Source organism: Lithobates pipiens, unplaced genomic scaffold (genome assembly GCF_037356315.1).
Source record: "Lithobates pipiens isolate NorthernLeopardFrog02 unplaced genomic scaffold, aLitPip1_a1.2 Scaffold_25, whole genome shotgun sequence".
NCBI lineage: Eukaryota > Metazoa > Chordata > Amphibia > Anura > Ranidae > Lithobates > Lithobates pipiens.
In genome coordinates this window covers 139,439,397-139,511,485 of record NW_027507787.1, presented here as the reverse complement: position 1 = coordinate 139,511,485, position 72,089 = coordinate 139,439,397, and positions in this window count along the sequence as shown.

Sequence of the window (72,089 nt, the reverse complement as noted above, 5' to 3'; positions counted from 1 at the left end):
TGCATGGGCCGCCCCTGCGGGTAGCTAATTGGGGGGAGCAGTCAGGTGACATGAGTAGGCACTTGTGAGAGCAGTCAGGTGACATGAGTAGGGATTTGGTAGCAGCAGTAAGGTGACTCATGTAGGGACTTGGTAGGAGCAATCAGGTGACTCGTGTAGGGACTTGGTAGGAGCAGTCAGGTGACACGAGTAGGGACTTGGTGGAAGCAGTCAGGTGACATGAGTAGGGACTTGGTGGAAGCTGTCAGGTGACACAAGTAGGGACTTGGTGGGAGCAGTCAAGGGACTCGTGTAGGGACTTGGTGGGATCAGTCAGATGACATGAGTAAGAACTTGGTGGGGGCAGTCAGGTGACTTGTGTAGGGACTTGGTGGGAACAGTCAGGTAACACGAGAAGGGACTTGGTGGGAGCAGTCAGGTGATACGAGTAGGGACTTGTTAGGAGCAGTCAGGTGACACTGGTGTAATTATGAAAAGTGAGACATCCACCCCTCCCCCACATAACACACCCTGATATTCAAAATGAATGCTGCAACTATGGTCAGGTGACCTCAGACACACACACTGCACCAGAACAATAATCAGATCACTGGAGCTTCTCCTCTGCCCGGCTCTGACTAGATACATCTCCCCTAAATCAGATCATTTGTATGCGTATCTTCTGCTGGCCATTCTGTGCGTTCACTGCACCATGCATTTCCTCCTCTCACACTGATCTATGGATCACACCACATGATGAGAAACATACCAGGAAAAGTAGCCAATCCTGGGAGAGCTGGAGAAGAAAGAGGGGAAGGGTGAAGTGAATTGTAAAGTACACAGAATGTCTCTCTCACTCTCATTCATGAGATATGTAAATCACCCGTCACTCACAGCACGGGGAAGAACAGACTGGTATTTTTCTGTCTATCCATTTTTATCTCACTGAATAAAGATAAGAGGATTGCTCAGAGCTTGAGTAACTCTTCGTGGCAAGATTGGGCACATATAACATGAAATCCTATACTGTAAAATTACAAGCCTTAATTAAAACTTTTTTTTTTCGGGTTTACATCCACTTTAATATTTAACTTCTGTCAGACTCAAGTAAGAGAGGCACCTCTAAGTGTACCAATATGGTTACATTTAGCCTAGGTTCACATTTCTGAGGGTTAGAAATCGTGCGAGTTTAGCTGAACTACTTTTTGGGATTTGGACGGTGCTATTGCCAGAAATAGCGGCCGATTTGGCATGCGATTTGACAGAACCTAGCTTTTTTTGCATATGTTTTAGAAATTTGACACTTGACTGTTTTGTTGTTCTTGTTACATCACATCCCAACTTAGATGCTGTCTACTCTGGATCTTAGAAAGGACCCAGATGTCCTGTAAATCTCTTATCAAAGGCCTCATGTACTGTCTACAGCATCACTCATCTACAATGAAACCAGCTTTACCCTTGTTTACATTGCTTTTCAATGGTACTTAAAGTGGTTCTAAAGGCAGAATTGTTCTTATTTTAATACATTCTCTGCATTAAGATAAAACACCTTCTGTGGGAAGCATTGCCCCCAGCTAATACTTACCCGAGCCCCATCTCGATCCAGCAATGTTGCACAAGAGTTTTGATTGTCCAGGGCTCTTACTCCTCATGAGCTGAGGCAACAGCGGAGGTTCCATCGGGCTCCTGATGCTGTCAATCAAAGTCAGTGAGCCAATGAGGAGAGAGAGGGGATGGAGCCAAGCCACGACTCTGTGTCTCAATGGACACACAGAGCAGCAGCTCCGCTTGGGTGCCACCATAGCAAGCTGCTTGCTGTGGTGGCACTCAGCTGGAGGGAAGGGCCAGGAGCGCCAGCGGGGGACATGATAAGTGGGGGATCTGGGCTGCTTTGTGCAAAACCAAGTTTGACATGTTTGTTATTTTTTAAACAAAAAAAAAAAAGACTTTAATACCACTTTAAATTGGTTTCCCTGAATGATCATGGACTTTTTAGTCCTTTCAAGAGAAAAGCTTTGTGGCAGGAAGCTAAGAGGCTAGAGGGTGACATTGTATGAGATCAGGAAACACACTTCCATGTACATAAATCACCCAAATGCTCTAACAAGCTATACCGCAACATATTAATGGCTAATGCTGATTCTAAAAAAGAAGATGTTTTAATAGCTATTAAAAACTCTGTATCTCTTTCTATATACGAAACAGTTTTAGACTCACAAAGCACATATACAGTGTCATTTTATGTTTGCAAATTAAACAAAATAACCTGCACTTTGGTTAACCGGTACAACCCTAACAAGGGCCAATCCTCTTTCTTGAGAGCTCTACTGCGGTACAGTACCGAAAGGTTTTTTATTGCTATGTGGATACTTTAATTCAGTTGTTAATCATACTTTGGATATGTCTTCTCAGAACTCCATCCCTCGCTCTGGTTTACAATCTATCTTACACAACGCCAACCTATATGATACCTCGAGATGTCTTCATCCATCTGAAAAGGACTTTAAGTTTTATTCTGCAACACAGAAATCATGTTCACGGACTGACTTGATTATCTCTGATTTACAGTTATTACGCAATATCTCCTCAGCCGACATTTATACCATAACATGGTCAGATCATACTCCTGTTAAGGTTCCTACAGAGGAGAAATATACTGTGAACCTCGCTTACATGTGGTGAAACAATATCTCCTTCCTCACCAAAACTCCTCATAAAGATTTCTTAGGCTAGAAATTGAAGGAGTTTTTTTTTTTTTTCAATCATATTTTATTCATTTTAGAAGGTACATAAGCAAAGATCAGCAAAACAGATTTGGTAAATGTAAGCGTTAACATAACAAAAATGAATATCCAATCTTAGGCATCAATTATACCGCAACATATCGATAGGTAATTAGGAAAACCTATCAATATGACCCATACATAGGTGTTAGATGTTAAAGCCAGTAGTGTGGACAGTGGCTAGACCCAAGCCACATCCGCGGGTGGGTCTGAATCAATCTCTATAAGGCTCTTCAGGTAAACAATTTTTAACAATTAACAACCCAAGGGAGAAAAATACCAGCTGGGTATTCCTAAAAAAAGCCTAGCAAATAGGAGATAGTCTTATGAAGCATGAAGGATGACTAGCCTGAAAAGACAGTGGGTGTTATGGGGCCATCATTATAGACACGCTGTGCAGGATGGATGTTGTAACCAAGATGACCATTGAGACCGAAAGGATTGACCCTTGCCATATTTAGTAGGGGGAGTGCCATTGTCAGGTCCAGTTTTAGTTTTAAACTGATTATTGAGGTGAGAGAGTTTTTTCAAGTTTACTTCAGACTCTAATATATAGGTATACTCTGTTTGGTGCTCTCATAAAGCCTTTTCTAGAAGACTATGCAGAAAATGCAGGCATTCGCTGACCTTTTAACATGCAATAAAGCATTAGAAGCTCAACATAAAGGCTCCATGCACACTGGAGCTCATAAACTGCAGTTTATTGGAGTTTGGGTGTTTTTTTTAAAAGCCCATAAACTCCACTCTATGTTAGCTTATGTGTCCATGCACACATGGACGTTTTTTTTAGCTTTAATGAGCGGAGTGGAGTTTATGGGCTTTTTTCTGAGCGCCAGAAATCCGCGTTCAAAGTACAGTTTTTCATCGCCAAAAAAAACGGCAAACGCTTATAAACGCTCAGAAACACGCGTTAATTAGTGTTCGGCTTTCTATTTTTTCAGTGCATTGTGGGATTTTTGGAGTGTCCTCTGTGTATTTTTATTGAAAACGCCCATAAACGCTAATGCTAATAAACGGTAGTACAAAACGCTGTTGAAAGCATGTTTTTCAACTAGCGTTTTCTGCCAGCAATCTGGCATCCAGAAAAAGCTTTTTTGAGCTTCAGTGTGCATGGAGCCAAAATCTTGAGCTTAGATTGCTCCTTATCTCAGATGATGAAAAGTCTCTTAGAAGCTTTAAAGGGGTTGTAAACCCACGTGGGTTTTCACCTTAATGCATAAAAAACTTCTGACACTGACCACCCCCCAACACCCCCATTTTACTTACCTGAGCCCATTCATTCCCTCGGCACAGACATGCTGTACCTCTCTGCCCAGGGTTCTTGGCTTTTCGTTGGACAGATTGATAGTAGCTCAGACATTGGCTCCCGATGCTGTCAATCAAATCCAATGACACAGGGGCAGGGTTGAGTCCAGCATTCTGTGTCTATGCATGCAAATGCTGGACTCGGGAGTGCGCCTGCAAGGTTTACTGATGTGAGGAGCAGCATGTGCCGCCAGGGGACCCCAGAAGATGAGGTTCAGGGCCACACTGTGAAAAACTAACTGCACAGTGCAGGCAAGTATGATATGTTTGTAAACCCTTGTATTTTTTTCATTTTATTTTTTTTTTAAATGACAATCACTTTAAGGCTAAAATATTTAATGTACTTGCTTGATAAATTTGTATTGCATTTGTATGAATTTCAACATTAATAAAAACTAAAAAAGAAAAAAAAAGTAACTTGGGGGAACAGAGTCGGCGAGCGTGGTGAATGGCCACTTACAGATACAGCTCCTGGCCGAACGGACTCTCCGGAACGGATACCAGCAATGAGAGGCACCGGAATAGATCGAGAACAAGCGCAGCTGGTCGGTGGTCCATAAGGAGCATGCCAAAGAAAAAGACAATGCACCAGTTGTAGACTCCACTATGAAGGAAATGCTGATGTCTTTGGTGGAGTGCGATAAACACGGACATGTTACAGCTGGTGAAACAGTGCAAGGCAGAAGTTAAAGCAGTGGGAGACAGAGTGACCCATATAGAAAACAAGATGGGAGAGTTCACGGAAACATTTAACAATATGGTAGACGGGCATAATGACCGGAAAGATGACATAAGATGGCTTTGGTCTAAGGTCGTGGACATCGAAGACTGTTCCAGAAGGAACAACATTAAAATAAGGGGTATTCCAGAAACGGTCAAGACCCAAGAATTGACAGCATACTTGGCTAACATCCTGAAGGAAGCACTCCCAGATCTGCCTTTGGAGGAATTAACTATTGAACGGATCCATAGGCTGCCCAAACCTAAGCAGATCCCTGAGCAATTACCCAGGGATACCATCACACGGATCCATTACTACCAAGTCAAGGAGAAGTTTATGCAAATTGCTAGACGAGCTGAAAACCTGCCAGATTGCATGCAGGGGCTGTACTTCTTTGCTGATTTATCAGTGCATACAATGCAAAGGAGACGTAACCTTATGACCATAACGAAGCCACTGAGAAACCACAAAATAATCTATCGTTGGAACTACCCTGCCAAATTGGTAATCTCCAGGGGAGATCGTGAGTATGTGGTGTCTACTCTAGAAGATGGTATTAAGCTACTGGAAAAATTGAATATCCTACCGAGAAAGGAGGAGACATCAATCTGAGAAGGAAGATGGGCGGTACTCCTTTTCTAACCACACTTGATCAATCAAATGAGGTTGATGCCTACAGATACGTTTTAGCAATTCCGGAGGTTCAAACTGGCAGGGATTACCAGTTGGACTAACCCTTAAAATCAGCAGGTAGTAGCCTTCTCAGATTTTGCGAGAAATCATATCTTTTTATAAGAGTGCGGAAGCGCACACCTGTAAATTTTTTGTTATTTTTTTTGTGTTCTTTTTGTTCGTTTTATATTCTGATACAGCTTGAGAATATATTACCCTACATCCCAATCACTTGGCTCATTGGCCTGATCCCCTTGGAGGACTCCTTCTACATTACAAAACCACGGATTATCAACCGTATCTGCTAGAGGTGACACCCCAGCTGAAAGCCATTACAGCACCAAGATCGCCTAGACGGTTCAGCACATAGGATATCCTACTATTGGGGTTCCCACAAAGTTGACTCCTTCAGCAATGGAGTTTAAAATAACCTCAATAAATGTCAATGGCTTAAACAGCCCACAAAAGCGACATATGCTGTGGAAAGAGGCTCACACTCAAAAATGCGATCTGCTTTGCTTACAGGAAACGCATTTCAAGGCACAAAAGCATCCTCAGTTAACTCACAGCCAGTACCCCATAGCTACTTCGCATGTGCACAATCAAAAAAAAGAGGTGTGGCTATTTTGGTAAAACAATCAATTGCGTTTAAATATAAGTCTCATTACTGCGATGAGGAGGGTAGGTATATCATTCTGAGTCTGACATGTGATATAAATGGAGTGGCTTACACAATCGTGAATGCGTATGCCCCAAATACCAAACAGTTCAGATTTTTGAACAAACTGTGGAAAAAGGTCAAGCAAAACACTTTTAATCATGTCATACTGTGCGGGGATCTGAACAATATACCTTCAATTGGACATATCCAGCCCTAGCAACAGGAAAAATTTCAGAGCGTCGCTTTCCGGATGTACTAACACAAATGACTTGTACGATGTGTGGAGAAGTCAACATTCGAACGCGAGAGACTTTTCGTTTTTTCTCCAGGGTGCATTTAACGTATTCCAGGATTGATACCTTTTTAGGGGACAAATTTCTTTTACAAAAGATTTCTAAATCAGAAATAGGGGTCATATCATGGTCCGATCACGCACCGGTATATATAACAGGGGGTAATCAAGGCCTCACAACTAGAGCTAACAGATGGAGGAATGACACTCTACTGTTTACGGATCCGGTGTTTGCTTCGGACATTGGAAATTTGTTGAAAGAATTTATTGAATATAACGATGTAGCAGATGTGGACCCATATGTCTTGTGGTTGACGCACAAGGCATACATTAGGGGTTTACTAATGAAACATAGTGCATTGTTTTGGAGGAAAAGGAGGCAGCGCTTCGACACTATTTTAGAAGACATTAAAAGCTTAGAATCCCAAAATAAACAGGCACTCACATTGAATATAAGTAATCAATTGGCCAAGGCAAGGGAGGATCTTAGGAATTTACTGATAACGCAGCACATTCGTAATACACACAAGCTCAGGGCTAATCTTTATATGCATGGCGACAAGGCATGTAAGGTTTTAGCAAACCAAATCAAAGACAAAATAAGCAAACAAAAAATTCCATTCTTAATTCATCCCAAACATGGATCTAAACACACTAATCCCAAAGAGATTGCGGACGCATTTAGATGCTACTACGAAAGTCTTTACAATATAGGGAAGGATCCTGACTCTCCCCAGCCCACATTGGAAATAATAAGATCATTCTTGGAGGACATCTCTCTACCGTCACTAAATTCTGTAGAACTAGAAGTCCTAAATTCCCCCTTCACAGTATCAGAAATTAAGGAAACTATAGATAAACTACCCGATAGCAAATCACCAGGTCCGGATGGGTACTCCTTGGAATACTACAAAAGATATAAGGATACGCTGGCACCAATATTACAATGAGTGTTCCACACCGCTGCCTCCTTAGCCTCTTTCCCAGAGGAAATGTTGCAAGCTACAATTATTACACTGCCTAAACCAGGGAAGGAGCCAGATAGAGCACAGCATTTTCAGCCTATTTCACTTTTAAATACAGATGCTAAGCTGTATGCTAAAATATTGGCATATAGATTGGCGCAGTTTCTACCACGTCTTATTAACTCTGACCAGGTTGGGTTCATGGCGGGTAGGCAGGCCACGGACAAAACCAGATGTATTTTAAATGTAATGCACTACGCAGTGGAGGCTAAACAGTCATCAATCCTCCTATCATTAGACGCTGAAAAGGCCTTTGACAGGATCCATTGGATCCACCTGTTGGAGGTGCTTATTAAATTTGGGTTCACGGGCCAAATGCAGTCGGCTATAGCTGCTCTATATTCAGTCCCTTCCGCCAATGTTTTCACTGAAGGTATGTTCTCGGAGCAATTTTGTATTGCTAACGGCATGAGACAGGGGTGTCCTTTGTGACCCCTGATCTTTGCGCTGGTGATGGAACCGTTGGTAGGAAAAATAAGGAATCATCCCCAAGTTACAGGAATTCGTATAGGCAAAGAGGAACACACAGTTGCGTTGTTCGCAGGCGACCTTATCCTATCGCTCTCAAATCCGGCTCGTTCTTTAATAATAGCAGTGCATGGAATACTTGAACAATTTACTGCTGTGTCATATTATAAAGTTAATGAGACCAAATTGAGTATTTTGGGATTATCGCTACATTCAGAAACGAAAATGTTGCTACTGTAGACATTACCCTATCCATGGGCAGAAATGTCCCTTCAATATTTGGGTATAACACTGATGAACCAGCTCTCACAATTATATCAGGCCAATTTCGAACCCTTAGTGAGCAAATTTGCACAGGAGATGCATATACTTAAAAGGTACTAATTGTTTTGGTCAGCTAGACTGGCAGCCTAGAAAATTATACTACTCCCAAAGCTGTTATATTATTTTAGGGCCCTTCCAATCCAGATACCATCTCTATTCTACGCTAAGATGCAAAATTCTTTATCTAAATTCTTATGGGAATGTCACCAAAGCATTTTAATGAAACATAGGGAAGTAGGGGAAGTAGGGGATATGGGAGTCCCAAATATCAAGGATTATCATATGGCAGCAATACTAGATCAAGTTAGAGCATGGTATAACACGGTAGATCCAATACACTGGAGCAAGGCAGAACAAACGCAAATAGATAGTGGTGAGGCTAAGGACTTACTATTTTCCACACTGCTAAAGAAACAAAAGCTTTCCAAAAACCACCCAGCAATAGCAGTTACATTAAATGCATGGGAATAATTTATGCAGGTTAAAGACACCCACGTCAAACATATAATTGTACCAATCTCCATAAAAATTCTCTCATTCCTGACACCAGATTTGTATGTACGACATTGGGAGGAACTTGGTATCAAATACATAGCAGACCTCTATATACAAAACAGACTCAAAACATTTGAAGAGATACAGTCCACAAATTCAATGCCAGCTACAGAATTTCTCACATATGCAAGAGACTCCAATATCTTAGTAAATACTACAAATCAGGCTGTTGTAATCCCAGAGGAAGTTCACAAGTTGTGGAGGGCCAATTCCATCGCCAAAAAAGGAATTACCATTATATATAATTTACTAAACAACAAATGGTACTTTGACACTCCAAAACAGCTAAAAAAAATGGGAATTAGACCTAAATATATCAATATCACAGGAGCAGTGGAGCCGTGCGATTAAAAACAACAATACTCATACCAAATGTTCAAATTTCAGGGAAGTAGCACAAAAGATACATTTAAGATGAGGTCCACCCTAAAATGGACCTCCGCTCATCGGAATCCCCCCCCCCTCCGGCGCCACAATCGGCACCTTTCAGGGGGGAGGGGGGTGCAGTTACCTGGATAATCCAGGTAACTGCACCCACTTCCGGGCTAGCTCTCTGCGGAAAGGGGCGTACGTTACGCCCCTTTCCGCAAGCGCCCGCCCCCTTCAGCAAGTGCCCCGCTGCCTGCTGGGAAACACACAGCTCCCAGAGGCAGCGGGGACCGTCCGGATTGCGCCGCGCGGCTCGCGCATGCGCAGTAGGGAACCGGGAAATGAAGCCGAAAGGCTCCATTTCCTGATTCCCATACCCAAGATGGCGGCGGCACGAGCGAGCGATCGGCTTCGGGTGCCGACATCGCGGCGCGCTGGACAGGTAAGTGTCACTATTTAAAAGTCAGCAGCTGCAGTATTTGTAGCTGCTGGCTTTTAAAAAAAAAAAAAAAAAAAAACGCGGAGTCCCGGTGGACTCCCGCTTTAAATATTGTTAAAATATTCCAACGCAGTAACCAACTTATGCTGGAGGGGTTGTGGCCAGGTGGGCAACTTGGTGCATATGTTGTGGTCTTGTATTTCATTGAGGAGCTTCTGGGTGGCGGTTTCTGGGATAATTGCAAAAATAGCAGGAATACTCAATAGACAAAGTTGAGCAAGCGATTTTGAGTAGTGATATGGATATTTATCCTAGTCATTGCCGCACATTAGTGATGCACGTACTCCATACAGCCCGTCTGGTCATAGCCCGCCATTGGAAATCTTCCTCTCCCCCTTTAGTGAGGGAAGTCATAAAACTAGTAGACGACTCCTATGCTTATGAGAGGACTATGGCATGGAGGGAGGGAAACCAAAAGAAAATTATTAGCCAATGGACCATGTGGGAAAAATTTTGTGTGAAAAGCTGAACTTACAATGTAAAAGGACTATAAACTGCAAGAAATTCGGGACATGTAGCGGTAATGTGTTGATAGTTGTTCGGTTGAATAATAAGGTTTAAGTTGTTGTAACAATAACCAAATTAGACGGACATATATGTACCATAGACTGGAAGATATGGAAATGTGACAAGATAAACGTCCATACTGTCTAGTTTTATGTATAAGGTTGTATATGAGACATACCACTATGGGAATAATTCAGGAGAAGAAGATATGTGACTAGATAAAAGGTAGAAGATGGGCTTTTGTGATTCCGTATGTATCTGTTATATGTTGTACGCTTATATATTTGAAAATCAATAAAAAGTCAACTTAAAAAAAAAAAAAATAATAACTTGCCTGGTTATGCAGGTTATGCAGACAAAGGTGTAGTAAAATATATAACTGACCAAACAGAATTTCAAAAACTTTAGCGGTTAAAACACATTGCATTTTTATATTTTGTCTGGCCATTTTAATTGAATTCAGCTTTACTCCCAGTAGAAACTTCAGTTGTTTAATTTTTCAAATGTATTGAATTGTGGTTGTAGACCTTTTAATGTGCCTAATAGTTATTATCACATTACTTTCCTGAAATTTCTGACCCCCAAGCTCAAAATTTTCTGTTTCCAAACTCTTTTAAAGCTTTCATAAATGAAATTATTATTACCTTTTATAATAATAATAATAAGTCTAAAGAAAGGTTATTAGGTTATGTGATAACCTGTAATAATTGATCCTTGTTCCTCAGTTAAGATACTACCAAGTATTATTTAAGTTCCGCTAAGATACTGTAATCACAGAGTGAAGCTCTACAGTAGGGATGAGCCGAACACCCCCCGGTTCGGTTCGCACCAGAACTTGCGAACGACCCCCGCGTTCGGTACGAACGTTAGAACCCCATTGAAGTCTATGGGACTCGAACGTTCGAATTGGAAAGTGCTAATTTTAACGGCTAATATGCAAGATAGTGTCCTAAAAAGGGTTTGGCGACCTGCCTCCTGCCTCAGGGGACATGGGTCACTGCAAAAAAAAGTTTTAAAAACTACCGTTTTGGCGGGAGCACTGATTTTAATGACGATTAAAGTGAAAAAAAAGTGAAATATTCCTTTAAATATGGTGCCTGCGGGGTGTCTGTAGTATGCCTGTGAAGTGCCACGTGTTTCCCGTGTTTAGAACAGTCCCTGCACAAAATGACATTAAACGGAAATAACACCATTTAAAACTGCTTGCGGTTTTAATGTTATATCTGGTTCCTGCAATATGGTTGAAAATCATTGAGAAACATGGCATGGGTAGCCCTCCCTGCCCATTACCAGCCTATTTGGGTCTTGTACGCATATTAAGGGGAACCCCGTACCCATATTAAAAAAAGGAAATGCGTGTGGCCCCCAGGCCCTATATACTCAGAACAGCAGTATACAGGTGGTGCAAACAAGACAGGGACTGTGTAGGTTTGTTGTGTTAAGTTGAATCTGTTTGTCATTTTCAACCGGTACATTTTTAAAGTGTAGCTCCAGTCAAAAAAACTATCTTTAAGCTTTTTGGAAAACATAGGGAAGGGTTATCACCCCTGTATAATTTGTTTTGTCGTCCATCTTTTTTCATCTCACTTGCTGCTGTCTCCTTGCGTTTGCAAGTAGGAGATGTTTGTAAGTTGGATGTTTGAAAGTAGGGGCCTGCCCTATATTATAGCGGTATGTACTGGGTACAGAGCACGCAGACAGCGCGCACTATCTCCTAACACTACTGACTGCAAGCTCTATTATTAACCACTTGTTAGCCCAATGTTTGCTAAGTGAAAGATTAAGTTATGCTGAGTAAATAGATATCAAACATGTCACTGTTCAAAATTGCACATGCCCGTGGAATGGCGCCAAACGTCGCTACTTAAAAAATCCCCTGGGGGGCGTGGCTTGGAGCCGAGCGGAGATGGCCGCAAGCTAGACGAGCTCCGTCCACGGGAGTCCCTATATACCTCTCTCCTTGGAGCAGACCCAGCGCTGACGATGGGGAAGTCTAGGGGACACAGCTCACAGTCCCGCTCTCGTTCCCCGCGAGGTTCCGATGCGCCGAACGGCCGCAGTATCCCGGAAATCTTCCGGCCCCGTTCACGCGAGGCCGAGGCTTCACATCAGGCCTACGCGGAGGCCCCGTCCCCGGCCAGGAGCACGCCAGTAACTGAGCTCTCGCCGAGAGCTGACAGGACACAGAGCCCAACGAGCCTACAGACGCTTACCATGGCTGATCTCAGAGACGTTGCAGCTGATATCAAAAACTCTCTGACCGCTGCCATCACGGAGCTCCGGAGGGACATTCAGGCCATGCATGCCAGAGTTTCTGGCGTGGAGGAAGCAACTGCCCGCCATGACACCGCCATCAGGCAGCTGCAGCACTCCTCTCTTTCATACAACTCACAGCTACGAGATGTGAACAGATACATGGAGGACCTTGACAACAGGGGCCGCAGGCACAACGTCCGGGTAAGAGGTATCCCTGAAAGCATTGAACCCTCGCATTTGACCCAAGTCACCACTCAGTTGTTTAACGATCTGCTTGGCAGACCCCCAGAGACCCCGTTGGAATTTGAGAGGCTACACAGAGCCCTTAAGCCCAGAAGCAGAGACACGGACCCTCCTAGGGATGTCGTTTGCTGTCTCGTGAACTTTAAAATTAAGGAAGACATCCTAAAGAGGGCTAGGGATCGCCGACATCTGATGTTTCAGGGCGCTGAAATCAAGATCTTTCAGGATCTGTCCCCCATAACTTTACAGAACAGAAGAGATTTACGCCCCCTGCTTGAAGTCCTTTGACGCAAAGGCATCCAATACAAATGGAGGTTCCCATTCGGCATATCCGCCACGGTGGCGGGTCGCACCGCCGTTCTGAGAGTACCTGAGGAGCTTGGAAGGTTTTGTGAGACACTTCAACTACCTCCTGTCGAGTTACCTGACTGGTACAAGGCCTTCCGTCACACCCACCTGCAGAGAACCAACTCGATGGACACCATCCCTGAAAGAGATGACTTCCACATAAGGAGACGCAGATCATCATCGCCTAGATCGCTCCGCCAAAATGATGCTGGTGACAGAGCGTTCGACAGTCCCACAGCTTCACCTGCCCACAGGCGAGCCAGACCAGATTGCCCGTAGCCTGGCGGACTTGTGTTAAGTGATACAATCCTCTCACTTTACAAATACTTTCCTGGCCCCTGTTGGGCTCCTGTATCCCTTCCCCCCTCTCCCCTGCTGAACAACTTAGCTGGCCACCAGGCCTTTTAGCTTGTCACCCGTGACCCTTTAACTTTACGAGAGTGGTGACGGATTTGTCCCCACTCCTCTCCCGCCTCCCCCCTCCATGCCCCCCTCCCCATGTGCGCTTTCAGATACCAGTAATCCCCCCTCCCCCCCCCTTTTTTTTTTTTTTTTGATACACCTGTAGCGGACGTAGACAGAACTACATGCTTCTGGGACAGCTCTGTTTCATCTGAGGCCCTTTCTGTCACGTTTGGGTACTAAACTTTTCCACTTTTAATTTTTTTTTCTATTTGATTGATTGGATTGCCCCACTCGTTTGACCACTTTATACGTGGAGAGAGAAGTACTCCCATAGTTTTGTAATCAGATCCCACTTGTTGCAGTGAAGCACTTTTGGGGGGGGTGGGGGGTTGGGGGTGAAGGGGTGCTGGTTTTGGTAGAAAATTAATATAATAATTAGATAATAGTTGAGTGATGAAAGGACAGGGGGGAGGGGGGGTAGGGATTGTGGGCTTTCATTGTTCCCTATCCTCGCATGTTATGTCTCCCAACCACCTGGGGGCTGCCAATACTGTTTTTCTCGATTTTGTTCACCTGTTGTAATATGGTTTGTAATTATTTGATACCTGTACCCTATTCTTGTTTTATATGTTTTCAGTTTCCGAATCCCCTCTGCTTTCTACTTTTTAGCAGGCTCCAGTTAGACTACTGAAAATTTTGCATGGACTCCCGTTGGACTGATCCCTACACGGACTCGACTCGGACTTCCCTCCTCGACCCCACACAACGGAAGGACCCTCCGACTGTTGAACCTTTCCGGATTAACCGACTTAGGTTAGGGTAAGGTAGCTGTGCTACACAACCCTCCGGTACCGACCTTCTTCCCTTCCCCTCCTCTCTCACCCTCCTCCCCCTCCTCCTTCTTTGTCTTACCTCTACCCCCCCTCCTCTTTTTTTTTTTTTTTCTCTCTTCCCCATTGTTTGCCTCTCTCCGGCCTCCCCCACAGCAAATACACTCTGACATTCCTGTAGACAACGCAAGTTCATAGCCACCCTCCTCACACGTCCCTTTTTAGACTTCGCCATGCCGGTCCCAACTGTAAATTTTGATTCAGCGACCCTTAAAATTCTCTCACAAAATGTGAAAGGCCTTAACATCCCCGAAAAACGCAGCCAGATCCTGAGCCTACTGGCCAAACAGAAGGCGGATATTGCTTTTTTACAAGAAACCCATTTTCGCACGGGTCAGGTCCCTAATATTGTAAGCCGCAAGTACCCCACAGCATACCACTCTACCAATCCTTTAGCCAAAACTAAGGGAGTAACGATTCTGATTTCGCGAGACATTCCCTGGCAATTAGAGGATTCCTTGATCGATCCAGAAGGGCGATATATATTCCTAAAGGGTCTTGTTTACAATCGCCCAATCACGTTAGCAAACATCTACAGCCCTAACACAGCGCAACTGAGCTTTTTTCGTACTGTTACTGATCTTCTCACAAACTTCAAAGCAGGACTGACCATTTTCGGTGGGGACTTTAATGCAACACTCCAACCACTCCTAGACTCCTCCTCGGGCACCTCCTCCCTTCCATATAAGACACTGCGACAAATCAAAACACTTCTACAGGCTCTCACACTACACGATACATGGCGCACCCTACATCCCAACACGAAAGACTTCACCTTTTTTTCACCGCCCCACAACAGGTACTCGAGATTGGATTACCTTTTTATTTCCCAGAGAGATCTCCCCATGCTCAAATCAGCCAGTATTGAACCGCTTCTTGTTGCTGACCACCACCCAATCTCGTTGCTCCTTACTCTCCCAGATCAGCCACGAGCCACGAAAATTTGGCGTTTGAATGCCTCCCTCCTTACATCTGAGGCTGACATTAACAGTATCGGATCCAGCCTAAATCATTTTTTTTTAGAAAATGCCGATCCCTTGATGTCCCCAATAACGATCTGGGAAGCCCATAAATGCACTATAAGGGGAAAATTTCTAGAACTCGCGGCCGCCAGGAAAAAGGCAAACCAAGCAAGAATATCTGATTTGGTACATAAAATCCAACAATTGGAAAGATCCCATAAACAATCTTTGGCACGGGACACCCTTCAGGAACTGACTGACACAAGACAGCTCCTTTTGGAGACCTTAAACCTTAGAATACGCCGCAAATTCATCCTTACTCAAAAGTTGTTCTACGAACAGGGAAACAAAAATGGTAGACTTTTAGCTCAAGCCATCCGCACCAAATGTGCCTCTAGCACTGTACACACCATAGTAGACCCGAAGGGTACTGCCCACACCTCATCGGAAGACATAGCAGCCCAGTTCGAACACTACTACAAAGGCCTTTATAATCTACCATACCCAACAGCCTCCTCTGGCTCTCAGCACCATAGGGAGTCGCTCATTGCGAATTTTCTTGACCAGTATAGCCCCGGGAAGATATCAAGCGCAGTAGCCACAGATTTGGATAAGCCCATCACAGAATCAGAACTAAAGCAGGCTATTAAACAAATGAAACCGGGTAAAAGTCCAGGCCCGGATGGTCTTCCCACCCTCTATTACAAAGTTTTCTCTGAGATTTTGTCAACGCCATTTCTCAAAACATTTAATTCCCTAAGCATCTCACCTACGCCGTTTCATAGGCTCCTAGAAGCCCACATAACGGTCATCCCCAAGCAGGGGAAGGACGCTGCGTCGGTCACAAGCTATAGGCCCATCTCCCTGCTTAATTCCGACATAAAGCTCTTCGCCAAGATATTAGCCAATCGTTTACTCCCACTTCTCCCCTCTCTCATTGGGACATATCAAGTGGGTTTTGTCCCCGGCCGAGAGGCCAGGGATAACACTACCAAGGCCATCAATTTACACCACTGGCTCACCTCCCAAAACCAAAAAGGCTTTTTTCTGTCTCTAGATGCGGAGAAGGCATTTGACAGGCTGTCCTGGGATTATTTGGAAGCGGTACTTAGCCATATAGGCATACCTAACAGAATGCTAGATCTGATTATGTCCCTCTATTCAATACCAACTGCCAATATAAGAGTTAACGGACGCCTGTCAAATGCCTTCCCCATCCGCAACGGAACGAGACAGGGGTGCCCCTTGTCTCCCATCTTATTTATCCTAACCCTAGAACCCCTTCTTAGGCGCCTCCAAACTAACGAAGACATTAAAGGATTACAAGTAGCGGGACATACCCACAAACTGGCGGCGTTCGCTGATGACATCCTGCTGTTTCTCAGCGAACCGCTTACATCCATTCCAAACTTACTCAAAGACTTTGAATCATTTGGTCGAATCTCCAATCTGAAAATAAATTTTTCAAAATCCAGCGCCCTAAACGTTACTCTTCCAAGAGACTTAGTCACTCACTGTCAGAACACCTTTCCTTTCTCTTGGCAGCGAGAAGCCATAACATATTTGGGAATTCAGCTCCCCACTAAACTTAGCGATCTCTATTCAAAGAACTTCCTCCCATTAGCACGCTCCATCGCCGAAGACTTACGTAGATGGAATACGCCCCATTTTTCCTGGTTCGGCCGCGCTTCTATCCTTAAGATGAATGTGCTCCCAAGGATCCTGTATCTCTTGCAAGCGATCCCCATTCAACTCCCGGCCTCCTTTTTCGCACATATCAAACGCTTATCCACCCTATTCTTGTGGAAACACAAGCGCCCGAGGATTAGCTACGTACAATTGACAAGCCCCAAATTCTCAGGGGGGATTGGTCTCCCTGATCTCAAAAGATACTCTTTAGCCTGTCATTTGGTCAGAATCACAGATTGGTCAACACACGGGACTGACAAGGACTGGGTCGCACTTGAAGACTCTTTCTCTGCAGTACCCATCAAGCATACACCTTGGATCCCCTTCTCTTCTAGACCCAATGCCCTGAAAGACCACCCCTTAGTAAATGCAACACTAAACATTTTCAAAGAAGCATGCAGACATTATGACATCTCTTCTAACCCGGGACCTCTCACACCCATCCGTCTCAACCCATCTTTCCCTCCTGGTATGTCTACAAATTTTCTCAAAGATGTTTGGCCACACAGAGATTTATTGGCACACCAGTTCTACAAGAACGGTAAACTCCTAGACTATACGAGCCTTCCCAGCAATGTCGACAGCCACCCCTTCCCCAAGTGGACTTATTTCCAAATATGCCACTTTCTCAGAGGGGAGCACAAGAGGGAAATAATATCCAGGCAACTCACACCCTTTGAGACTCTCTGCTCCCAGGGCACACCCCAAAGACATTTGATTTCTTCTATACATTCACTGCTTTCTCAGTCCAACTCTCCAAAGGACTGGAAGGCATGTCGAGCCTGGGAGAGAGAGTTACAAATGGAGATCTCTGAGGAAGCTTGGGAAAAATTTTTCTTCATCACACACAAAGGTTCACTGAACGTAAATACCCAAGAGAATAATTATAAAATCATCTCCAGATGGTACCGACCTCCGGAAGTAGTCAGCAAATTCAATCCGGAGGTCCCTAACAAGTGCTGGAGATGCCTGAACGATGAGGGCTCACTGCTACATATATGGTGGTCCTGCCCCAGAATACAGACCTTCTGGACCCAGGTCCACAGAATATCCAGCTCTATTACCGGCACCTCAATAGATTACACACCTGCCCGCATGCTCCTCCATCACACATCTGTCATGCCCCACACATATGTGAAATCACTGAGCCTACGTCTACTTAATGCCGCCAAGCTTTGTATCCCGACCCACTGGGGTTCTCCGAATGTTCCCTCCACTAACGAATGGTTAAACAGAGTAGCGAAAATAGCTGAAATGGAAGAACTCATTCATATCGCTCGAGACTCCCCACATAAATTTGCTCAGACATGGGACAAATGGACACACTTTCGAGATTATGATCTTCTCTGCCCCGGGACCATTCCATACGCCTATTCAGACCCCGCGCGGGCCCCTGCCTGACCCGGTATTTGCTATTACACAGACAAGAGATGCCCTTATTATCTCAGACAAATTGAGCCATCATGATGGGCTGCTTGCCCGTCTACACATCTGCCTGTGCAGCAGGGGGAGCCCGGAGAGAGGATCCCCCCCTTCCCCCTTTTTTTTTTCTCCTCTCATTCTTTCTAACCATCCCATCTCCTTCCTTTCCCCTTTTCCCCTGCCTAGTTTTTTATCTCTCCCCCCCCCCTTAGATTTTTCAACCCTATGACCCCCCCCCTTAAAGATTTTCTGCCAAAACTTACAGTGATGCTCCACTTCCGTGATCATTCGACCGCTTCTCCCCAGCTGGGCAAGTTCCCTCTCTGCCCTCTATTTACTGCTCCCTCCCTCTGACACCTCGCCCTTTCCCCTTTACTTCACATTGAACCTTAGGAAGACAGAATGTAACCTTTTAATGACTGGACTTTCCCAAGACACGAGTCTTCTCCCCTGGACTACGGACCCCCCTAGTATAAGCTAAAATGTCCCCTCAGGGATTTGACACAAGCATTTAGTGGAGTATGGGGACAATTAGTTCGGATCAAGTTGGAGGTATGGAAAAAGGTTACCTTTCATCCTATTGCTATGTTCCAACACTTCTTTTGTATTCTTGGATGATTGCGGTTATAATATGTACTGTGCTCCCTTAGTACTTTTATTGTCACATGTTTCTCTTTGTACTATTTGAAAACCCAATAAATACTTTATGGAAAAAAAAAAAAAAAATCCCCATAGGCGACGCTTTAAATATTTTTTTACTGGTTACATGTTTTGAGTTGCAGAGGAGGTCTAGGACTAGAATTATTGCTCTCGCTCTAACATTCTCGGCGATACCTCACATGTGTGGCACATGCGAGCACATGGGGACATGGGCGCTTTAATTTTAATTTTATTTTTTTATTGTTCATTTTACTTTATTTATTTTAGTTTGACATTTTTTTTCCCAAAAATATATTTTTGATCACTTTTATTCCTATTACAAGAAATGTAAACATCCCTTGTAATAGGAATATGGGGTGACAGGTCCTCTTTACAGTGAAATTTGGGGGGTCAATATGACCCCACATCTCACCTCTAGGCTGGGAAGCCTGAAATAAAAAATAAAAAAAAGATTCTGGCTTTGATCGTACTGGCGAGTTGGTAGAAGCAACGGAGGGCGGTGAGGGGTGGGGGGCGTCTATGGCTGGGTATTTCAGGGTATCACCGAGTATGGCTGGGTATCTCTGAGTATGGCTGGGTATGGCAATTTATGGCAGGGTATTACAGAGTATTGGCGGGGTATTGGCGGGGTACTACAGAGTAATAGCAGGGTACTGCAGAGTAATGGCGGGTACTGCAGAGTATTGGGGGGTACTGCAGAGTAATGGGGGTTACTGCAGAGTAATGGGGGTTACTGCAGAGTAATGGCAGGGTACTGCACTGCAGAGTAATGGCGGGGTACTGCACTGCAGAGTAATGGCGGGGTACTGCAGAGTAATGGCAGGGTACTGCAGAGTAATGGCAGGGTACTGCACTGCAGAGTAATGGCGGGGTACTGCACTGCAGAGTAATGGCGGGGTACTGCACTGCAGAGTAATGGCGGGGTACTGCACTGCAGAGTAATGGCGGGGTACTGCACTGCAGAGTAATGGCGGGGTACTGCACTGCAGAGTAATGGCGGGGTACTGCACTGCAGAGTAATGGCGGGGTACTGCACTGCAGAGTAATGGTGGGGTACTGCACTGCAGAGTAATGGCGGGGTACTGCACTGCAGAGTAATGGCGGGGTACTGCACTGCAGAGTAATGGCGGGGTACTGCACTGCAGAGTAATGGCGGGGTACTGCACTGCAGAGTAATGGCGGGGTACTGCAGAGTAATGGCGGGGTACTGCAGAGTAATGGCGGGGTACTGCAGAGTAATGGCGGGGTACTGCAGAGTAATGGCAGGGTACTGCAGTGTAATGGCAGGGTACTGCACTGTAATGGCAGGGTACTGCACTGCAGAGTAATGGCGGGGTACTGCACTGCAGAGTAATGGCGGGGTACTGCACTGCAGAGTAATGGCGGGGTACTGCAGAGTAATGGCAGGGTACTGCAGAGTATGCACTGGTATTGCAGAGTATTGGCAGGGAATTGAGGGGTTAAATTCGGTGAGCAGCGATGTGGGCACTCCAGATGCAGCCCACATCGCTGCTGACACCGATCTCTTTCCCCTCCGCTGTACCGATCGGTACAGAAAGGGGAGGGAGGAACAGGCGTCATAACATGACGTCGGTTTGTTTCCAAGTGATCACTCCGTCATTTGACGGAGCAATCACGTGGTAAACGGCCGCTATGAGCGGCCGTTTACCGTGATGCGCCGGGTCCTATGGACCCGGCGGTCACGGATGCTCTCGAGTGCGCACACCTCGGGGCACGCGAGAGCAGAATTCTGGGAGGCCGTTAATTAACGGCCTCTCTGAGTTAAACAACCGCCCTGAAGCCGTTAATCGGCAATGGGCAGTTGTTAAGTGGTTCAAGCTAGATCACTAGCTATATAGGTAAGGTGAATATAGTGGTGTATACTGCAGTCAGGGCACAGACAACAACCACTACACAGCAGCAAGATAGGAAATCAGCCAAAAACGATTGGTGTGTACTGTGTTGAAGGTACACAGAACACCCACTGCTTCAGATGCAAAGTAACACACTACAGGAGGCCGCCTTAAAGGCGGCCTTATATAGTGTGGGGCGTGCACTACACAGCCTGAGCTATGATTGGCCACAGGCAGGATGCCTGTGGCCAATCATGGCTCTCCTCGCTGCCGGCGCTGCGATTGGCCAAGCATGCGGGGTCACAGTGCATGCTTGGCCAATCATCGGGCAGCAATGCACTGCGCCAACGCAGTGCATTGTGGTCTGCGCGCGCGTCACTCGAATTTTGACGCAAACGGGCAAAATGTTCGGAATTCGCTGAACGCACGAACAGCCAATGTTCGAGTCGAACGTACGTTCGACTCGAACACGAAGCTCATCCCTACTCTACAGAACCATTTGAAGTTTAATTTAGAGTGGTTCCAAAGTCAAAAGTTTTTTTTTTATCTTAATGCATTCTAGGCTTTTAAAAGCTCGGCTATGAGCAGCAGAAGCCAGTGGCTACTGCCACTGCCAATTAAGTTCTGTGAGGAGCACGGGGCCAAGCCCCACTGTGTGTGCCTATAAAATCATACAGCCCAGCTCAGGAGCACACAGGAATGTGTACCCCCACAGGAAGTGGCTTCAAATGGTGGAGCATGGGGAAGCGCAGTGGACAGTGCCAGCAAGGGACCCCAGAAGAGGAGGTTTGGAGCCCCTCTCTGCAATACCCTTGCAAAGGGCAGGTAAGTATAATATTTATTTTTAATTTTTTATTACAGTTAAAAAAAAAAAAAATACTCTACAACCCTTTAAACCTCTGAATTATAGGAAGAAAAACATTTAGGCGATGGTTAAGCTCAGATGCTAGTGTTATCAGATTTCATGTTTAGATGGCATGATTTTCTTAAAGCATACATTCAGTTATAAGTTAAAAATAGGCTTTTTAGAGAAAAATAAAAAAATAAGTTTTGTCTTTTGTTAGCATGCTTCTCATCAGTGCATTGATAGGCTCCTTGTGCTGCTTTATCCTTTCATGAGTTTTTCTGTACAGGGACTGCAGGGGGCTGATATCAATTCAAATTCAGATATTTACACTGCTTACGTTAAAAAAAAATATATATCTCAAAAAAATTACAAACTTAGGGGAAGCGACTAGATTACTAAAAAAAAAACATTCATACCTTATTTCTGCTGTATGATGAACTGGAAATGGAAATTGCTAGAACAACATAAGGATCAAGGCAACAACTGATGTAGATCTGCTAATAGCAATGAAGGGCATATTTTCCTAGTACAATGTTTTTATTGAGAAAGAATACAGCTGCAATATTCCAGCACAGGGTATATGAACAGTAGATATAGCATAAAACAATGTAAAAATACACAAATGAAATGTGTTTTAAGGCAGAAACTCTCGAACAACAGTAACCCTCCAACGAGAGCCATGGGTCAACACAGGGTGCCTGAGCCATTGGGTTCAGGAGCTGGGGAGTGGAGCAATCCACAAAAATTGGGATAAACAAAACCTAGGCTGAACAAACAAGAACAAAAATGGGGGGGGGGAAGGGGGAGGAAGAGTCAGATAAAGGAGGAGGAAGTGAAAGGTGAGAGAGAAAATAGAAGGAGAAAGACAAGCGAAGAATAGAGAAAGTTCCCCCAGGCTGGGAGATAGGAGAGGTTAATTAGAGAGGCCCAGGCTGTGCAAATATGGGAGAGTGTAAGGCCCCCACAGAGCTGTGGAGGATACTGGTCATCTTCTCATTAATCACCAGAGTTTTTAAGATTCTCTTTACCTTGGTTAACACAAAAGCAGGCTTTTTCCAGGCCCTAGCTATCAGACATTTAGCGGCAATAAATAAATAAGTGGTCGATTTCTGCTGATAGGAGAATAGGCCTGGGATTGGACAGTGAAGCAACGTCAATTTAGCATCTTTGCGGGTAGGTATATGGAAGAGAGTGAACAGGAGTCCCTGGATCAAAAAACCACTAGGCAGGGGCAGGACTACCAGATGTGAAGTTCATCTCCTCATTGACCACATCCCCAGAAGCACCTATTACTGTGAGATGGGTTCAATTTAGCAATGCGGGTTGGGACCCAATACTATCGGAGGAGTACCTTATAGGCTGCCTCCAGCTTGCTTGTATTAAAAGAACACTTTGCGATATTGGACCAGGCTTTGTACCAATTCACCGATTTGAGTACATGGTGTAGAGAAGCTGGGGTACTGCTAGAGTTGAAGGAGGAGTAGATCAAGGATATGGTTCCAGGAGCTCCTGAGGAGTCCAGGCAGGTGTGTTTGAAGGCTCTTTTCTTATACAGGAATGTATGAAGGCATCTAAGAGAGGTTATTCAGTGTCGCAATGGAAGGTTGAGGAAAAATTCTACTGAAGGAGCTCTATGGGTCTCTTGGATCATAGACCATGAGGTGAAGGTGTGAGATCCGAGAAAATGTCGAACCTGAGAGAACCCTTGGGCAGGCCACCAAAAGAAGACACATGGTTGTTCAAAGCAAGGAGGAATGGGGTTATTCACAAGAGAGAAGAGTGGGAGACATGTGGACATGAGCCTATCAGAGTACAGGACTGAGTCTCAAAGTTTCAGGCTATGAGCCATTAGGGGACTGAGTGAGGCAGGATGCAGTTTAGCAGAGAGACACAGTAGGGCGAAAATAGGCACTGGCGCACAGTTGGGGATCTCCAAAAGAATCCAGAGTGGGATTTCAGATGTAGCCTGGAGCAGAAGAACATATTTTCCAAGTTACTTGGCATATCCAACACTGTGGACTTAGAGACTGACAGCGTCATAGAAATCTAGCCCCCTAAAAACCCTGATTGTACTAGACCACGCAATGCCATATATTGAGTGCACTTTTTTTGCACAAAGGAGAATATCATGAAAAGAGCTATGGAACTGGGCTCTCTTCATTTCGATGCCACAACTTTCAGTTTGTTCCTGGATTTCTCCAAACACATTTTGGACTAGCAGACAGCCCTGAAACCCCTTCATACCCATTCTTATCCTTGTGAATGAACATACCACTTCATATATGATAGATTGGTCTTTCCTTACCATTGAAAGATCAGGAAAGATGTTAGAACCTTCTATCGTTGGCATTTGAAGAGGATGAGGTATGTCTTCAGCTGCAGAAAAGGAAGCGCTAGGAAAGGCAGTAGAGGACCATCCAAGGTTTGACAAATGTAACACTAACAAGCTGGTATAAAACCAACACCAAGCACCACACCTAGCCAGGCTCCAAGAACCTGATAATCATGCTTCCTCCGAATGGTGCACCTTGCGAGCATGCAGATGTAACAGAATGGGCCATAGTGCCCACCAGTAGATTGACCAAAGTAAGTTAGACCCTGGGTCAGAAGCACCCCCCCTGGCTTTAGAGACCACAAAAGCCTGCCATGGCATCGCCTTGAGCCCCGAGCTGGTAACCAACGCAAAAGGAGACCTGAGAGTAAGCCAAACGTCACAAAAACAAGACCCACAATGGAAAATCAGCTGAGCACAGCAGGGAGTCTACTCCGCTGGAACCCTGGACGGCTTTAAACGAAGGTGTAGAAAATAAAACAACCTGACGGGTCATTCAACATGAAATGCTGAGACTTAACTCGATATGCCCTGAAAGTTTTGTGGGCTGATACAAGCTGGAAGAGGCAAAAAAAAAACAGAAAAGCCAAAATAGGAACTGGTTGTTAACCAACAGGACTGGAAACCTAGACCAGAAAGACTAGAAAAACATGCCAAGCAGTGTCGTGAGCCTTCCTGTCGTGAGCCTTCCTTCCAGCCAAATGGAAAATCAATCTACCACAAACTGGAACTGAAGAGAAAGTGCGACGCTGGTACCTACTTCCGAGACCCGAGCCTACCGATACTGTCCCGGGCCCCAAGATTGCCCCAGGGTCCACTAAAGCCCCTGAGCCAGTAGAAGCTGCAAAGCAGCAATAGGTTGACTAACCAATCACTCCATACCATGGCGCAACTTCTGGCCGGACGCAGCTAGGAAATTAAAGATAGTGTGGACTGATCCCCAACTGGACAGGAACACAACTAGCGAGAGAACCGTGAGCAGACAAAGAAAACCTGTGACAAGAAAGTAACCTGCGAGAAGGAAACGAGACTGGACGAGAAATATGAGTAGCATGAGCTGATAACCGTGAGCAGCATAAGAACCAAGGCTGCAAGAAAACACAACCTGGCTAGGGAACGCAGGTTGCATGAGAACGTGAAATGATGAACCACGAGAGAAAACCCCGGGGGGGGGGGGGGACATGAGAGAAAACCCCAGGGGGGACACGAGAGAAAACCCCAGGGGGGACACGAGAGAAAACCCCAGGGGGGACACGAGAGAAAACCCCAGGGGGGACACGAGAGAAAACCCCAGGGGGGACACGAGAGAAAACCCCAGGGGGGACACGAGAGAAAACCCCAGGGGGGACACAAGAGAAAACCCCAGGGGGGACACGAGAGAAAACCCCAGGGGGGACACGAGAGAAAACCCCAGGGGGGACACGAGAGAAAACCCCGAACATGGAAAACTAGATAAACCTGGAAAACGAGAGAAACGTAAAAATGCATGAGAAACGTAACATTGCATGAGAAACGTAACATTGCATGAGAAACGTAACATTGCATGAGAAACGTAACATTGCATGAGAAACGTAAATTGCCTGAGATACGCAAATTGCCTGAGGACAACCGTATGAGAAACTAACTGCATGAGAAACATGAGTTCAGAACAAAATGTGAGTGGTGTAAAAACAGATGAGAAGACTTGCCACCGACCAAGCCAATTAAAAACGATCACCTCAATCTGTTAAACCCATAGGCGTGATGGGTAACCCGCGGTGGAAGAACATGGACAACCCAGCTGTGTGAGATGACCAGAAAACCTAATAAAAACCTGCCCGTGACACAACAAACCCCCTAGTACCTGACAAGTAAAGGACGTGGGACCTAAAGTGTAAGGACGTGGGTGCCGAAATGACAGGACCAACGGCGCATGAATGTGAACCTGATGATACCACCCTAATAAATGCAGAAGTGAGCCTGAGCAACCTGCAGCGCCAAGACAGGAAATTAAAAATGAACACTCAGGGCTAAGGTACCCACAGACCGTGGTGGGTAGTAGTAAAGGTGTAACGGTGAATGTGTACGTATGATGTGTGGACTACAGACGAGAAGATTGTGGGGCGGCAATCAATTAACAATGAAACTTCAGCCCGTATGGACCTGTAGACGTGACAGATCCTGGATGTCAGTACCAGTTAACGAAAACGCCACAAACGAAGGGCAACATGAAACATGGGAAAAACATGTAACATGGGAAAAACATGTAACATGTGAAAAACAAAAGAAACATGGGGAAAACGTAAGAAACATGGGAAAAATGTAAGAAAACATAAAAGTCGCCTGAGACATGTAAAATTGCATCAGACACGTAAAATTGCATCAGACGCGTAAATTGTATGGGAAAATGCAAAACCTGAGAACCATAAATTCTTTGAAAACCCTATAAGAACCGTAAAACGTCAACCGCCTGAGAAACGCAAGACGAATGAGCAACGCAAAATTGCAAAAAACCCGGAAATTGCAGAAAACTGTAAAATTGCGGAAGAAACCGTAATTTGCAGAAAACTGTAAATTGCATGAAACCATAAATTGCACACAAAAAACGTAAATCGCATGACATGTCAACTGCATCAGACACAGAAATTGCATGAGAACAGTAAATTGCGTAAACCGTAATTGCATAAAGCCGCGAATTAGCAAAAACGTAAATTGCGTAAAGACTCCTAAATTGCACGAGACCGCAAATTAGCACAAGACCGTAAATTGTAAAGAGAAACCGTAAATTGCATGAGAAGATCATAATTGCATGAGAAGACCATAACTGCATGAGAAGACCACAAACTGCACGAGAAGACCACAAACTGCACGAGAAGACCACAAACTGCATGAGAGACTGTAAACTGCATGAGAAACCATGTTTTGCACGAGAAATTTTAAATTGCATGAGAAACCGTAAATTGCATGAGACCGGAAAATGCATGAGAAACCGGGAAATAGCATGAAAAACGTAAACTAGCATGAAAAACATAAACTAGCATGAAAAACATAAACTAGCATGAGAAACCGTAAATTGCATGAGAAATCGACCACCAGGTGGCGAACCCCCCTCCCCCGGCAGAAGCAGGTGACCCGAACCTCCCCCTCCCCCAGGTGGAAAGACCAGGAAAAGGAGGCGGGTGGGAGAAGCATCACCCCTGTAGCCACCAGGCGGACTAACCCCCCCTTCCCATGGACAGACCCCCCCTCTCCTCAGCAGGCGATCAAACTCACCCCCCTGCCCCCGGCAGAACTACCAGGAGAAGGAGGCAGGCAGGAGAGAGCAGACGAGCCCCCCTCCCCCAGCAAGCAAGCAGGAAGGAGAAACGGCCTCCCAGGTTGCTGAACACCTCCCCCTCACGGAACACCGGGAGAAGTGGGGTCAATGAGTGGAGCTGGCATGATGAAACACCCCCCTCCAGCATGAACACCGGGAGAGAAGGCAGGGGGTGGCTGGAACAAACCTGGGGAGAGAAGGCAGGGGGTGGCTGGAACAAACCTGGGGAGAGAGTAGCAGACTAACCCCCCCGCCACACAGCAGGCAATCAAAACCTCCCCCCCTCCACCGGCAGAACCATCAGAAGGAGGCAGGCGGGAGAGCCTGCAGCTGACACCTCCCTCCCCCACAGAGGAAGCCTGGATGAAACAAACCTCCCACCCCTCCGGCAGCCGGAGAGGGAGGCGGGCGGGAGAAGGGCTCCCTTTTGGAGACCGGAGCCGCCAGCAATCCCCCCTCCCCCACCAGAAACTACACGGAGGAAGCCTGGATGAACAACCCTCCCTCCCCCCTCCCCTCACCTCTGGCAGAGGCAGTCTAAGAGAGAGGCGGGCGGGAGAAGGGCTCCCTCGCGGAGACCGGAGCCGCCAGCGAACCCCCACTCCCTCCCCCCACAGAATCACATGGGGGAAGCCTCCAGGAAGTGACGTTGGCACGAAAGCCAGCGTCCACGAGAGGAGGAAGCAGAGGAGTGCAGGCTTTATGCAGCCCGACTCCTGACCCCTCCTACAAACACAGGCTGACCTGCGGTCAGACTTACACTTCTCACAAACACCATGGGTATTGTGGTGGAGAGATTGGCTATACATAACCAATCTCACCTGCGCTAACATGCGCCCCTTCACCATAATAGTGTAATGCATACCTATATAACCCATATCTCCCCTGTTCCCCAGTAAACAGCCATAATCACCATCTTAGCTCCTTCGTTCCTTCATCTGCTCTGCTGGGCAGAGAGACTCTTAGCTTTTTATTCACACACAAACAGGAAGCCACAAACATCATGTGACATCAACACAAAATATGGCAAAATAAGAATATAAAAACACAGAAACTCATAGCCCCAACAGCCAATTGCTTCCTCCATGCAAAATGACATCACAAGAAATTACACTAAAGGGGAAGGCATCCACAGGAGTGGAAAGGAGAAGTGTACATGTCTCATCCCCTGAGGCATGTACACTGGCCCCTCCACCCAGCCACATGCATGCACATCCACCATCCTTGTCAGCACGGATCCCACTCAATACTGCTTAGAGTAACCAGTATCTAGTAAGATCATTCTACTTGTTCTTACAGACTTGAGAAGATCAGCAGGGATATTGCTACTGGTGTTGTCAATATACGGCACGAGTAGATTAACAAGGCAGATATCAATGTCCTCTTATTAAAGCAGATACGTATCCAAAAGGGATATCGTAGCCACACAGAGATAAAATAATATGTTTCTCTCGTTATGTGGACTTTGCTTCTCTAATGTGAATAGAAACTTGAAGGCAAAAAGTTCCGTGCATTACACTTGATAGTTACAAACCGGCAAAGGTCCACACACACAGAGAACACGTCTCCAAGCCCATGAGAAGGTTTTCATACTGATGTTTTACTGCTAGTCCCAATTCAACTCAAGTGTGCTCTGCTAGAGCGCTCCTTGGTTAAAGACACAGGGAGACAGATGACAATCTATTAAACACACACCCTAGAATAAAATATCCACAAAGTCCATATAATAAAAAGTTCTACAACAGTATATGTGGAAACACATTCTGCTACTTATCTTAAGTATGGGGATAATACATGTGAGAGATTTTTTTTGGCAGTCTAGCCACATACAGGACCAACAAAATATGCACCTTCAGGCTTTTAACCACTTGCTTACTGGGCACTTAAACCCCCCTCAGTCCCAGACCAATTTTCAGCTTTCAGCGCTGATGCACTTTGAGTGACAATTACGCGGTCATACAACACTGTACCCAAATGAAATTTTTATCATTTTTTTCCCACAAATAGAGCTTTCTTTTGGTGGTATTTAGTTACAGCTCGGAGTTTTATTTTTTGCTAAACAAACAAAAAAAGATGCAAAAAAAAAAAAAAAAATCATGTTTTAATAGTTTGTTATAAAATTTTGCAAACGGGTCATTTTTCTCCTTCATTGAAGTGCGCTGATTAGGCGGCACTGATAGGCTGCATTGGTGGGCACTGATGGGCTGCATTGGTGGGCACTGATGGGCTGCATTGGTGGGCACTGATAGGCTGCACTGGTGGGCACTGATAGGCATAGTTAAGGCGGCACTAATAGGCACAGATAAGGCGGCACCGATGGGCACAGATAAGGCGGCACTGATGGGCAAAGATGGGCACAGATAAGGTGGCACGGATAAGTGGCACGGATGGGCACTGATAGGTACCACAGATAGATGGGACTGATGGGCACTGATAGGTGGCACTGATAGGTGGCTCTGATAGGTGGCACTGCTGGGCACTGATGGGCGGCACTGCTGGGCACTGATGGGCGGCACTGGGGTGCAGCACCTTTGAGGCAGATTGGGTGGCACTGTGGGTGGCACTGTGGGTGGCACTGTGGGTGGCACTGTGGGGTGGCACTGTGGGTGGCACTGTGGGTGGCACTGTGGGCACTATGGGCACTGACGGGGGGCACTGACGGGGGGCACTTACTTTTGCTTTTATTTTACTTCAGGATGGCACTGCGGGAGGCAGGTGGGCACAGGCAGGTGGCAGGTGGTCCCTTGTATTGATGGCCGTGATCGGGACTGATGTCCCGATCACGGCCGCCGGTGATCGGCTTTTTTTTTCTCTCCTCACGCTGTCAGCGCGAGGAGGAATAATAGCCGATTACCGGCTCCGTTCTATCACATGATCAGCTGTCATTGGCTGACAGCTGATCACGTGATAAGGGGTCGGGATCGACCCCTTACACGGATCGGTGATCAGGCGAGTCTCACGGACTCGCCGATCACAGAGCGCGCCGCGCGCGCCCCTCAGGGGGCGCGCAGGCCGCTCGTAACCGGGACGACGTCAATAGACAATAGACAATAGAAATGTAGGTCCGCGCTAATGCCGTCATTTGGCAATAGCACGGATCTGAAGTGGTTAAAGGGCGTTATTTTCTTATTACACTCCCTGACTACCTATCACATTTTCAGAGGCCCTGAAATGTGAGGATAGTACAAAACATCCCCAACGTACCCCTTTTTGGAAATTAGACACTCCAAGGTATGTGCTATGTTGCCAGACATTTTTGGAAAAAGAATAAAGAAAAAGAAAATTTACTTTTTCTTTTGTTTATATTTCAAAACCTTGTGACAAAAAATGAGAACTGAAAAATAACATACCTCTTATCACATTCCTTGGGACCATTTGGGAGAGGGGTGTTTGTACTATATTGCCATTTCAGAGCCTCTGAAACTGTAATAGGTAGTAAGGAAGTGACATTAGGAAATACACCCTTTGAAAGCCTGAAGGCAGTCATTGAATTTTAGGGGCCTGCCAAAAAGACTCTCTACCCAGAGATCCTCCTACTCCTACTCCTACTCCTCCTACTCCTACTCAGGAGAAGCAGCAGGAAGCATTTTGGGGAGTAGTTCTACATAGACCCATGGCATGTGTGAGCAATATAGCAATATATAATTTAGGTGACAACTTTACGTAAAAAAAAAAAAAAAAAAACTATCATTTTAACCACTTTCAGACCGGACCAATTTGCTGGTCAAAGACCAGACCACTTTTTGTGATTCGGCACTGCGTCGCTTTAACTGACAATTGCGCGGTCGTGCGACATGGCTCCCAAACAAAATTGACGTCCTTTTTTTCCCACAAATAGAGCTTTCTTTTGGTGGTATTTGATCACCCCTGCGGTTTTTATTTTTTGTGTTATAAACAAAAAAAGAGCGTCAATTTTGAAAAAAACGCATTATTTTTTACATTTGTTATAATAAATATCCCCCAAAAATATATAAAAAAACATTTTTTTCCCTCAGTTTAGGCCGATACGTATTCTTCTACATATTTTTGGTAAAAAAAATCGCAATAAGCGATTATTGATTGGTTTGCGCAAAAGTTATAGCGTTTACAAAATAGGGATAGTTTTATAGCATTTTTATTAATAATTTTTTATTATTTTTTTTTTACTAGTAATGGCGGCGATCAGCAATTTTTATTGTGACTGCGACATTGTGGGGGACCCATCGGACATTTTTGACACATTTTTGGGACCATTGTCAGTTATACAGCAATCACTGCTATATAAATGCAGTGATTCCTGTGTAAATGACACTGGCAGTGAAGGGGTTAACCAGTGGGTGGCAGTGTAGGGGTTAAGTGTTCCTAGGGGTGTGTTACTAAGTGTGGGGGGGTTGGGCTTTCATTTAGTGAACACTGATCTCTGCTCCAATCACATGGAGCAGAGATCAGCGTCACTAGTTGCTAGGCAGAATGGAGAAATGCTGTTCACTCGGCATTTCCTCCAATCGGCCGCTCCGTGAGACGATCGCGGGGATGGCCGCGGCGATCGAGTCCGCGGGTCCCGCGACCGGACTCACGGGGGTCCCGACCAGCGCGGGAGCGCGCCGACGGTGGTGCGCTCCCGATGGCAGGGCGGCATTGAATATTGGACGTACCTGTACGCCAATATGCCTGCCCGTGCCATTCTGTCGACGTACATCGTCGTGCGCTGGTCGGGAAGTGGTTAAAGAAACTTGTGGCAAAAATAAAATCTTCCATGGACTCAACATGCCTCTCAGCAAATAGCTTGGGATCACTACTTTCTGAAAAGGGGTCATTTTGGGGCGGGGGGGGGGGGGTTGTGTTACCTTGGCATTTCAGTGCCTGTGAAACTGTGATAGGTAGTGAGGAAGTGAAATTGGGCCCTTTGAGAGCCTTGGCATTGGTTTTCTGGCCTACGCAGCTAGGCTCCCACAAAGTCCCACACATGCAATATCCCTATGCTCAGAAGAAGAATGTATTTTGGGGTGTAATTCCTCATATACCCATGATATGTGTGAAAAATACCATATTTATCGCCATATAACGTGCACTTTTTCCCCCTGAAAATAGCAGAAAAATCACAGGTGCATGTTATATGCAGATAGCGTACCTTGGGGGAGAAGGAGGGGGACAAGCGCAGCCAGAATTACCGAGCCGGCATGTCCTGTTTACTCGGCTCTGACGTCACACACGCGTCCCACCTCCACCACCAGCATTGGACCAGTGTTCATTCAATCACAGAAGCTGGTCCAATGGCGATGGCAGAGGCGGGACTGAGAGCCGAGTACTGTAAACAGAAGATGAAGGCTTGGTGATTTTGGCGGCGCTCACCCCTCTCCTGATTTCCTGCACTGCATGAGAGATAGTGAGGCTGCAGATAGGCATCAGGCTGCATTGAATGGGCACAGATCAGGCTGCAGATCGGCATCAGGCTGCATTGGATAGGCGCAAATCAGGTTGCAGATGGGCACAGAGGCTGCATTAAGGCTGAAGATGGGCATCAGGCTGCATTGGATGGGCGTAGATCAGGCTGCAGATGGGCAGAGAGGCTGCAGATGGGCATCAGGCTGCATTGAGGCTGCAGATGGGCACTAATCAGGCTGCATTGATTGGCACTGACCATTATTTTGCTTCAAAGTGGTTTATTTGAAAAAAAATAAAAAAATCCTGAAACTTCCCTCTTAAATTGGGGTGCGTGTTATACGGCAGCAAGTGTTATACGCCATTAAATATGGTATCTTATTAAAGTGACAACTTTGTATAACAAAAAACATTTTTTGGTCATTTTTAAAAACTTTTGACAACAAATGAAATCTTCCGTGGGCTCAACGTGCCTCTCAGAAAATTCCTTGGGATATTTACTTTCCAGAAAGGGGTCATTGGGGGGTGGGGGTTGTACTGCCCTGGTATTTTAGCACCTTAAGAAAGGCAGTCGGAAAGTAAATTCCAGTATATACTGTGTACCATTGTTTGTAGACGATATAACATGCACACAAACTAATATACACTTATTGGGATTTTTTTTTTACTAAATAGTAAGGATGAGCCGAACACCCCCTGGTTTGATTCACACCAGAACTTGCGAACAGGCAAAAAATTTGGACAAACACCAGTAAAGTCTATGGGACACTAACATGAAAAACCAAAAATGCTAATTTTAAAGGCTTGTATGCAAGTTAAGGTCATAAAAAGTGTTTGGGGACCTGGGTCCTGCCCCAGGGCACATGTATCAATGCAAAAAAAAAAGTTGTAAAAGGGGGCGTGGCCTGGCCGCAGACAGGAATGGCCTCTTAGAACCAGAGCTCCGCTCGTCCACAGAGCAACAGATGGCATCCAGCTTTGCTAGACAGGTCTCCACACTCCGCGGAGAGCCAGCGACTGCCTCACACCCTTGGGGACATGACCCATGGCAGAACCACCACCCACAGAGCGCAGAAACTCACAGAGTTTTACATGAAGTCCTCCAGCGCTCCTGCCCAAGATGGCGCCAATCGGGACGGAGACCCCGTGCTACAGGCGGCATACACGGCCTCAGTACCTGCAGAGGACCCTCTCTCTGACATGGAGGAGTCCGGGGATCAGCAGCGTCTGCCCAGTCTCTCAGAGGCTGACAGGTAAGAGATCTTCCCTATCCCCAGCGCACTCTCCCTCTAAGCCTCCCCCTGTGAAGTGGCAACATGGCGCTGAACCTTGTAGTGCCACAGCAGCAGCAGGAGAGTCCACTGCCTCACTGGTGGCATATACCACCTATAACAACCCTGCATCAGAGCATACATTAAAAGCCATGCTACTCTCATTACAAGCTGACATGCAGGGGGAGTTCAGATCCTCAATTAACCATTTACTGGACAGAGTAGATGACATGGAGGACCGCATAGAACACATTGAGCAGCATCTCTCTGCCGCTACTAGTTCACATAACACTATGGTTGACATTCAGGATGAACACTCTGCAGCTATCCACCAACTGCGCTTTAAAATCGCAGACCTTGAAGACCGCTCAAGCAGAACAATATTAAAATCCGAGGGGTGCCTGAGGCCATTTCACCTCCTGAAATAGTCACATACCTACATCAACTTTTCCGCAAAATTCTGCCAATCTCAACACCGCAGGATCTCCTCATAGACAGATCCACAAGCCACAACATTTGCCTGATTCTCTACCCAGAGATATCCAGGATCTACTTCTTTCATTCTAAAGAGCAGATCATGAGGGCCGCCAGGTCCTTAGGCAACCTTCCTGAACCATTCACTAAAATTCAACTGTATAATGATATTTCGGCCGCCACCTCGCAGGCACGTAAAGCATGCTCACAAGTCACCTCGATCCTCATGGAACACAAAATCGCATACACATGGGGATTCCCTACGAAACTCCTTGTTAATTACCAGCAACAGCAAGTCGCCATCCTGACCCCAAAAGACGGGCTCAAACAGCTACACAATTGGGGCATTACACCTAACCTACCTCCTGTGACACCTCAGAATACAAGGTCATCCAGGATCCCCAATAAATGGGCTACAGAAGCTAAAACCTAACTCTCCGACAGCAACGGAGCAACCCCTCAGGTTGCCCTCCCCATTAGCTGGTCCTCAGTCACCATGAAATTGTGGACAAGCGTCTTATTCACCTTTGAACCCTCCACGCCATACTGCTACAGTGTGCAAAGCACACGACATCCTCCTCAGTTCACCAGTTACTTCTCAGTTTCACATTTTTGCCCAGCGTTCTTGGTTTGTAACGGAACTATTTAACTAAGTGAATAATGCCTCTATATCAGCCTGTTAACGATATAGAAGTTTCAGATCAGTTTGCTTTTCCATTTTGTTTACTTGTTAATTTCTTGTAACATCTGAACACTGCAGATAAAACTCAACGATCCATTATTTGCATAAAGTGTAACTAACCACTACTTTCCTCCCCACAGGACACGATCAACCTCAGTACCTCAGTACCACCTTGACAACTGCGGTCTGCGCTCTGACATATTATGCACTCAAGAGACCCATTTTTCCTCACTCAACCCACCACATTGTACCCATTAAATGGTACCCACATATTTTTCATTCCAGCGCGGACAAAAAAGTAAGATGTGTAATGATAGCGGTTCACTCTACAGTAGCACTTTCAGTCTCCAACATAGAACATGACCCCGCAGGCAGATTTCTGATACTAGCGGCACACTTTAACAACAAGCCCTTAGGCCGCGTACACACGGGCGGACTGTTCGCCCAACTTTGTTCGTCAAACAGTTTGAGCGGACAGTCCGCTCAAAATTAGCATGGACGGACTTGACCACACACGACGAACGAACAGTCCGCTGAAACTTGCGCGATGGCGTGAACGGCACGTACGACGGGACGAAAAATACAACGTCCAATACACTGCAATGCAACCTTCGCCGTGTAAATCCTTTCTGAGCATGCGCGGAACTTAGTTTGACGAACAAGCCTACACACGGGCGGACTGTCCGCTCAAACCAAGTTTCAGCGGACAGTTTTACGGAAATTCTGAAAAACTTTGTTCGTCAGACTGTCCGCTGAAACTGTCCGCTGAAGCCCACACACGAGCGGACTGTCCGCCGAAACACTGTTCAGCGGACAAAGTTGGGCGAACAGTCCGCCCGTGTGTACGCGGCCTTAGTGATCATTAATATACACGTCCCAACTCACACCAAAAATCCTTCTTTAAATCCATGTTTGCCAAAATACACTACCCGAAAGATCACATCATTTTATGCGGGGACTTCAATGCGGTTCTAGACCACACACTTGATTCCTCTACCCCTCGTAGGAAACGGTCCACCACCCTCTCCTCCATCACACGCCTAGAGGATCTTTATGACCCTTGGAGGTGTCAACATGGTACTGAGAGAGACTTTACGTTCTATTCTAATGCCTAAAGAACTTATTCCAGGATTGATATGTTCCTGACCTCCAAAGTGCTGCTCCAAGCAGTTTCCTCCATCAATATCGGGGTAATATCATGGTCGGACCATGCCCCTGTCTCAGTGGTTCTCAATCTATCATTCTCCACCCCTCCAACTACGCTGTGGCGATTAAATGCCAGCCTAATCAGCACCAAGGACAATAGGGAACAGGTCAAACAGCCATAGACGACTACTTTACTTTGAACCAGCGCTCTATCTCCAATGACACCACATTTTGGAACGCCCACAAGGCGGTTATAAGAGGGGTTCTGTTAAAACTGGGAGGCCAGGAGAAGAGGAAACGCACTGCAACCCTTAACACCCTAGACAACATAAAGACCCTAGAGAGGCGTAACATGCAAACACTCTCTGCATCCACCCATGCAGAACTCTGTAAACTTTGGTCAGAACTGAGCGCCTATCTACAAAATAGACACGAGTTTTATATGAGAAAATTGAGGCTCACCTGGTACTCTCAGGGAAATAAAACGGGGAAAACCCTGGCACAACAGTACAAACGTAAGACAGCCCAATCCACAATCCCATATCTGGAAGACTCTAGGGGCAACAGGCTAACTAACCCCAAAGACATAGCCAACTGTTTTAGTTCATTCTATCAACAATTATATAACTTAAAAGACTCCCCGACTGAGACGCAACCCACTAATGCGAATATCCAGACTTTTCTCTCCAATGTGACCCTCCCCTCCTTAACCCCTTCACAGACGGCGGACCTAGCCCAACCCTTCTTGACTCAGGAAATTCGAAATGCCATTAAAGCACTACTACTACACAAAGCTCCGGGCCCAGATGGCTTTGGAAATGTATATTACAAAACTTACTTTGAACTACTAACCCCACATCTCTGCAACTCATTTAATAGAATGCTCACAACTGGGGAGATCCCTACAGAATCCTTAGAAGCCACCATCTCCACCATTCAAAAACCTGGGAAAACGCTGCATGTTCCAGTGAATTATCGCCCTATTTCACTTCTCAACACTGACCTGAAAATGTTTGCCAAGTTACTGACCACCCGACTGTCACAACACATGACCTACCTCATACACCCAGATCAAGTGGGATTCATCCCCTGACGCCAGGCCTCAGATGGCACCCGCAGGTTTGTGGATCTTATCCACTGGGTGGAACATCATCGAATGCCTTCTCTGTTGATCGCTATCCTGGGACTATACTCCTCGCCCAACGTGAGGGTCCGCACCTCGGGCATTCTTTCCAACCCCCTTAAAATCACCAACAGCACGCGTCAGGGGTGCCCGCTATCACCCCTGATCTTTGCCCTAGTCATGGAGCCCCTAGCACCGACTATCCGCACACACCCCCATATTGACGGTATTACGGTAGGAGACACATGCCACAAAATAGGTCTCTATTCAGACAACGTAATCATAGCACACACTGACCCAGTCAATTCACTGCCTACCCTGACGAAAGTTTTAAATAACTTTAGTGAAGTATCCATGTACAAATTGAACCATTCCAAATCTGCCATGCTTGGCATTGGGATATCCCCAGCGCTCAAATCAGAGATTTCAAAAGTTTTGCCCTTCTCCTGGGCTCCCAGTTCTTCTATGACGTACTTAGGCATTTAATTGGTAACCCCCTCTACAACAATGCTTCGTAGCAATCATACCTCCTTGTATTTGAAGCTGAACAACCTGACCTCGAACATGTCCTCAATCAAAGCCTCATGGGCCGAAAGGATAGCCCTAACTAATATGTTTCTCCTTCCACATGTTCTTTACTTTTTTTCGAACACTCCCGCTTCCAATACTCACAGCGGAATTGTCCAAACTCCAACATACCCTAGACTCATTCATTTGGGCAGGCCGTAAGCCCCATCTAAAATCCACAACCCTCTGTACCCCCACCATCACTGGAGGGATGGGGGCTCCGGATGTCAAAAGGTACTACAAAGCTGTCATCTTGGATCAAGGAAAGCAACTTTGGACACAAAACCCTGACGCAAGATGGCACCAAATAGGGTCAATGGCATTACCTAATAAATCTCAGCGATCTGGATGTCCCACACCATCAAACGACCATTTCTTCCTACAGTGAGTGCCTGTATAACACAATGGAATGCTATAGGTCAGTGATGGCGAACCTTGACACTCTAGATGTTTTGGAACTACATTTCCCATGATGCTCAACTACACTGCAGAGTGCATGAGCATCATGGGAAATGTAGTTCCAAAACATCAGGGGTGCCAAGGTTCGCCATCACCGCTATAGGTCGTGCCCATCAAGGCATACATGGAGACACCTTAAAAAGTCTACCATTCTTATCACTACAACTATTGTCACTGGAACTCTCTATTCAACACTGGTTTGATGCTGAGATCAAGACCATTGGAGACCTTTACCTAATGTCAAATTTTAAGAGCTACCGACAACTGTCTTCGGAATTCAGCCTGTCGCATAAAGACTTCTACATATATCTCAGTATCAGACATATTCTCTCGAAGACACTGACCTCTGCAGAAACTACCTCCAAGGACCTACTTAATCACTATAATCGCCTCGCTAGTACTACCAAAAGAATTTCCTTAATTTATACCCTCCTCTCCAGATCTACCACATCACATGAACCAACAACCATAACCTACTGGGAATCAAAGTTACAATCCTCTTTCTCTTTAGAGGAATGGTACCGTGCTTTGCGCACCCCACCCGCCATCTCCAAAAATGTTACACACTGGGAAAACGCTTATGAAGATCTTTCATAAGTGGTACTTCACACCTGCCAAGTTGGCAGCCATCTTCCCAACCCATTCCCTAAAATGTTGGAGAAACTGCAACGCAGTAGGAGATATATTCCACATTTGGTGGGACTGTCCAATTATAGCCTCGTTCTGGAACCAAGTATCTACATTTCTTATGTCCTTGACTAATACCCCTCAGCAACTGACTTCGCGGATGGCTCTCTTTGGTCTGAACTCCCAACACTGGCCCATCGCCAGCTTACCTCTTATTCACCATGTATTAATCGCGGCATGCCTAATTATTGCTCGCGCATGGAAAAACCCCCTCCCCCAACCCTTAGTTCACTCATAAATACCCTCAATGAACATTGTCGTATGGAATGTCTCTTCTTGAAAATAAATATGACAGAACCTAGATTCAGCAAGCATTGGTCTTCTTGGCTAACACACCCAAGCTGTATAAAACTAACCTGACCGACCCGGGTACCATACCCAGACCTGACGGAGCCAGAAGCACAAGTCACCCTGTATATTATCTCCTCCCTTGCCTTTTACATGCAAGTCAGCTCTAACCCATAAGATACATCTAGAAGTTTAGCACTGAAATCTCTTATGCGTATTGGGACTATATATTGTCAACCCCCAACTTTTTCTTATCATTGTGAATGTAACTCTGCCTCTTCCCCATGGGAAGACATGTGGACCTCTGACGCACTCAAAAAACATTTGACCGAGTCATGGGTACGCATACACTTTGATGTGATGTCTTCTCGGTTGGAGGCAGAAATAGGGTATAGTGTCGCGTCCCCCCAGGACACAGCTTGTTCCCACTGGGGTGTCTGCAGGGGACGGGATGCTGCCAGGATTCCCGGACCCTCCAGTACAGGGACCGCAGGTACACGCAGGACGACACATATTCTCTTGTCTCAAGTATTAGTAGTTTACTTGTTCTCCTGATTATTCAGGTTGCTTCTGTTATCCTATCGCATTACTGTACCTTCACTGCGAGCAGTGCTCATTGTTTGTATGTTTTTACGATAAATCTCAATAAAACCTTTGGGAAAAAAAAGTTTTAAAAATGACCGTTTTTTGAGAGCAGTGATTTTAATAATGCTTGAAGTTTAACAATAAAAATTAAATATTCCTTTAAATGTCATGCCTGGGGGGGGGGGGTCTATCGTATGCCTGCAAAATGGCGCAGTTTTCCTATGTTTTTAACAGTACCACAACAAAATGATCTTTCTAAAGGAAAAAAAAAGTAATTTAACCACTTCTCACCTGGTCACTAGCAGATTGATGTCCGGGAAGTGGTTCTGTTATCCTGACTGGGCGCATATAATGTCCAGCAGGACAACATGCCAGCGTGCACCTGCAGGGGCGCGCATCACAGCGGTTGTGAGTACGGTGTGTCAATCTGACATGCCACATCTTCGATCGTGATAAGAAGCCTCTGTCAGTGGCTTCTTACCTCATGATCAGCTGTGACCAATCACAGCGTGAACCAGGAAGTGCCAGTAAATGACATTCCTCAGTTCGCGCTGACAGGGAGAGCCAGTTGGAGCCGAGTGGTGGCTCTCCCTGTCAGAGGGGGGTGTGTGCTGATAATCAGCACATTGATTGTCAGCACAGCCCCATCAGATGTAAGTAAAAGCTGCCAATCGGTGCCCAGTCAGTGCCCTATCATAACCTCCTGCCAGCGCCCAATAAAGTGCCAATCAGTACCCACTACAGTGCCAATCAGTGACCATTTCAGTGCCTATCAATAACTAATCAGTACCTACCCATCAGTGCCACCTGTCAGTGCCACCTGTCAGTGGAAATCAGTACCACCTATCAGTGCCAATCACAGCCACCTGTCAGTGCCCATCACAGCGCCCATGGGAAGCTCCATGAGTCTGGTCGTAGGTCCCGCAGACTCGCTCGCCGTGGGGATACCCATGGTCACCTCACGGAGAGGAAGAATGGGGAGATGCTAAAGTAAACAAGCATCTCCCTGTTCTGCCTAGCAACAGTGACACTGATCTCTGCTCTCTGTGATTGGAGCAGAGATTAGTGATGTGTAAAACACAGCCACGTCCCCCACAGTTAGCAACGCACCCCTAGGACACACTTAACCCCTACACTGCCACCTAGTGGTTAACCTCTTCACTGCCAGTGTCATTTACACAGGAATAGGTGCATTTGTATAGCACTGATTGCTGTATAAATGACAATGGTCCCACAAATGTGTCGAAAATGTCGAATATGCCCGCCATAATGTCACAGTCATAATAAAAATCACTAATCGCTGCCATTTAAAAAATATATATATATTAATAAAAATGGCATAAACTATCCCCTAATTTGTAAACGCTAAACCATGATCGTTTATTGCGATTTTTTTTTAGCAAAAATATGTAGAAGAATACATATCGGCCTAAACTGAGGAAAAACATGTTTTTTTTTATATATATATTTTTGGGGGATATTTATTATAGCAAAAAGAAAAAAATAATGCTTTTTTTTCTTTTTTTGTTTATAGCACAAAAAATAAAAACTGCAGGGGTGATCAAATGCCACCAAAAGAAAACTCTATTTGTGGGAAAAAAGGGCATCAATTTTGTTTGGGAGCCACGTCGCATGACCGTGCAATTGTCAGTTAAATCAACGCAGTGCCGAATCGCAAAAAGTGCTCTGGTCAGGAAGGGGGGTAAATTCTTTCGGGGCTGAAGTGGTTAAGGAGAGCGGAAAATGGAAAATTGCGTTTAATACCAGAACAGGCCATTATGAGAACCACTTAACATTTTCCTTCCACTTCAGAATCATGTGCCACTTTGTGTTGGTTTATCAAATAAAATACCAATTAAAAAAAATACATTTTTGGTTGTACCATGAGAAAATGTGGGAAATTTCAAGGGGTAGGAATACTTTTTAAAGGCACTGTACATGCTTTTTTGGTTCATATATATATATATATATATATATATATATATATATATATATATATATATACACTACCGTTCAAAAGTTTGGGGTCACCCAAACAATTTTGTGTTTTCCATGAAAAGTCACACTTATTCACCACCATACGTTGTGAAATGAATAGAAAATAGAGTCAAGACATTGACAAGGTTAGAAATAATGATTTGTATTTGAAATAACATTGTTTTTACATCAAACTTTGCTTTCGTCAAATAATCCTCCTTTTGCAGCAATTACAGCATTGCACACCTTTGGCATTCTAGCTGTTAATTTATTGAGGTAAGCTGGAGAAATTGCACCCCACGCTTCTAGAAGCAGCTCCCACAAGTTGGATTGGTTGGATGGGCACTTCTGGCGTACCATACGGTCAAGCTGCTCCCACAACAGCTCAATGGGGTTCAGATCTGGTGACTGTGCTGGCCACTCCATTACCGATAGAATACCAGCTGCCTGCTTCTGCTGTAAATAGTTCTTGCACAATTTTGAGGTGTGTTTAGGGTCATTGTCCTGTTGTAGGATGAAATTGGCTCCAATCAAGCGCTGTCCACTGGGTATGGCATGGCGTTGCAAAATGGAGTGATAGCCTTCCTTATTCATTTATTTAATGAAGATGCCAGTTGGGGACCTGTGAGGCGTCTGTTTCTCAAACTAGAGACTCTAATGTGCTTATCTTCTTGCTTAGTTGTGCAACGCGGCCTCCCACTTCTTTTTCTACTCTGGTTAGAGCCTGTTTGTGCTGTCCTCTGAAGGGAGTAGTACACACCGTTGTAGGAAATCTTCAATTTCTTTGCAATTTCTCGCATGGAATAGCCTTCATTTCTAAGAACAAGAATAGACTGTCGAGTTTCAGATGAAAGTTCTCTTTTTCTGGCCATTTTGAGCGTTTAATTGACCCCACAAATGTGATGCTCCAGAAACTCAATCTGCTCACGGGAAGGTCAGTTTTGTAGCTTCTGGAAGGAGCTAGACTGTTTTTAGATGTGTGAACATGATTGCACAAGGGTTTGCTAATCATCAATTAGCCTTCTGAGCCAATGAGCAAACACATTGTACCATTAGAACACTGGAGTGATAGTTGCTGGAAATGGGCCTCTATACACCTATGTAGATATTGCACCAAAAACTAGACATTTGCAGTTAGAATAGTCATTTACCACATTAGCAATGTGTAGAGTATATTTGTTTAAAGTTAGGACTAGTTTAAAGTTAGCTTCATTGAAAAGTACAGTGCTTTTCCTTCAAAAATAAGGACATTTCAATGTGACCCCAAACTTTTGAACGGTAGTGTGTATATATATATATATATATATATATATATATATATATATATATATATAAGAACCAAATAGGTACAACATCAATCTGAATGTGAAATAGTGGAGAAAGAGCATAATCTGTGTAAAATCAATAGGGGAGGAGCGCGAACCCCTATAGTGTAGTATCATTACTGTTATTAAAAAGCACATTCCTACTTACAGGGTATGTGCCTGGATAGCTTCAGCTAATAATTTGATAACCAAAGAAAAAACAAGGGCTGAAAGGTGACATGCTTGGTGCCACTGGTTATCAAAAATATGTCTAAGAGCATATCTGAAATTCAAACCTTAGCACTGGGATTGGAATACAATGCTAAGAGGGTAGTTCCAAAAGAACCTATATGTTCAAATGTATTCATTACTAATTTAGGGTAGCCCCAGTATAGTCTATCAAATGCCTTCTCTGCTTAAAGACAGAAGAAGACAAGGTGTTTGATGATGGGAAAGTCTAGAAAGTTATTAATCTTTGTATCAGTGGGAGAGAGAACATCAGAAGAATCTTTAAAAGTATAGAGGGACTCGTAAAATATGCTAAAAAGCGATGTCTAGGCTGTTAGTGAGTTTACCTCTTTTAGGGTCTGATAGGTCTGATAGGGTCAATTTTGTATTCAATTTGTTTAGTTTTAATTATTTTTTTTCAAAAAAATGCTCCTGCGTTGTTAGCTGGGGAGTAAAAGGTGAGTTTCAGTCTTTGACGCAGATGTTCATGTTGACTAATTAGACAGAGGCATAACATTGTGATGTAGCTTATTAAGTTCCTCATATGTGTTAATATCAAGGCCTTGTTTGTGGCGTTTTTCAAGATTATGAATTTATGCAAAGAGATCTGATACTTTTCTAGATGTCCTTTTCTTTTCAAAGGCGCTTATTTTAATAGGAATATCATAGACCTTATGCATATTCTATAGTAAAAAAAACATTTTCAGTATATTTAGCTTGAAAAAAGGAAAGCAATTCTCGTTTGATTTGGTCCTTGTATTGTGAGTTTGTAAGAAGAACAGAGTTAAATCTTCACACAGAAGTTTTTTTTTTTTTTTTTTTTTTTTTTATGGCATATTAAATATCTCCATGCCAATTATAGGTACAGATTCCATGCTGACTGCAGACACCTGTGACTTAGACATCTTGTAGATAGGCAACTCCTATCCTCATATTGATTAGTGGTTTCAAATTAAGAACTACTGCAGTAGGGAACAGACACAAAAGATACACTCAGCATCTTTCCAAATAACTGTTCTGTTTTATTATGATGCAAGTGAAGGTTTTTATACACATGATTACGTACAGTAGGTGACAGCGATATTGTGTCGCCGCTTTTATCAGTGAGATTGACAACTTGAGAGCCCCATTGTGGGAGCCAGCGCCGAGCTGGCTCGCTCACCGGGAAAGGAAAAATTTGTTTTTTTCCTTTCCCAATGAGCGACAAGCATTGCTGACATTGAGGCCGGGTTCACACTGGTGCGGCGATCCAACTTGGATCCCCGCCAATACCAGGCACTGTGTTTGGTATGAATCATGAGGGGGAACTCCACGCCAAATGTTAAATAAAAAAACGGCATGGGTGGGGCGTGGCTAGCCGCGGAGCGAGATGGCAGCTTGATTACCGAGCTCCGCTCCACGACAGGCTATAACTGCAACTACGGAGTGACAGACTTATCCTCTCTCATCTGACGGAGAGGGGAAGGTTGTGGGACACGCAGCGGCATGCCAGGACGGCGCCATCTGCCGCCACTACCACGCCGCCTGACCGAATACTTCGACCGCATGGAGCATAGGAGAGGCCAAGATGGCGCCGGCCAGACCGGCCATAACGTGGGCTCTACACCGCACAGACAAGCATCGCATGCTATGATGAGCAGCCCTACTCAGATGGACCGGGCAGATAGAGAGGACGCTGAGGAGATGGATAGTCTACCCCCTCCAGCATTAAACCCAGGAGACATGCTACAGGAGAGAGGTAAGAGACTGGCCTCCTCCCCCTGCAATTCTCCTCACAAAGCTCACCAGGCCAAAAAACATCATGGGACTGACTCTGGCCCTGCACCTTCTACTCCCATTCCTTTATCCACCTTGGCTAATATACCGGTGACTGACAACCCTGTATCGGAAAGCATGTTAAAATCAATGTTGCTCTCCCTACAGAAAGATCTGCACAGGGAGCTGCAGCTCTCCCTATCCCAAGCCCATGACAGGCTTGACTGCCTGGAGGACAGAGCAGACATGACGGAAGAGCATCTCTCTGACATGAGTAAAGCTCATAACGAGCTCCTTGATGCACACAATCATCACACAGATGAGATTCAGAAAATAAAATTGAAGCTCGCAGACCTCGAGGACAGGTCCAGGTGAAACAACATAAAATTTAGGGGGATCCCCGAAGCCGTGCAACCTAATGAGCTTCAAAAATACCTACAGCAACTCTTCCTTACCCTGCTTCCTAACCTCACCCCTCAAGACATGAATATTGACCGGGGCGCACAGAATCGCAAAACCGGAACACCTACCGGCTGAAACACCCCGAGATGTCCTAGCCAGGATCCACTTTTTTCAGATTAAGGAACAACTCCTCCATGCAGCCAGAAATCTCAGACCCCTGCCGGCTCCCTACGTCAAAATATCTCTCTTTGCTGATTTATCACCCGCCACCATGGAGCTCCAAAGAGCATTTACACCGGTCACGTCTGTACTACAAGAGAACAAAATCACATATCGCTGGGGGTACCCCACAAAACTCCTTGCTACCTATCAACAAAAAATCGTGCCGATCCTATCCCCCAAAGATGGATACAAAAAGTTGACTAATTGGGGCCTGCTTCCTATCCGCGCAACTTCTCGCAACTCGGACAAACACCCTGCAACATCACCTCCTCTCCCTAGACAACAGGCAGATATACTATGTGTACAAGAAACACATTTTGCAAAGTCTAAACCACCAAGATGCGTACATAAAACATACTCCCATTATTTCTTCTCCAATAATTCCAAAAAGAAATGTGGAGTAATGATAGCCATCAGTTCTAACCTGACCTTTATCCCACACCAAATTGACACGGATGAGGAGGGCAGGCTTATAATTATGTCAGCCACAATCGACAATCACCCAATAACCTTGGTGAATGTCTATGTGCCCAACACATCCCAGAAAAAATTCTACAAACAACTCAGGACCAAATTGCACTCATTTTATCCTGACTCACTAATTATCTGTGGCGATTTCAACGACATCCCTGATCCCGCTCTAGACTCCACCAACCCTAGCAGGAGGGAGACCTCAGTTCTATCCACATTCATAGATACTGAAAATCTCTATGACCCATGGAGGTGTGCGCATGATGTTGAACGCGACTACACATTTTATTCCCACCCTGGCAACTCTTACTCCCAGATTGTCCTCTTTCTCACAAACAAAAAAGCTCTATTGTCCACCTCAGACTCCCGCATTGGCACAATCACATGGTCGGACCATGCACCAATTTCCTTGGTTATGTTCCCCCAGCAATGCCCCACTAATCATTCTGTATGGCGCATGAACTCATCCCTGCTCACCAATCCGAGTTACGAAAACAAAATTTAATCTGAGATTGAGAGTTTCTTTGTGAACAATTGTGCATCAGTGGCTAATTAAGCCACAGTTTGGTTGGCCCACAAAGCCTTTCTACGAGGGCTCTTTATTAAATTAGGTGCTCAAGAGCACAGGAGACAAGCTGTAGAAATAGACACAATTCTACAAAAAATCTAATCCCTAGAAATAGTCAACAAGACCGCGCTTACTAAAATGACCCTAGAATCCCTCCGAGACCTTAGACGCAAACTCAGTGAACTGCTACACCATAAATTTGACTACTACATCAAAAGACTAAAACTAAAATCGTATGCCTTCAGCAATAAATCTGGAGCCTTCCTGGCCAGAAAAATTAAACAGCAGCAGCAACATTCTAAAATCCCATACCTCCTAAACTCTCAAGGGGCACACATGACTAGTCCATTGGACATAGCCAATACATTTGCGTCCTTTTACTCAAACCTCTATAACCTCCAAAAGACAGTCTCAGGACCTCCGATAGATATTGAAATTGACTCCTTTCTTGCCTCTGTTCAACTACCATCATTGATACCAACGCAACTACAAGAACTATCTGCCCCATTTTCACAAACCGAAATTCCTGCCACTATCAAATCGCTTCCCCTACACAATGCACCGGGCCCAGATGGATTAGTTAACGATTATAATAAACATTTCACTGACATCCTCTCCCCTCATCTGTGCAACACATTCAATCAATATGCATCCTCGGGCACAATGCCAAACGAATGCCTAGAGGCCCTCATAGCAACTCTCCCCAAACCAGGTAAACCTTCGGACACCACAGGAAACTTTAGACCCATTTCGCTGTTAAACACAGACACCAAATTATACGCCAAATTACTAGCTCTTCGACTCTCCACGGTAATGGCCCAACTGATCCATATAGATCAGGTGGGATTCATAACCGGAAGACAAACTTCAGACGGAACCCGACAATTTATTGACATTATTCAGTGGACAGAACATACCCGAATGCCTTCTCTGCTCCTCTCTCCGGATGCAGAGAAGGCATTTGATAGAGTACACTGGAAATACCTAGATGCTGTCCTAAGAAAGTTTGGCATTTTGGGCACGCTCCTACACACCATCCTTTGCCTCTACACAAATCCCAGTGCACAAGTTTGGACCTCGGGAGTAAGATCCGACCCTTTCTATATTACTAATGGCACACGCCAGGGATGCCCTCTTTCGCCCTTAATTTTTGCCATGGTCATGGAACCTCTTGCCCAATGGATCCGATCTGAACCCAAAATTAAAGGCATCACAATAGGTTCAACAGAACATAAAATATGCCTATATTCAGACGACGTGATAATCGCAGTCTCTGACCCGCAACAGTCGTTGGTTGAAGTACAACAGATCCTAGATCAATTTAGCACAATTTCTTTATATAAAGTGAACCATAGCAAGTCCTTTATTCTAGCTTTAGGTTTAGACAAGTCGACTATACAACAAATCTCTACAACCTCCCCCTTTTCATGGTCTAAGAACGCATCTCTGACTTACTTAGGAATTCAACTAACTACGCCCAGCAAACATCTCCTGCGCATCAATTTAGCAGCCCTACTAGAAAAGCTTCATAAACTGTCCAATGAAATGAATCACCCATTTGTGTCATGGGCCAGTAGGATTGCTTTAGCTAAAATGTTTATGTTACCACATATTTTATATATCTTCTGCACTCTTCCAATACCATTCCTTCCGGTACACCTAAGAACTCTTCAGTCCCTTCTCCACTCATTTATCTGGCAGCACAAAAAACCCAGGACCAAAAAGCAAAATTTGAAGGCCCCAATCCATATGGGAGGACTAGGAGCCCCCAATGTAACCCTCTACTACAAGGCAGACATCCTGGATCAACTTAAATTCTGGTGGAATACGTCTACCCCATCCAACTGGGTGCAGATAGAAGCGGTAGCGATGACCGCAGAACCTAAACTACTTCTTAGTGCCTCGCTTCTCGCACCCATCGCAAAACATTACCCGTTGGACACTATCTCTGCCTCCCTAAGAGTGTGGACTTCACTTCCCCAAGTGTCGAAAGGTCTACCCCATTCCATACTACAATTTGTCCCAACGCAGGCGCTCACGCTCGTTCTCCCCGACCTCCCAATACAACCATGGATCGATGCAGGCATCATCGATCTCGGAAAAATTTTCTCCACATCTTACTTAAGATCTTTCGCAGATCTCCAATCCTCCTGTGGCATTTCTTCTAAATCCTTCTATATCTACTTAAGGATCAGATCCTTAATCAACAAAATACAGTGGAAGAACCAAGACAGAATCCTGCACAGCACGCTTACTTATTTCACCATAAAGGGTCATGCATGTAAAGACATTTTGCACATATATAAAGAGCTGTCTCGACCGACAGAGGATCCACTCCAATCTCAAATCCTGAAATGGACCGAACATATTCCGTCTAGCCCAACTAACAGTGTGTGGTACCGTGCTTTCTCCTTACCTGCCAAGCTTACGCATTGTACGGCACACTGGGAATCTTTACAAAAGCTCTTCCAACACTGGTACTATACACCCAACAGACTTACTAAGATCTTCCTGAACGTGTCACACTTGTGCTGGAGAGGATGTGGATCCCCAGGATCTCTTTTTCACATCTGGTGGGACTGCCCAAGTCTTAAGGACTTTTGGACCCAAATATGGAACGTTCTTCAAGCGATCACCCACACTACAACGACCTTATCGCCCACAGACCTTCTCCTAGGTTTAATCCCATCCCGGCCAAAAAAACTTCAAACAGTATCCACTCATATTCTTATCGCCGCAAGGTTAGCACTCGCAAGAAAATGGAAAAACTCTCAACCTCCCGATATCCGAGAAGTAATTGCCATACTAAACTCCAACTTTAAAATGGAGCCCAGTTTCTCCAAAGCTCACCCTACTACACAAAAATTCCTCAGGGACTGGGATCCATGGATCAAAGATCCAAGAAGTACTCAGCTTGCATAAGCCTGGAACCAGCCTTACCTATTGAAAAGTCAAATGTTGTCTGTTCTGTTCTGTTCTGCATCCTACGCTTTCTAGTTTACCTTATATACTGTTGATAGGCATATATGATACTTAAGGCCCATACACACGATCAGACTTTTTGACAACAAACATGCAAATTAGCTGTTTTGGAGCAACATCCGACCGTGTGTATGCTCCATCGGACCAACTTTTTTTGTTTTCATCGGACTTTTGTTGGCTGTGCGAACGGACAAACTTTCTGGCAACAAAAGTCAGATGGAGCAAAGTCTGATCGGGTGTACAGAAAACCATAGGACTTTTGTACAAAGTACAAACAGGCATGCTCAGAACCAATGCAAAGGATCAGACAACAATACAGAAGTTGAGCAAAGGTGAGCAGAAAAACCACGTGATTTGGTGAAAGTTGGCTGAAAAAGTCCTGCTGTGTGTATGCAATACAAGTTCAGGGCCGACGCCCTTTGTACAAAAATCCAAGGGAAAGTTTGTACAAAGTCCTATCGTGTGTATGAGGCTTTAGAATTGTGAAAGTAGTTTATGTTGCCACTATTACAATCCACTAGTGTGATTGCCTATCCACTTCACAGTGTATACCTCCTATGTTGATGTTTAATATCCGTTCTTGCTACCAGTGATGTTTGTTAGTATCAATATACCAACCCACAGTTGATTTATATGCCTATATACTGAGGCACATACATACTATTAGTGTAATAGAATGTACTGCTGTATTACCGCCTCTGTAAAGTTCGTATGCACATGTTTACCATGGAATATTAATAAAAAACGTAAGTTAAAAAAAAAATGGCATGGGTACCCCTCCAAGCTCCACCCACAAAAAAAAAAAAAAGGAGACCAAACAGCACACATCTCACTTATTGTAATTCTGATTTCATTGCAGTAATAGATTCAATTTGATTAAAAAAAAAAAATAATTATATATATATATATTTTTTTTTTTGTGTGTGGCCACATGTTTTCAGAAACCTCCACATATATAGAAAGCGAGCCTGCAGCGAGGAATCATTGCTCGTTTTGGCTCAGAAAAAAGGGGTTCTCCACTGAAACGCGTCAGCCGTTTACGTTGGGGTATTCATCAATTAACCAACTGACATCAGATCTGGATGTATCAATTTTTGGTGCGATGGATCCATTTGTATTGATCATGCCTTTTATTAATACTCGTTTGTGAGTAGCCATTATGCTATTTGTTCTGTTCTGAATAAAGTTTTTTTTATGGTAATGCATAAGGTCAGTGAGCCTTCCTTTTTTGTTTTGTTCCACCAGGTGACAGCACCATGTGGATCCGCCCATTACCTATTCATCCTTCAATTTGGCTTTGGAACCTCTCTAGAGATACCTGATGACTTCATTACCCCTCCATGATGTTCATATAGGTACATGTAAACTACATGCAGCGTTATTTGCAGATGATATGGTCAGACCCATTTTCAGATCTAGGTGCCCTATGAAATATCTTAGATAAGTTTTGCTCTTGCTCTGGCTTATGAGTAAGCTATGATAAGAGTGAAGTTCTGCTTCTCACCCGCTCTACTGCTTCATGGTGCATCCTTCCCCTTTCCTCTGGCTCAACACTATATTGTCTATCTTGGTATTAAAATAGGGAGGGGCCCTTCCTCTCTATATCATCAAAATTTTCCCCTGCTAATTACACAAATTATGACTTAGAGACTTTGGATGATTCTCCCCCTTTTGCTCTTTTGAAGATGTCACGTAGTTAAGATGGTGAATTTCCCTCACCTGTTATACCCTTTAAAAATGATCCCCTCCTCAGGATAAAAACAGATTTAATAAAGCTATTACTTCCTTCGTATGGTGTAAGAAAAGGCCTTGTATTGCACTTTCCAAATTATCTCTTCTGAAGAGTGAAGGTAATACCTGATATTAGGATGTATAATTTAGCTTGTTTATTGAGATAAAGTTTAGTTTAGCTTTCCTAATCTCTGACTTATGCAAACTGTGAATTAGAATCCAACCTAGTCCTACCCTAGGACCTGCTGGGAATTCTACATAGTAAATTACAATCCCTCCTGAAAGGCTTACAGACAAACATCTTGATTTGGGAAATTGTTATAGCCTGGCATGAAACTAGAAAAAAGCTCAACCTATCCCCCCATTTCTGCGATCTCAGACTTCATGGCAATCCTATGTTCCTAAGCATACACCATCTGGAGCACCAAACATCTGGCAAAGGCAACTTCCTTGTTCCAACTGGACACTATGAAGCCTTAATCTTTCTCAGAGTTAATAACCAAGTTTCAAATTCCTCTCCCACTTCATTTATACTATCATCAGGCACTCTCCTACATAACTTCTTGCTGCTCTGAAAAAGATTCTGCCTATCTCTGATTGATTGCTTGCTCAACAAAGGCACTTACACTATTTCTGAGGTCTACAAGTCACTACAATCAGATGTCCCCTCACCTGCAGAAAGAAAATGTTTTAAGGGATGGTGCAAGGACTTTCCAGAGGAAGGTCTGGGAGAAATTATTCTATAGGGCTATTTGATAGTTCATAAATGCATCATCAACGAAGTGTGGAGAGAAACAATACAAATTAATCCATAGACCCTACATCATTCCTCTCTTCTGACGCCTCTTCCCATTTAACATGTCCGCAATGTGGGACCTCCAAACACTCACTGTTTCGCCGCTTCTGGAAGAGTACTCCGATCTCTGCCTTCTGGGACCAAATTGTAACCTTCATATTTGGCATCACTGGATGACTCATCCCCAAGTCACCTCTACTTCTTCTGTTCAGGTATGCTGAGCACGACCAGACACTACCTGGCAAACCCACACCTCCTCTTTCCCAATAAACTCATCTATGTCTTTTTGCTGCCCTTAAGAACATACTGAAGGTGTGGATTACATCTTCTACACCTACGGTCATTGCAGTTAAAATGGACCTTTTATGACGAGAGAAACTAAATACTGAACTGCAGACCTATATTCCTACCAACTGTTTTTTATACTAGATGGCGTTCCTATATCAAGCACACTTTCTCTACTGCAGAAATCGCTTCCTTAATTCAATCTTTCCAATATATAGAGTGGTACCTCAAAGCCAGCTTGATCAATTTCTTAGGCAAATTGAAACTCATAGCCCCTTGATCTTCTTCACCTCCAGCCTTTGTTTATCCTAATGACTTCTGTTTCTCCCATTGCAAAACCTGCAATGTCATGGAGGGTCAGCTTCCCCCATTCGATTTTTCCCTTTTCCCCCTTCCCTTTATTTTAGTTATTTAGATGTCAGGTTCACAGTCTAGATTTTGTTTATATTGTGACCAATGGTATGTACTGTGCTGTTACCTCTATCTAATGTACCAGTGTTTTGTTGAGTCATCCATCCCTTATCTTCGTTTTCTCTTCACGTTCCATGCGAGAAAGCTAATCACTGTATTACTTTTGATGGAAATACTTGTCTTTAGCCCATTATGTAATGCATTTTTTTTTTTTTTTTTTTTTAAAGGAAAAAAAAAATTTTATTGAAGAAATAAGAATACGATATATAATTACCTCCCGCGCAGGGGATTTCAGATAGTATATTGCTTGACAGGCATGACAATATGCAAGAAACAAATACAGGACCCCTCCGTGAGAGGGAGAAGTTCCGAGTTAGACAATAACCAGGATGTTCAGTGGGTGACAACCATTGTCCCAATCCCTAAAAGTAAAAAGACAGGTAACAATAGGGCTTCCGGACAATAACAAAACCTCCATCCAAAAGAGAAAATTGACACGAAAGCTATTGAGAATAGCTGCTAGGTGTACCAAGGCTCCGACACCCCATCTGGGATCACACTGTGCCGGAGTCTCGGGGCCCCCACACCCGAAGAAGGAACGGGGGGCCTTGTTGCCCAACTTTAGCAAACAAAAAAAAAAAACATGTCTGGAATTATATTATATCAAAAAGAAGGCAATTGAACCTGGATTGGGCCCCTGGATGTCTCAAATGCTACCATAGCTGAAGGCAACGTGTGAAGGTGAGTCCCAGGAACAGTCAGACAGGTAACGCACAACTATTCATTCTATGGTCACTGAGAAATAAGCCCAATCAAGGCCTAACCTGAGAACTAATATTCCCCATTTCCCAGACCAGCTGGGCTTGATGGAGGAAGAGACAAAGAGGAGAAAAAGAGGTTGAGAAATAGAAAGGAAGGGGAAGAAGAAAGAGAAAAGAAAAGAAAAAAAAAAAGGGGGGGGAGGAGAGATAGAGTTTCAGAGGAGGGTGCCTGAGCCAAGGAGAGTTTATGGGAGCCAATGTACTAAGTGGAACTGGGGGCTAAGTATGAAAAGAGACATGAACCCGGTCTTAGAGGAGAATCCCAACAAAGTTGGCCCAAGGTTCCCATACCCGTTTAAATTTGTCCATTTTGTCTAGGATGGAGCTAGAAGTCTTTTCGTGAAACAAAATCCAAGTAATTTTTTGTTTAAGCGAAGGGAAAGATACCCTAGGTGATTTCCAGGATCTGGCTATCGTCAATTTAGCTCCAATAAAGATAAAATGGATCAGGACTCGACTATGTCTGGGTATCTTGGGTATCTGTTGATTCAATAGGGCGAATGCTGGAGACTGAGGAACAGCTTGCCCAGTAACTTTACGAATAAGGCCGAAGGTCTTATTCCAGAAGTTTCTAATTCTGGGGCATTCCCATAAAATGTGGAGGAGCGACCCTAGGTGGCCACATCCCCTAAAACAAAGGGGAGACGACTGGGGGAAAAATTTAGCTAGACGGGTCGGGACCAGGTACCAGCGGGTGAGCACTTTAATGTCTGCTTCCATCAGGGAGGTGTTAAGGATCCCCCTGAAGGAAGTAGTGAAATGGGAGTGCCAAGAGTCTAAATCCCACTTGATGCCCAAATCACGTTCCCAGCTCAGCATGTATTGCGCTTTTTCCTTTGGATCGGCTAAAGCCGAATAGATCAGGGAGATGCCCCCCTTCATGTCCGTGGCTGACGAGCACCAAAGTTCATAAGGGGAGACTTGAAGAGGGAGGGGATGGTGGGAAGTCAGAGTGTGAAGGAAATGTGCTATTTGGTGGAACCTAAATCTTTCAGAGTCCGGCATTTCCAATTTAGAGATGCAGTGACTAAGTTTAAGCGGCCCGGATGGATTGAGAAAGTGTCCTATTCTGTAAAGGCCTTTGTCAATCCACCACTGGAACGCCCTGATGTCCATCCCTGGTGGGAATGAGGGGTTATTGAAGAGATGAGTGAGAGGTTGCCACTTAGAGGTGAGGATGTTAGATTTATGTACCGTGTCGCATAAAGCGAAGGAATGTGAGAGGGTAGGGGCCATAATTGGGGGTCTAGATTTTCGGGGGGCGCCAAATCAGAAAATCAATAGTGTTTTTAGGGATAGCGTGTCTTTCCATCTCTAGCCATTCAGGTTTCGGGCCTCTCGAGTATACGTTGGACATCTGGCAGAGTTGCGCTGCCTGGTAGTACCACCAGAGGTTAGGTAGCCCAAGTCCCCCTTTCCGTCTAGGTCTAAACAGCGTTGTCTTAGGGAGTCTGTGGTTAGACTTACCCCAGATAAATTTTATGATCGCAGATTGAAGGGTATGAATGTGAGATTTGGGTACTGGTATCGGTAGGGAGCGAAAGAGGTACAGTATCCGAGGGAGGAGAGTCATCTTAATGGAGTTGACCCTCCCAACTCACGATAGCTTATGGAGGGACCATTGCTCAAGGTCCTTCTTGAGTTTCATAAACATGGGTGGGTAGTTATGTTTGTACAATTGTGCCATGGAGGGAGTGAGCTGAACCCCTAAGTAGGGAATGGAAGAGGTACTCCAGGAAAATGGAAAGTGCTCCTTGAGCCTGTGAACAAGGTCTGGGGATACAGATATATTGAGGGCTACTGATTTGGCCATGTTGACATCCAACCCTGAAACCTCTCCAAAGGTGCGGAGGAGTTGGAGGATATTAGGAGTAGAGGTAAGGGGGGAGGTTATAAAGAGGAGGACATCGTCCGCAAACAAGGCGCGTTTATGTGTTGAGTTTCCGCACTTAACTCCCTGAATGTCTGGGTGATTCCTGATGGAAATGGCTAAAGTTTCAATGCCGATGGCGAAGAGGAGGGGGGATAGCGGGCAGCCCTGTCTAGTACCTTTACAAATTGAGAAGGGTTCTGAGAGGTGGCCCTGGAGTCTGACCCTTGCCCTAGGTTGGGAATAAAGAGATTTCAGTAGGAGAGAGAAGTGAGGGCCAAAGCCCCATCTGTCTAGTACGCCAAATAAGTACGGCCAAGTTATGGTGTCGAACGCTTTTTGCAGATCTATAGAAAGGAGGAAGCCTTCCTGTGGTGAACCCCCATCCCAACCTGATTTAAGCAGGGAAATGTTGTCTACCGCTCGTCTTATCTGGTCCGGTCCTTGTCGCCCTGGGATAAAGCCCACTTGGTCCTTATGGACATATGTCCCAATGAATGACCCCAACCGGTTCGAAAGAATTTTCGTCATGATTTTTAAATCGTTATTAATCAATGAGATGGGTCTGTAATTGCTAACTAGGCTCTGGTCTTTGCCCGGTTTAGGGATGACCGAGATGCATGCCATATTGGCCTCGGGATCCAAGGGAGATGCGTGGTTCAGGGAGTTAAAGAACCGGGCCAGATAAGGGGATAGAATTTCAGAGAAGGTCTTGTAATAAGGTGTGGAGAACCCATCAGGACCAGGGGCAGAGCCTTTCTTAAGGGTTTTAATGACCGCTATGATTTCGGATTCTGAGATTGGGGCTTCCATCATTGAACGGTGTTCATCCGAGATCTTGGGAAGAGGGATATTGTCCAGAAAAGTTTTAAAAGACTGGGTGTTATTAGGTTCTTGACCAGAATAAAGCTTTGAGTAGAAGGCATGGAAAGCCTGCAAGATGTGTTTAGGGTTTTGTGTTAGGGAGCCGGAAAGGGATTTGATTTTAGGGAGAGCCTGGGTTCTAAATTTGGGAGATAGCTTTGCGGCGAGGAGAGGGCCGAATTTGTCCGAATTGAGGTAAAATCTGCCATTCACCCATTGCATATGTCTTTCAGCACTAGAGGTGAGGGCAGTGTTAAGTGCAAGTTTGGCTGCATCCAGAAGAGCCAAGGAAGAGGCAGTGGGATGTTTTTTATGCGCTTTGCTTAAGGCCTGGAAGTTTTTCTCAAGGTTAACGATGTCAATTTGCTTTTCGCGTTTGAGGCATGAAGCTAGCTGTATAAATTTACCCCTCATGACAGCTTTGTGTGCCCCCCAAAGTACCCCAGGGGAGATGTCTGTAGAGTCGTTTAAGCGAAAGTATTCTTTGAGGTCCCTTTCGAGGGCAGTACGATGAGCCGGGTTGGAAAGTAATGCTTCCTTCAATCGCCATTGTGGGGCATGTGCTTGGGATAGGCAGCCCGAAAGCGTCAGGGAAACCAATGAGTGATCCGACCAGGGCACCTCGACTATAACAGCGCGAGAAGCTAGGTGGATATCTGAGGAATGTAAAAAAAATGTGGTCAATGCGGGCATATGTTCTATGTGGGGCAGAAAAGTGAGTGAAGTCCTGGGCTGAGGGATTAAGTTCTCTCCAAGAGTCAATCATGCCCAAGGCATGAAAGAGCCTAGCAATGCTGAGACTCTGTTTGGATGGCCTTTTCAAGATGGCCTTATCATGGGTGGACTTGTCCAGCATGTGATCGAAGGCGACATTAGAGTCGCCCCCCATGATAACCTTCCCCTCCAGATAAGGGGAGAGGAAGGTTAGCATAGAAAAGAAAAAATTAGCTTGGCCCTTGTTGGGGGCGTAGTATGACACGATAGAGAAGAGTGAGCCATTAATGTGTCCCTTGACTAGAATATATCTGCCCTCCCCATCCCTAACCACCTGGGATAGGGAAAAAGGGGTGCGTTTCGAGATAAGGACAGCTACTCCCCTCTTCTTATCATCGGCATTAGCTAAAAAGAAAGTAGGGTAGTTTCGGTGCAGAAAGGAGGGGTTAAAGCTTTTAGGGAAGTGCGTCTCCTGGATGAGGACGCTGTCCAGGCTCCTAGAATGATAGCTATGTAGTGCTTTGCGCCTTTTCATAGGAGAGTTTAAGCCCTGAGTATTGTGAGATGCAATCTTAAGGGGGTGTTGTTGAGGAGTGTCGTCAGCCATGGCTATGAGAGAAAGAGCGCGAATACATGCTGATTTTAATTACCTGATCCGAGAAACCAATGGTCCCGAGCCGGTGGATGCGACAGAGACCCAGTATCCTATATGGTGATAGCCAACTCACTCTCCTTGGAGGCACCTGAAGGGGAAGAGGAACAAAAGAACCAGTAAGAAGGATAGAATAGAAAGAGAGAGAGAAGAGGAAGGAGAGGAGGGAGGGAGAGCCCAGACGAGTAAAGCGACTGGTCTCCCCCAGGGGGGGGATTGCAGGTCCAAACCTGCTCCGATACCCTTGAAAAAATTGGGATCGGTAGAAGGGCAACCCACAAAGGGGTTGCGGTCCTGGTGTCACCAAGGGGGGATTAAGCCCCAGGGTCACAGCAGGTGGAGTGGCAAGCAGCCCCGCTCCGGCCAAGCGGCACTCGCCCTCTAAGTAGTAACACCTGAAACGAAACAAAGTTGACATAAAAAAGTAAATAACATATAGGAAGAACCAATCTAACTTCAATATAGTATCCATAATAGCGGGTGAGGTCCATATGAGGGGGTCACCTAGGTCCCTTGGACAGGATAGAGGCCGCCTGATTCAAAACAGGCAAATAGGGACTAGAGGGGACCCTCTGTAGGGGGGTAGGGGATAATGGATGAGGGGGAGGGAGTGTGGGAAGGGTAGGGAAACGAAGGGGTTGCATAATAAGCGATTTGGGGGAACCTCGGACTCCTCAAAAAAGGATGGAAAACAATAGTCAATAAGGGAAAAGAGGAGGGGGGGAGGATTGACACAAAATGTTCCAGGATGACTCGAAAGTCACGAAGGTGGGGACATCACTGTCCAGAGAACCATGTGAGGTGCAAAAAAGGAATCAGACCCTTGGTGGTCAAAACGGGGGTGTGATCATCTTGGAGGAATGGCATCCCGCTGTCTCTTTGGTTGCTGCTTGATCCAAAGGGGGGTCAGTGGGCTTGATGGCGGGGGTCTTTTGGAGGACCTCGGACGTGTCTCCATTTGTTCAGAAACAGACTCCTGAGCGATGAGTCCTAGATGCAGGAGTAAGCGTTCACCATTTTGGAAGTCCGCGAAGCTGTGGGATTTTTCCTTGTAGTGGAATTGTAGGCGGAAGGGGAAGGCCCACCTGTATTTAATCATCTTCTGTGAGAGAATCTCAAGTAGAGGTTTTAGCGCTCTCCTTTTTTGGATTGTAGTGGGGGAGATGTCTGCAAAGATTAGAATTTTGGCTCCATTGAAGACGATGTCCTCTCTGTTGCGTGATTTTTTCATTATTTCCTCTTTAACCCCATAAAAATGTGGCTTGACAATAATGTCTCGAGGAAGGCCATCTTGGCGGGGGGGTCGCAGAACCCTGTGTGCTCTGTCCAGTTCAAGCCTCTGGTCTGGGATGTCAGGGATAATTTCCCTAATCAGGGCTTTTACAGTGTCATGAACATCTTCTTGCGATTCTGGAATGCCTCTGATACGAAAGTTGTATCACCTGCTTTTGTTCTCTAAATCGTCAATTTTTGATAGGGCAGAGTCAAGCTGGTCTTGGAGTGTCTGAATACATGCAGTATTTTGGACTGTGCGGGCTGAGTTTTCATCCATTGCCTGCTCAATGTTATCGATTCTGGTTCCTAAGCTCTGGATGTCAGCCTTAATAGCTGAGGTAATTTGTGTAGCATTCTGGGCCAGTCCCACAGCTAACATATCAGAAAAACTGTTCAGGAGTTGTGTCACGTCAGGGGGGTAGATGGGCTGAATGGGGGAAGCTTGTGGCGAATCAGCCATGCAGCTGGGAGCATTAGACAGCGGGGAGTATGGATTTTCAGTCTGTAGCCTGCCCAGGAGGGATTCCGTGGATGCAGGAGAGGGGGATAGGTTCTGTGGGTTACTCACGGGCGCTGGTGGAGTCATCCCGGGATTCGCCTTGTTCGCGGGGATTGCGGCCTCACCGCATGTTGTTTTCGCGGTCGCCATCTTGGAAGGCTGATGGTCCCTTAGGCCGAAATGCAGTTTGCGGCTAACGTCCTTCTTAGCAGGTTGTCCCTGCATTCAAAAAGCTGCTCTGGGTCTTCCGGAGTACGGGGGGGGGGGGGGGTCTCCCCGGAGGTGTCCGCTGGGTATTGTGGCTGTAGCGAGCCGCGGATGGCCGGAGCGGTGCGGAGCTCCCGTTCAGGGCTGCTTCCTGGAAGTCCCGCGCATGCGCACTATGTAATGCATTCTTGTGCTTACTAGACATGTGCAGAGTAAAATATTTTGTTTCGTAATTTCGCTTTCGTCTAAAAAATTAATTTATTTAGTTACTCCCGAAATTCGTTTTTATTTATTTAGTTTTTCGTTCAAAAATTGCAATCGTCTTAAAATCCACATGAATTACGGTCAAATCTGTCTTTGAAGGCTTATGGTGTCTGTCGAATGTATAAAAAAAGATTCGACGGAGCTAGTATATAGCATACTTCGTGCAAAGCCGTAACACCCTATACAAGTCTATGGGAGAAATCTAAAATGCTAATTTTAAAGGGTAATATGCAGGTTACTGTCCTAAAAAGTGTTTGGGGACCCGGGTCCTGCCCCAGGGGACATGTATCAATGCAAAAAAAGTTTTAAAAACGGCCGTTTTTTCGGGAGCAGTTATTTTAATAATGATTAAAGTGAAACAATAAAAGTGTAATATTCCTTTAAATTTCGTAGGGGGGGTTGTCTATAGTGTACCTGTGAAGGGGCGCATGTTTCCCGTGCTTAGAACTGTCCCTGCACAAAGTGTCATTTATGCAGGAAAAAAAGTCCTTTAAAAGCACTCGCAGCTATAATGAATTGTCGGCTCCCGTAATACAGAGAACACTCATTGAAAGTCAATGATAAAAAAAAATAATAATAAACTAAAACAAAAGCATGGGGGTCCCCCAAATTCAATTACCAGGCCCTTCAGGTCTAGTATGGATATTTAGGGGAACCCTGCGTCAAATTTTAAAAAAAATTGACGTGGGGGTCCCCCTAAAAATTCATATCAGGCCCTTTATCCGAGCACGCAACCTGGCAGGCTGCAGGAAAAGAGGGGGGACGAGAGAGCGCCCCCCTCCCTCCTGAACCATACCAGGCCACATGCCCTCAACATTGGGAGGATGGTTTGGGGGTCTGTGACCCCTCAAAGCACCTTGTCCCCATGTTGATGAGAACAAGGGCCTCATCCCCACAACCCTGAGCGGTGGTTGTGGTGGTCTGGGGACAGGGGGCTTATCAGAATCTGGAAGCCCCCTTTAACTAGGGGACCCCCAGATCCCACCCCCCCTGTTTTAAATGGTAAGGGGGTACAAAAGTACCCCTACCATTTCACAAAGAAAGTGTAAAAAAATTGTTAAAAAGGACAAACACACTTTTGAAAAATTCCTTTATTAAAAAAAAAAAAAAAGATTCCAGCGGTGGTAATCCATTCTTGCTATCCAGCGACGGATGATCATCTCTCCAGCGATGGCTGATCTGATCCAGCGAATCCATTCATCTTCTGCCTCCACAGAGGAGACACTGTGGGGATCCCGGCTGCCTGACCTTTGTTATATGTGGAGGGCGGGGCCACTCGTCACCTGACCCCGCCCCCTCTGACGCAAGGGGAAACCCGGGCTTCCCCGTGATGTATGGGTGACCCCGCCCCCCTCTGATGTAACACAGGCAGGTTTCCGTTACATCAGAGGGGGGGTGGGGTCACCCATATGTCACTGGGGAAGCCTGGGTTTCCCCTTGCGTCAGAGGGGGGCGGGGTCGGGTGACGGGTGGCCCCACCCTCTGCATATAACAAACGTCAGGCCGCCGAGATCCCCGCAGTGTCTCCTCTGTGGAGACAGAAGATGGATGGATTCGCTGCGCTGGATCAGATCAGCCATCGCTGGAGAGATGATCATTCATCGCTGGATAGCAAGAGTGGATTACCACTGCTGGAATCTTTTTTTATTTTTTTTATTTTTAATAAAGGAATTTTTCAAAAGTGTGTTTGTCTTATTTAACTATTTTTTACACTTTCTTTGTGAAATAGTGGGGGTACTAAATTTGATTGGTAAAAAAATTTGATGCAGGGTTCCCCTTAATATCCATACCAGACCTGAAGGGCCTGGTAATTGAATTTGGGGGACCCCCACGCTTTTAAAACTTTTTTTTTTTTTTTTTTTTATCAATGACTTTCAACGAGTGTTCTCTGTATTACGGAGCCGAAAATTCATGATAGCTGCGAGTGATTTTAAAAGGACTTTTTTTCCTGCATAAATGACACTTTGTGCAGGGACAGTTCTAAGCTCAGGAACATGCGCCCCTTCACAGGCATACTATAGGCACCCCCCAGGTACGAAATTTAAAGGAATATTATACTTTTATTGTTTCACTTTAATCATTATTAAAATCACTGCTCCCTAAAAAAACGGCAGATTTTAAACCATTTTTTTGCATTGATACATGTCCCCTGGGGCAGGACCCGGGCCCCCAAACACTTTTTAGGACAGTAACTTGCAGAATCTTTTCTCTCTGTCGAATATTTTCTCTATATAATCTTGGACTAATAGAGGTAAGGTTAGGCACATTCGACCACAGGTTCTATAGACACAGATTGTTTTTGACAGAGTAACGTTGAATCTCCTATTCTATATCGAACTGTTGTAACAACGAAAATGAAAATAAAGCATTTATTTATGTCGGATCTTTCGCTTTTCGGATTCTGTGCTACCTGAAATTCGGACGGAAATGAATGCACATGTCTATTGCTTACAACCTGCTTGGACATCTTATTTGTATCCTTTTTACTTCTTACCATTTCAGAGAACGTTCATTAAGCTCAAAAGCATTGTATTGTTCTTATGTCTTAAACCGTGAATAACCATATTAAAAATAAAATAAAATAAATTGCTGATGGCAATGATCGCAGGCATCAAAGAAACAAAAAGAGTTACCTGTTTCAGGATTTGGAAATGTCATGCCAGTTGTGGGTAAGGTATGTAGCTCTAGATTTTTTCCTTCTAGGTTGTGGGAGGTCCACTGTGTTGCCCCAATTTGCAAGATATTCAGTGTCATTATTTGGTGCCCAAATGGGAATTGTTTTGTTTTAGTACATAAGCAAAAGTTTTGTGGGATATCTCTATTTGCATGAGCCTGAGAACATGAATATGTGCATTCAGCTGGCCAGAGGTGGGTAGAATTTCAAACAAAAATTCTTGGGAAAGAAAGTTCTAAGAACGTTTATTTTTCTAATCATTTCAAGGAAAATAATGGATTTTTTTTCTCTAATGAACAAATTTCTAACAGTATTGGTGGTTTTCCAGAAAAAGTCCATAGGAAATGCCCACAAATATATAGATGGAACCACCTGAAGAGTGCTCAATAAATCAAAAACTGATATCAAGAAAGCTCCTTCTACCTTTAACAAGCGCAAATTATAAACATTCATAAGAGCTCATGTAGCATATCCATAAAAAACTATCACCGTGATCTCTAGGCTAGGGATGAGCTTCGTGTTCGAGTCGTACATACGTTTGACTCGAACATCGGCTGTTCGGCTGTTCACCCGTTCGGCGAATTCCGAACGTTATGGGCCGTTCACGCCAAATTCGTGTGGCGCTCACGGCCCACAATGCACTGCGCCATCGCAGTGCATTGCTGGCTCATGATTGGCCAAGCATGCACTATGACCCCGCATGCTTGGTCAATCACAGTGCCGGCAGCGAGGAGAGCCATGATTGGCCACAGGCAGGATGCCTGTGGCCAATCATAGCTCAGGCTGTGTAGTACACGCCCCACACTATATAAGGCCGCCAGCGCGGCGGCCTTGTGTAGTGTGTTGGCATCTGTAGGAGTTAGTGGGTGTTCTGTGTACCTTCAACACAGTATACACCGATCGTTATTGGCCGATTTTTCGTTCTTGCTCTTCTGTAGTGGTTGTTGCCTGCGTGCCCTGACCGCAGTATACACCGCTATATTCATGGCTACATTCACCTATATAGCTAGCTATATTTCTTTTTTTTTTAATAGAGCTTGCAGTTAGCTGTAGGAGATTGTGCGTGCTGTCTGCGTGCCCTGAACCCAGTATACACCGCTATATCCACCTATATAGCTAGCAATCTTGCTCGTTTTAAATAGAGCTTGCAGTCAGTTGTAGGAGATTGTGCGTGCTGTCTGCGTGCTCTGAACCCAGTATACACCGCTATATCCACCTATATAGCTAGCTATTTTGCTCGTTTTAAATAGAGCATTTTGTGCAGGGACTGTTCTAAACACGGGAAACACGTGGCACTTCACAGGCATACTATAGACACCCCCCAGGCATGATATTTAAAGGAATATTTCACTTTTTTTTCCACTTTAATCCTCATTAAAATCAGTGCTCCCGCCAAAACGGACATTTTTAAAAACATTTTCGGCATTGACCCATGTCCCCTGGGGCAGGAGCCAGGTCCCCACATCCTTTTTAGGACAGTATCTTGCATATTAGCAGTTAAAATTAGCACTTTTAATTTCGAACGTTCGAGTCCCATAAACTTCAATGGGGTTCTAACGTTCGTACGAATTTGGGGTCTGTTCGAAAGTCCTGGTGCGAACCGAACCGGGGGGTGTTCGGCTCATCCCTACTCTAGGCACTTGTACTTGTTGAGCACTTATAAAAGCTTATTATTTGGTAGTCAACATATGGCGGTAAGAGGCTGTGTGTGCTTGTAGAAGGTGTTATTAGCTTTCTTGATATCACTTCATGATTTAGTCAACACTCTTCAGGTGATTCCCCCTATATATTTGCAGACACTTGCTATGGACTTTTCCTGGAGGACTTTCTTTTATATATATTTGTCTATGCAGTTATTTTAATTTAAAGTGCTGCACCTATTTCATCTATACATATTTTTGCTGCAAACAAATTGCTAGTTGATTTTTATTGTTTTTTTTTACCCAAGAGCAAGTGGATCTGTTTATTTATCTATATGTGGTTTTCATCTGGTTAAGTCTATTCATTCCAAAATCAAAAGGTAAATGCAAACTAAACTTCATATATATTTTCCTAAGACTTTTTCTACAAATTTTTGTTTGAAATTCCATCCATATAAGGCCAACTTAACCACTTCAGCCCTGGACCATTTTGCTGGCCAAAGACCAGACCACTTTTTGCGATTCGGCACTGTGTTGCTTTAACTGACAATTGCACGGTCATGCGACTAGGCTCCCAAACAAAATTGACGTCCTTTTTTTCCCACAAATAGAGCTTTCTTTTGGTGGTATTTGATCACCCCTGCGGTTTTTATTTTTTGCGCTATAAACAAAAATAGAGCAACAATTTTGAAAAAAAATACATTATTTTTTACTTTTTGTTATAATAAATATCCCCAAAAATATATAAAAAAATAGTTTAGGCCAATACGTATTCTTCTACATATTTTTGGTAAAAAAAAAAAAATCGCAATAAGCGATTATTGATTGGTTTGCACAAAAGTTAAAGCGTTTACAAAATAGGGGATAGTTTTATGGCATTTTTATTAATAATTCTTTTTTTTTACTAGTAATGGCGGTGATCAGCGATTTTTATTGTGACTGCGACATTATGGTGGACACATCGGACATTTTTGACACATTTTTGGGACCATTGTTATTTATCCAGCAATCACTGCTATACAAATTCAGTGATTCCTGTGTAAATGACACTGGCAGAGAAGGGGTTAACCAGTGGGTGGCAGTGTAGGGATTAAGCGTACCTAGGGGTGTGTTACTAACTGTTGGGGGCTGGGCTTTCATTTAGTGAACACTGATCTCTCCTCCAATCACATGGAGCAGGGATCAGCATCACTTGTTGCTAGGCAGAACGGGGAGATGCTGTTTACAACGGCATATCTCCATTCAGCTGCCCCGTGAGATGATCGCGGGTATGCCCAAGGCGATCGAGTCTGCGGGATCCACGACCAGACTCACGGGGGTCCCGACCAGCAATGCGAGTGCAGCGCCGGCGATGCGCTCCTGATGGCAGGGCGGCATTAAAGATTGGATGTACCTGTACGCCAATATGCCTGCCCGTGCCATTCTGCCGATGTAAATCAACGTGCGCTGGTCGGGAACTGGTTAAAGTGTTACTTAACCCACAAAAATAAGTATATGCATGAGTAAAACATGCTTGTTATACTCACTGTGAAACCTAAAGGGTTAATCCTCTGCACTGTGTAAAAAGGCTGTTTGATTCTGTATTCTCTGATCCTCCCTTTCTTTTACTATCCCTAATCCTTCTTCTAATAGTACGGGTGGGGGAGAGGGGTGGTGCATGTGGACAGCACATGGCCAATTAGTACTGCATAGGCACAGAGGGTCAGAGGTCATGCAGCCTCATAGAACAGCCAGAGGAGAATGATAATTTCTCCTAAAAGCTTTTTACAAGTGCTAGCCCTGGCACTGATAGAAGTCATAAAACTGCTATACATGGCTTAGGAGTAGTTTTTTTTTTTTTAGAGGTTTCAATTTACTAAAATAATTGCGTTTCCATGTTCTGTGTACTGTGGGAGACCATATATCGTGGATGCAGGGTCCTGTGTTTAGCAACACTTTAAGATTCTGGAAGAGTTTTGAGTTGTCTAATAACAGACATTAGATTTTTCCTTTACGTGATACGAAGAATCACTTTGAACTATTGCTAGAGATTAGGGATGAGCTTCAAGTCAACTCATGCTCGACTCGAACATTGCCTGTTCCCCCGTTCGCCGAACAGCGAACAATTTGGGGTGTTTGTGGCAAATTTGAAAAGTCTATGGGAGAAATCTAAAGTGCTAATTTTAAAGGCTTATATGCAAGTTATTGTCATAAAAAAGTGTTTGGGGACCTGGGTCCTTCCCCAGGGGACATGTATCAGTGCAAAAAAAGTTTAAAAAATGATTTCGGGAGCAGTGATTTTAATAATGCTTAAAGTGAAACAATAAAAGTGTAATATTCCTTTAAATTTCGTACTTAGGGGGTGTGTATAGTATGAATGTAAAGGGGCGCATGTTTCCATGCTTAGAACTGTCCCTGCACAAAGTGTCATTTCTGAAGGAAAAAAAAAGTAATTTAACCACCTCAATACAGTGCAGTTACACCCCCTTCCTGACCAGACCAATTTTCAGCTTTCAGCGCTCTCACAGTTTAAATGACAATTACTCAGTCATCCAACACTGTATCCATATGAAACTTGCGTCCTTTTTTCCACTCAAATAGAGCTTTCTTTTAGTGGTATTTAATCACTAGTGGGTTTTTTATTTTTTGTGCTATAAATAAAATAAAACGTAAATTTTGTGAAAAAAATGCCTTTTTCTTCGTTTCTGTCATAAATTTTTGCTAATTAGTAATTTTTCTTCATAAATTTGGCCAAAATGTATACTGCTACATATCTTTGGTAAAAATAACCCACATTAGTATATATTATTTGGGCTTTGTGAAAGTTATAGAGTCTACAAACTATGGTGCCAATCACTGAAAATTGATCACTTCTGATCAGGCCTTCAGTACATCAGGTGTACCTCATTTCTTGAGACACTAACAAGTCAGGAAAGTACAAATACCCCCCAAATGACCCCTTTTTACAAAGTAGACATCCCAAGGTATTAAGTAAGTAGCATGGTGAGTTTTTTTAAGTTGTCATTTTTTCCCACAATTCTTTGCAAAATGAAGATTTTTTTTTTTTTTTTTTTTTTTTTTTTTACTAAATTGTCATATTATCAGGTTATTTCTCACACACAACATATGCATACAACAAATTACACCCCAAAATACATTCTGCTACTCTTCCCGAGTACGGCGATGCCACATGTGTGAGACTTTTACACAGCCTGGCAACATACAGAGCACCAACATTGATGTACTACCTTCAGACGTTCTACAAGCAAAAATGACGCATCTCATTTCTCAACCACCTATTACAATTTTGAAGTCCCTGGAGTACCAGGACAATAGAATTTCCCATAAAATGACCCCATTTTGGAAAGCTAACACCCCAACTTATAATCTGTGAGGCATAATGAGTCTTTTGAATACTTAATTTTTTTCCAGAAGTTTTTGGAATATGTGGAAAAAAATTAAAACGCATTTTTTTTTTACACAAAATTGTCAATTTATAAGATATTTCTAACACGTAGCATGTATATAGCAAAAATTACACCCCAAAATACATTCTGCTACTCTTCCCGAGTACGGCGATACCACGTGTGTGAGACTTTTACACAGCCTGGCCACATACAGAGCACTAACATTGATGTAGTACCTTCAGACGTTCTACGAGCAAAAATTATGCATCTCATTTCTCAACCACCTATTACACTTTTGAAGGCCCTGGAGTACCAGGACAATGGAATTTCCCATAAAATTACCCCATTTTGGAAAGCAAACACCCCAACGTATAATCTGTGAGGCATAATGAGTCTTTTGAACGGTTCATTTTTTTCCAGAAGTTTTTGGAATATGTGGAAAAAAATTAAAACATATTTTTTTTTACACAAAATTGTCAATTTATAAGATATTTCTAACACATAGCATGTATATAGCAAAAATTACACCCCAAAATACATTCTGCTACTCCTCCCGAGTATGGCGATACCACATGTGTAGGACTTTTTACACAGCCTGGCGACATAGAGAGGCCGAACATTGAAGTAGTACGTTCAGGCGTTCTAGGAGCATAAATGACACATCTCATTTCATTCCTACCCATCACACTTTTGAAGGTCCTGGACCACAGGACAGTGAAATTACCCACAAAATGACCCCATTTTGGAAAGCAAACACCCCAACGTATATTCTATGAGACATGGGCTGCAAATAGGTACTCGGGTACTCTGATGGCCTGGTGACAGGTACTCGGGTACTCTGATGGCCTGGTGACAGGTACTCGGGTACTCTGATGGCCTGGTGATAGGTACTCGGGTACTCTGATGGCCTGGTGACGGGTACTTGGGTACTCTGATGGTCTGGTGACAGGTACTCGGGTACTCTGATGGCCTGGTGACAGGTACTCGGGTACTCTGATGGCCTGGTGACAGGTACTCGGGTACTCTGATGGCCTGGTGACAGGTACTCGGGTACTCTGATGGCCTGGTGACAGGTACTCGGGTACTCTGATGGCCTGGTGACAGGTACTCGGGTACTCTGATGGCCTGGTGACAAGTACTCAGGTACTCTGATGGCCTGGTGACAGGTACTCTGATGGTTTGGTGACTGGTATTTGGGTACTCTGAAGGGCGGTGACAGGTACTCATATGGACTGTGACAGGTATTTGGGTACTCAGATGAACTGTGACAGGTACTCTGGTACACAGATGGACTGGAACAGGTACTCGGGTACTCAGATGGGCTGCGACAGGTACTCGGGTACCCTGATGGACTGTGACAGGTACTCGGTACTCTAGTGGACTGTGACAGGTACTCGGTACTCTAATGGACTGTGACAGGTACTCGGTACTCCAATGGACTGTGACAGGTACTCGGGTACCCTGATGGACTGTGACAGGTACTCGGGTACCCTGATGGGCCGTGACAGGTACTCGGGTACCCTGATGGGCTGTGACAGGTACTCGGGTACCCTGATGGGCCGAGACAGGTACTCGGGTACCCTGATGTGCCGTGACAGGTACTCGGGTACTCTGATGTGCCGTGACAGGTACTCGGGTACTCTGATGTGCCGTGACAGGTACTCGGGTACTCTGATGTGCCGTGACAGGTACTCGGGTACTCTGATGTGCTGTGACAGGTACTCGGGTACTCTGATGTGCCGTGACAGGTACTTGGGTACTCAGATGAACTGTGACAGGTACTCGGGTACTCAGATGGGCTGGGACAGGTACTCGGGTACTCTGATGGGCTGGGACAGGTACTCGGGTACTCTGATGGGCTGTGACAGGTACTCTGATGACTGTGATTGACAGGTACTATGAGGGGTGGTGACAGGCCCTCTTTATTGGGGGGGAGGGGCAATCAGTATGATTGGTGTACACTGTACGCGGTAACGAGATGTTACCGCAATCTCCTCCTAACACACGATCAGTGTGTGGGGAGGAGAACCCGGTAACATCCCGTTACCGCGGTTTGTTTACATTTTAGTGATCGGCTGTGAAAGGATCACAGCCGATCACATGGGTAAACAGCCAGCCAATGGCTGTTTACCAGCGTCAGTGACGAGCAGTGTTCCCGGGGAACACGCCACCACCGACGTGATCGCGCGCATGTGCCGTGCACGTTCGGGGTGTGACCATCTGTGATCGGCCATGACTTCATCACGGCCGATCACGTGGTAAACAGCCATAACGAATGGCTGTTCACCCCCTTCGGTGGCGAGCGGTGTCTCCGTGACACGCCGCCACCGAAGAAACAGGGATGCGCGCGCACGATCGCGCGCATTCCCTGTTTAAACGGGAGGCCGTCATATGACGGCCTCCCGCCACAATAGGTGTGCTGCCTGGCCATCATTTGACAGCCGGAGGTCAGCATCTAGTTAAAAGCACCCGTGGCTATAATGAATTGTCGGGTCCTGGTAATACAGAGAACAGTCATTGAAAGCCATTGATAAAAAATAAATAAAAAATGTGTGGAGGTCCCCCCAAATTCAATTACCAGGCCCTTCAGGTCTGGTATGGATATTAAGGGGAACCTGCATCAAATAAAAAAAAAAAAGACGTGGGGCTCCCCCAAATATCCATACCAGACCCTTTATTCGAGCCCCTAACCTGGCAGGCTGCAGGAAGAGAGGGGGCGAGCCCCCCAAAGCACCTTGCCCCCATGTTGATGGGGACAAGGGCCTCATCCCCACAACCCTTGCCCGGTGGTTGTGGGGGGTCTGCGGGAGGGGGGCTTATCGGAATCTGGAAGCTCCCTTTAACAAGGGGACCCCCAGATCCTGCCCCCCCTGTTTGAAATGGTAATGGGTACATTGCACCTCTACCATTTCACAAAGAAAGTGTGAAAAATTGTAAAAAACAATTCCAGCGGTGGTAATCCACTCTCGGTATCCTGCGATGGGTGATCATCTCTCTGGGGTCCAGCGATGGATGATCTCTCCTCTCCAGGTCCAGGGTCTAATGATGATGTCCAGCACAGCGCATCCTGTCTCCACTGGAGACACTGCGGGAATCCCAGCAAGCTTACAGGTCTCTTAGCTGAGGAGGATGGGGCCACCTGTCACTTGACCCCGCCCCCTCTGATGCAAGGGAAAACCCGGGCCTCCCCAGTGACATGCGGGTGACCCCGCCCCCTCTAATGTAACATAAACCTGCGTTACATCAGAGGGGACAGGAGATGGTGTTTGTGTGTTTTTTTTACAATTTTTTACACTTTCTTTGTGAAATGGTAGGGGTACAATGTACCAATTACCATTTCAAACAGGGGGGACAGGATCTGGGGGTCCCCTTGTCAAAGGGGGCTTTCAGATTCCAATAAACCCCCCGCCCGCAGACACCCACAACCAATGACTTTCAATGACTGTTCTCTGTATTACCAGGAGCTGAGGATTCATTATAGCCGCGAGTGATTTTAAATTACTTTTTCTCCTTCAGAAATGACACTTTGTGCAGGGACAGTTCTAAGCACGGGAAACATGTGCCCTTTTACAGGCATATTATACACACAAGCATTATTAAAATCACTGCTCCCCTGAAAAAAAACGCTGTTTTTTAAAACTTTTTTTGCATTGATACATGTCCCCTGGGGCAGGCCCCAGGTCCCCAAACACTTTTTATGACAATAACTTGCATATAAGCCTTTAAAATTAGCACTTTAGATTTTTCATGTTCAAGTCCCATAGACTTTAACGGCGTTCAGATGTTCAAACAAATGTACTGCCTGTTCGCATGCTCTGATGCTAACCGAACTGTGGGGTGTTCGGCTCATCCCTACTAGAGATACAGGTTTAGTTTGGAGGAAGTCAAATATTCAGGAATAGAAAAAAATCGTTCCCCATTGACAACGTCAGGTATGACGAAACGCGCCTGGGAAGGCATGCAGTGACGCCACCACGTTGTAGGAGAGGAGGACGGGCTCCTGTTTGTCGGCCGGCTTTTTATGTTACTTTTATATGCTGTATACTTTCGACTTACATGTAAGTGCGCTACTTTTTATTTTTAATA